A 72,089-nucleotide genomic window follows, 5' to 3' on the forward strand; every position below is an offset into this window, starting at 1 on the left:
GAACGTGAAAGGAAACCAGAACAGCCAGAGGTATCCCATGTGGTGCCAGGGAGAATGCAGACTGCAGTGGGAATTGAACCCAGGTTGCTGGTGCTGTAATAGCTTCATTCTAATTCCATGTTACCTTACTGCTCTTTTAGCATGTCTCCTTCTGCAAGTCATCCAGGACCTTTGGATTAGAACAGACAGTGTCTGTTGTTCCAATCTAACTTTGGCTGGTAGGATATGTAATGTAGACAATGTACAACTTAATTAAGTTAAATAAGTATGGACTCTACTGTAATTGCAACCACAGAATTGCTGGATTGCCTTAAAGATGCCATTTGGCTCAGTAATGTCTATCAAAGAAAGAAATCTGCCTTCCTTTCGTTGTTTGGCCTATGTCAGACCCCTGAATCATAGCAATGTGTTTTGTTAAGGTTTATGCATTTTTCCTGTGTCTTATGGTCTTATTACGTAACCCTCCAGTTCTGTCAGCTGCGTAAGACCAGGGAAGCCAGTCTCTGGCCCCACCAAATGCATGAGACTGGGGTGCAAAACCTCCTGTTTGTGTGGATGCTGCGTGATGTGTCACCCTGTTACAAATCAGTACCACGAAATAACAAACAGTACACAATATGCAATTAAGTGATTTAGCTTTATAATTCTTAATTTGAATAAAGGGTTAGTGAAGTAAAACAGAAAGGAAAAGGCCCATTTTAATGAAACAGTCTAACATGGACAAATTGGAGCTCACCGTTTCCCTTCTGCTTGTCCTCCATCGATTTTTCCAGGCTTTGTCAACTCCCGGCCCCAGTCCAAGTCCACTCCTTTCTGTATCTATGGCCTCTCCTGTCTGACATCTTCTCTGTCCATCTTCCACCGAACAAAAGACCAAGATCACCTCAGTCTGAGGCACACAACAAGAAAAAACACTCCCTTCATTGGACGGCGCACATTCCAATGTCCCCTTTATCTCCAGCCATAACCCAAACACTCCCTTCACTGGACAGCGCACATTCCAACGCCCCCGTTATCTCCAGTCATAACCCAAACACTCCCTTCACTGGACAGAGCACATTCCAACGCCCCCGTTATCTCCAGCCGTACCCAAACACTCCCTTCACTGGACAGCGCACATTCCAACGCCCCCGTTATCTGCAGCCGTAACCCAAACACTCCCTTCACTGGACAGCGCACATTCCAACGCCCCCGTTATCTCCAGCCCTAACCCAAACACTCCCTTCACTGGACAGCGCACATTCCAACGCCCCCGTTATCTCCAGCCACAACCCAAACACTCCCTTCACTGGACAGCGCACATTCCACCGCCCCCGTTATCTCCAGCCACAACCCAAACACTCCCTTCACTGGACAGCGCACATTCCAACGCCCCCGTTATCTCCAGCCCTAACCCAAACACTCCCTTCACTGGACAGCGCACATTCCAACGCCCCCGTTATCTGCAGCCACAACCCAAATACTCCCTTCACTGGACAGCGCACATTCCACCGCCCCTGTTATCTCCAGCCACAACCCAAACACTCCCTTCACTGGACAGCACACATTCCAACGCCCCCGTTATCTCCAGCCATAACCCAAACACTCCCTTCAATGGACAGCGCACATTCCAACGCCCCCGTTATCTCCAGCCCTAACCCAAACACTCCCTTCATTGGACGGTACACATTCCAACGCCCCCGTTATCTCCAGCCACAACCCAAATACTCCCTTCACTGGACAGCGCACATTCCACCGCCCCCGTTATCTCCAGCCACAACCCAAACACTCCCTTCATTGGACAGCACACATTCCAACGCCCCCGTTATCTCCAGCCATAACCCAAACACTCCCTTCAATGGACAGCGCACATTCCAACGCCCCCGTTATCTCCAGTCATAACCCAAACACTCCCTTCATTGGACGGTACACATTCCAACGCCCCCGTTATCTCCAGCCACAACCCAAACACTCCCTTCAATGGACAGCGCACATTCCAACCCCCCCGTTATCTCCAGTCATAACCCAAACACTCCCTTCACTGGACAGCGCACATTCCAACGCCCCCGTTATCTCCAGCCACAACCCAAACACTCCCTTCACTGGACAGCGCACATTCCAACGCCCCCGTTATCTCCAGCCACAACCCAAACACTCCCTTCACTGGACAGCGCACATTCCAACGCCCCCGTTATCTCCAGCCGTAACCCAAACACTCCCTTCACTGGACAGCGCACATTCCAACGCCCACGTTATCTCCAGTCGTAACCCAAACACTCCCTTCACTGGACAGCGCACATTCCAACGCCCCCGTTATCTCCAGCCGTAACCCAAACACTCCCTTCACTGGACAGCGCACATTCCACCGCCCCCGTTATCTCCAGCCACAACCCAAACACTCCCTTCACTGGACAGCGCACATTCCAACGCCCCCGTTATCTGCAGCCACAACCCAAATACTCCCTTCACTGGACAGCGCACATTCCACCGCCCCCGTTATCTCCAGCCACAACCCAAACACTCCCTTCATTGGACGGTACACATTCCAACGCCCCCGTTATCTCCAGTCACAACCCAAACACTCCCTTCATTGGACAGCACACATTCCAACGCCCCCGTTATCTCCAGCCATAACCCAAACACTCCCTTCAATGGACAGCGCACATTCCAACGCCCCCGTTATCTCCAGTCATAACCCAAACACTCCCTTCATTGGACGGTACACATTCCAACGCCCCCGTTATCTCCAGCCACAACCCAAACACTCCCTTCAATGGACAGCGCACATTCCAACCCCCCCGTTATCTCCAGTCATAACCCAAACACTCCCTTCACTGGACAGCGCACATTCCAACGCCCCCGTTATCTGCAGCCACAACCCAAATACTCCCTTCACTGGACAGCGCACATTCCACCGCCCCCGTTATCTCCAGCCACAACCCAAACACTCCCTTCATTGGACGGTACACATTCCAACGCCCCCGTTATCTCCAGTCACAACCCAAACACTCCCTTCATTGGACAGCACACATTCCAACGCCCCCGTTATCTCCAGCCATAACCCAAACACTCCCTTCAATGGACAGCGCACATTCCAACGCCCCCGTTATCTCCAGTCATAACCCAAACACTCCCTTCATTGGACGGTACACATTCCAACGCCCCCGTTATCTCCAGCCACAACCCAAACACTCCCTTCAATGGACAGCGCACATTCCAACCCCCCCGTTATCTCCAGTCATAACCCAAACACTCCCTTCACTGGACAGCGCACATTCCAACGCCCCCGTTATCTCCAGCCACAACCCAAACACTCCCTTCACTGGACAGCGCACATTCCACCGCCCCCGTTATCTCCAGCCACAACCCAAACACTCCCTTCACTGGACAGCGCACATTCCAACGCCCCCGTTATCTCCAGCCCTAACCCAAACACTCCCTTCACTGGACAGCGCACATTCCAACGCCCCCGTTATCTGCAGCCACAACCCAAATACTCCCTTCACTGGACAGCGCACATTCCACCGCCCCCGTTATCTCCAGCCACAACCCAAACACTCCCTTCATTGGACGGTACACATTCCAACGCCCCCATTATCTCCAGTCACAACCCAAACACTCCCCTCATTGGACAGCACACATTCCAACGCCCCCGTTATCTCCAGCCATAACCCAAACACTCCCTTCAATGGACAGCGCACATTCCAACGCCCCCGTTATCTCCAGCCATAACCCAAACACTCCCTTCACTGGACAGCGCACATTCCAACGCCCCCGTTATCTCCAGCCGTAACCCAAACACTCCCTTCACTGGACAGCGCACATTCCAACGCCCCCGTTATCTCCAGCCGTAACCCAAACACTCTCTTCACTGGACAGCGCACATTCCAACGCCCCCGTTATCTCCAGCCCTAACCCAAACACTCCCTTCACTGGACAGCGCACATTCCAACGCCCCCGTTATCTCCAGCCACAACCCAAACACTCCCTTCACTGGACAGCGCACATTCCACCGCCCCCGTTATCTCCAGCCACAACCCAAACACTCCCTTCACTGGACAGCGCACATTCCAACGCCCCCGTTATCTGCAGCCACAACCCAAATACTCCCTTCACTGGACAGCGCACATTCCAACGCCCCCGTTATCTCCAGCCCTAACCCAAACACTCCCTTCACTGGACAGCGCACATTCCACCGCCCCCGTTATCTCCAGCCACAACCCAAACACTCCCTTCACTGGACAGCGCACATTCCAACGCCCCCGTTATCTGCAGCCACAACCCAAATACTCCCTTCACTGGACAGCGCACATTCCACCGCCCCCGTTATCTCCAGCCACAACCCAAACACTCCCTTCATTGGACGGTACACATTCCAACGCCCCCGTTATCTCCAGTCACAACCCAAACACTCCCTTCATTGGACAGCACACATTCCAACGCCCCCGTTATCTCCAGCCATAACCCAAACACTCCCTTCAATGGACAGCGCACATTCCAACGCCCCCGTTATCTCCAGTCATAACCCAAACACTCCCTTCATTGGACGGTACACATTCCAACGCCCCCGTTATCTCCAGCCACAACCCAAACACTCCCTTCACTGGACAGTGCACATTCCAAAGCCCCCATTATCTCCAGCCATAACCCAAACACTCCCTTCATTGGACAGCGCACATTCCAACGCCCCCGTTATCTCCAGCCATAACCCAAACACTCCCTTCATTGGACAGTGCACATTCCAACACCCCCGTTATCTCCAGCCATAACCCAAACACTCCCTTCATTGGACAGCACACATTCCAAAGCCCCCGTTATCTCCAGCCATAACCCAAACACTCCCTTCATTGGACAGCGCACATTCCAAAGCCCCCGTTATCTCCAGCCATAACCCAAACACTCCCTTCATTGGACGGTGCACATTCCAACGCCCCCATTATCTCCAGCCTTAACCCAAACACTCCCTTCATTGGACAGCGCACATTCCAAAGCCCCCTTTATCTCCAGCCATAACCCAAACACTCCCTTCATTGGACAGCGCACATTCCAAAGCCCCCGTTATCTCCAGCCATAACCCAAACACTCCCTTCATTGGACAGCGCACATTCCAATGCCCCCGTTATCTCCAGCCATAACCCAAACACTCCCTTCATTGGACGGCGCACATTCCAACGCCCCTGTTATCTCCAGCCATAACCCAAACACTCCCTTCATTGGACGGCGCACATTCCAAAGCCCCCTTTATCTCCAGCCATAACCCAAACACTCCCTTCATTGGACGGTGCACATTCCAAAGCCCCCGTTATCTCCAGCCATAACCCAAACACTCCCTTCATTGGACGGCGCACATTCCAAAGCCCCCTTTCTCTCCAGCCACAATCCAAACACTCCCTTCATTGGACAGCGCACATTCCAACGTCCCCGTTATCTCCAGCCATAACCCAAACACTCCCTTCATTGGACGGTGCACATTCCAACACCCCCGTTATCTCCAGCCATAACCCAAACACTCCCTTCATTGGACGGTGCACATTCCAACACCCCCGTTATCTCCAGCCATAACCCAAACACTCCCTTCATTGGACGGTGCACATTCCAAAGCCCCCTTTATCTCCAGCCATAACCCAAATACTCCCTTCATTGGACGGCGCACATTCCAAAGCCCCCTTTCTCTCCAGCCACAACCCAAACACTGTTGCTACAGAAAAACCATTACATTAACAGTGAAACCTTTCCCAGGGCATTACACTCTCCCCCCACTAAATTTTGTCATCTCCTCATGACATTGAGCTAATTTTCCAACCCTTCATGCAAAGCACAAAGTCCAACTCAGGAGTAAGAGGCAGTGACGTTGCTCCCCGAAGCGGTAGGGGCCACACTCTGTTCCCCCAATGCGACATAGGCCAGCCTGTCCAGTGGCCTCCTGACAGCATGGGACCACTATTGAGAACTTTACTAAAATGCATGACAATGTATTTTCCAACATTGTATTTCACTTGCCACTTTCTTGCCCATTCCCTTAATCTGTTTAAGTCTTTCTGCAGCTCAACACAATGTGCCTCTCCACCAATATTTTGATCAACTGAAAACTTGGCAACAAAGCCATCTATTCTAACATTTATCACTGATGTACAGCATTAAAAGAAGCAGTCCCAACACTAACCCCTGGGGAACACCTCTAGTCACTGGCAGCCAACCAGAAAAGGATCCTTTTATTCCCACTCGCTGCCTCCTACCAATCAGCCAACACTCTATCCATGATAGTAACTTTCCTGTAATACCATGGGCTCTTAACTTGGTAAGCAGCCTCATGTGTGGCACCTTGTCAAAGGACTTCTGAAAGGTCACATCCACTGCATCCCTTTTATCTATCCTACTTGTAATCTCCTCAAAAAATTCCAACTGGTTCGTCTGGCAAGATTTTCCCTTAAGGAAACCATGCTGACTTTGTCCTATCTTATCCTGCGTCACCAAGTATTCCATAATCTCATCCTTAACAATTGCCTCCAAAATATTCCACCCACTGAGGTCAGGCTAACTGGTCTATAATTGCCTTTCTGCTGCCTTGCTCCTTTCTTAAAGAGTGGAGTGGCATTTACAATTTTCCAGTCCTCTCGCACCAGAGTCCAATGATTTTTGAAAGGTCATTTCTAATGCCTCCACAATCTCTACCGTTACCTTTTTCAGAACCCTGGGTGCAGTTGATCTTGTCTGGGTGACTTAAGTATCCTTTGATCTTTCAGCTTTTTGAGCACCTTCTCCCTTGTAGTAGTAACTGCACTCACTTCTCTTCCCTCACACCCTTCAACACCTGGCACACTGCTAGTGACTTCCACAATGAAGGCTGATGTAAAATACTCAACTAGCTCATCTGCCATCTTCTTGGTCACCGTTACGATCCCTCATTTTCTAGCGATCCTATATCCACTCACATCGTTACATATTTGAAAAAGCTTTTACTATCCACTTTGATATTGTTTGCTAGCTTACTTTCATATTTCATCTTTTCCCTTCTAATAATTACTTTAGTTGCCTTCTGTAGGTTTTTGCAAGCTTCCCGATCCTCTATCTTCCTGCTAACTTTTGCTTTGTTGTATGCCCTCTCTTTTGTTTTTACATTAGCTTTGACTTCCCTCGTCAGCTACTGTTGTATTATTTTAACATTTGAGTATTTCTTCGTTTTCAGAATACAAACATCCTACACCATCCACATTTTTCACTGAAACTCACACCATTACTGCTCTCTTGTCATCCCTGCCAGCACCTCCTTCCAAATTACTTTGGCCAACTCCCCTCTCATACCACTGTCATTTCCTTTACTCCACTCAAATACTGCTACATCAGACTTCACTTTCTCGCTATCAAATTTCAAGTTAAATTGGATCATATTGTGATCACTGCTTTCTAAGGGTCCCTTTACCTTAAGCTCCCTAATTGCCTCTGTCTGGTTCATTACATAACACCCAATATAGTATACCTGATCCTCTAATAGGCTCAACATGAAACTGCTCTGAAAACCATCTCATAGGCATTCAACAAACTTACTCTCTTGAGATCCATTACCAACCTAATTTTCCCAGTTGACCTGTATGTTTAAATCTCCTATAACTATCATAACAATGCCCTTTAGACACACCTTTTCTATTTCCCACTGGAATCTGTGGTCCACATCCCAACTGTTGGGAGGCCTGTATGTAACTGCCATCAGAGTCCTTTTACCCTTGCAGTTTCTTAACTCAACCCACAAGGATTCAACATCTTCCGATCCTATGTCACATCTTCCTACTGATTTGATGCCATTCTTTACCAGAAGAGCCGCATCACCCCCTCTGCCTACCTTCCTATCCCTCCGAGACAACGTGTAACCTTGGACATTCAGCTCCCAACTACAATCATCCTTCAGCCACAACAACATACCTCATAATCTGTAATAGTGCAACAAGATCATCTTGCACTCAATGCATTGAGATATAACACTTTGAGTACTGTATTTGTACCCTTTTTGATTCTGCACCCCTAATGCACTGATACTCACCTTGCTGGCTGCAATTTTGTCCTGTTATCTGTCTGTCCTTCCCGACAGTCTGACTGCATGTTATTTTTGCTTTTTTACCATCTGTCCTTTCCTGGGTCCCTTCACTCTGGTTCCCACCCCCCTGCCAAATTAGTTTAAACCCTCCCCAACAGCTCTAACAAGCCTGTCTGCGAAAATATCGGTCCCTCTCTAGTTCAGGTGCAACCTGTCACTTTTGGACAGGTTATACCTCCCCAGAAGAGATCCCAATGATCCCAGAACATATATCTCTGGAATGTGTGAGGAAAACTGAGTACCCAGGGAAACCCTTCCCCACATTGCAAGAATTCCAAGAGTGAACTAACAAAAGACTGTGGCTGTACTGATAAAAAGTTCCTTACATAAACTTATCAAAGCATTTTCTGTTAACCCTATCAATACCAAAGAATTATTAAATCACATCAGGTTAATTATTGCCTGCTGGTGTTTCATTTGTCATAGCTAGAACATATTACCATGCTCAATTAGCTCATACTTGTTCTCATACCTGAAGGCAGACATCTTGTTGTCTGGACCCTATGAATGTTGAAGTGCTGGTGATGCACTACACCCTAGCTATATTGTAGAAAGTGGCCATTGTATGCAATTGGGATATTAAGGACTGTAGGTCTTCCAAACCTGTGAGTTGGTCATTGGCAGAGAAACTGGAGAGGCTGGACTTGGTGCTGATTGTGCCACTGTGAGTGTCAGAGGTGTAGGAGGAGTTGTTGCGCGAAAGCAACACTCAGTCTAACAGAGTGATTGTCTTAGTCGCTTTTCTTGTGATCACAAGACCCTGTTGGACATTGTTACTGTGGAATGTTGCAAGTCTGATTCTCTGGTTCATTGGAGGATGGCAAGGGGTAACTGGATGGTCTCAGTTTTAGCGAGAACCAGGCTTCAAGCTGTGGTGTTGCTGTGGGTTGGTGTGCTCCACCAGAGTGCCAGAGGTGGTGTGACACAGTGTCCATGTTGCCCCCAGTGTGAAGCAAGCCATATTGTGTTTGACTGCAGGCTTCTGCAACATTCGTGGGCCCAGGGGCTTGAACTATTATTTTTTGTGTGACTGATAACTTGTATGTGCTTGCTATCTTACATTGCTATATGTGCCTTGTGCTGTATACTGCTTATCTAGCAGCTAAGTGCCATTCATTTTACCTAGCACGCAAGATTTCTGGGATTATTTTGGTAGCGGTATACATTCCACCTCTGGTCAATGTCAAACAGGCTTTAGATGATCTGAGCAATGGGATCAACATGAACGAAACAGCGCATCCTAATGCCTTCACCATCGTTTTAGGGGATTTTAACCAGGCCAGCCTGAAAAAATCACTAAGCAATTACCATGAACAGATCACTTTCAATACCAGAGGAAACAACACACTGGAACATTGTTACACCACCATCAAGAATGCCTACAGTGCTATTCCACGCCCTCACTTTGGGAAGTCTGATCACCTGGCTGTACTTCTACTCCCTGAGTATAGGCAGAGACTGAAGACTGCAGCATCAACAGTGAGGACCAAGAAGGTTTGGACAAGGGAAGCACAGGAGTGCCTACAGGACTGCTTTGAATCGGTGGACTGGACTGTATTCAGGGATTCATCTTCGAATCTGGATGAGTATGCTGCAGTTGTTACCAACTTCATTAAACCTGTGTGGATGAGTGTGTGCCTACAAAGACTTACTGTACATTCCCAAAGCAAAAGCCGTGGATGAACCAGGAGATACGTCGTCTGCTGAAGGCCAGATCTGTGGCATTCAAGTCTGGTGACCCAGGTCTGTACCAGAAAACCAGGGATGATTTGTGGACGACTATTTCAAGGGTGAAGAGACAACTTCAAAGAAGGTTGGAGGCAACATCAGATATACAACAATCCTGCAGTGTTTGCAAGACATTACTTCCTACAAAGTGAAACACAACAGCATGAATGGCAGTGATGCTTCACTACCAGATGAATTCAACACCTTCTATGCCCACTTTGAAATGGAGAATACAACTATAGCTGTGAAGATCCCTGCTGCACCTGATGACCCTGTGATTTCTGTCTCAGAGGCCGATGTTAAACTGTGTTTAAAGACAGTGAACCCTCGCAAGGCAGAAGGTCCCGATGCAGGACCTGGTAAGGCTCTGAAAACCTGTGCCAACCAACTAGTGGGAGTATTCAAGGACATTTTCAGGCTCTCACTGCTACGGGCAGAGGTTCCCACTTGCTTCAAAAATGCAACAATTATACCAGTGCCTAAGAAGAATAATGTGGGCTGCCTTAATGACTATCGCCCAGTAGCACTCACACCGACAGTGATGAAATGCTTTGAGAGGTTGGTCATGACTAGACTGAACTCCTGCCTCAGCAAGAACCTGGACCCATTGCAATTTGCCTATTTCCACAATAGGTCAATGGCAGATGCAATCTCCATGGCTCCCACATGGCCTTAGACCACCTGGACAACACAAACACCTATGTCAGGATGTGGTTCACTGATTGTAGCTCAGTATTCAACACCATCATTCCCAAAATCCTGATTGAGAAGATGCAGAACCTGGGCCTCTGTACCTCCCTCTGCAATTGGATCCTTGACTTCCTAACCAGAAGACCACAATCTGTGTGGATTGGTGATAACATCTTCTCCTTGCTGATGATTAACACTGGTGCACCTCAGGGGTGTGTGCTTAGCATGAATGCTCTAGGCATAGCTCAAGTACCATCTATAAATTTGCTGATGATACAACCATTGTTGGTAGGATCTTAGATGGAGATGAGTGGGCGTACAAGAGTGAGATATGCCAACTAGAGGAGTGGTGCCGCAGCAACAACCTGGCCCTCAACATCAGTAAGATGAAAGAGCTTATTGTGGACTTCAGGAAGGATAGGTCAAAGGAACACGCACCAATTCTCATAGAGGGAAGTGGAGAGAATGAGCAGTTTCAAGTTCCTTGGTGTCAAGATCTCTGAGGACCTAACCTGGTCCCAACATATCGATGCGACTATAAAGCAGGCAAGATAGTGACTATACTTCATTAGGAGTCTGAAGTGGGGGGGGGGGGGAGCTACTGCACAGGACCAAAAGAACCTGCAGAGGGTTGTAAATTTAGTCAACTCCATCTTGGGTATTAGCCTACAAAGTGTTCAGGAAATCTTCAAGGAGCAGTGTCTCAGAAATGCAGTGTCCATCATTAAGGACCCCCAGCACCCAGGGATTGCTCCTTTTTCACTGTTACCATCAGGTAGGAGGTACAGAAGCCTGAAGGCACACACTCAGCGATTCAGGAACAGCTTCTTCCCCTCTGCCATCCGATTCCTAAATGGACATTGAACCCGTGAACACTATTTCACTTTATTTCTGTTTTTTTGTATGATTTTTGATCTTTTCAATGTACATATACTACAATTTATCTATCTATTTATTTATTTATTTATTTATTTATTTATTTATCTATCTATCTATCTATCTATCTATCTATCTATCTATCTATCTATTTATTTATTTATCTATCTATCTATCTATCTATCTATCTATCTATCTATCTATCTATTTATTTATTTATCTATTTATTTATTATTTATCTATCTATCTATTTATTTATTTATTAATTATTTTTTCTTTTTCTCCTTCTATGTTAGCTAAGTTAAGTTCTATACTGCTGCTGCTAAGTTAACAGAATTTCATGACGGTGATAATAAGACTGATTCTGATTCTGATATGACTGCTGGTTCTGCGTTTTACACCTTGGTCCTGGAGGAATGCTGTTTCATTTGGCTGTATTCATGTGTATTCATGGCTGGTTGAATGATAATTAAGCTTGAACTTGATTTTGTTCTGTAAACACTAATTTAACCATTGTGGAAGGTTTGCTATACCATTGGGTCTAACTTCTCAGGCTTAATTTCTGCAATCTAAAAAATGTTACCAAACAAATCAGCATCATGAAATACATAAAACAACTGTTTGCAACAAATTACAACATAGTTTTTATTGTAGAAATTGTTACTTGTGGCATTTTATGCCGGGAATGTTGATTTAGCCAATTGGGAAGTTTTGTCTTAGGTTAAAGTTGCACAATCATATAAAATGATTAAATATTAAAATATTAAATGATTCAGCACCATGAAATACATAAAATAAAATTGTTTGCAACAAGTCCTATTGTGTTTGGTAGAATCTGGGAGATGCTGGGTTAGTGTAAAATGGGAGGTTGACTGTGCAGATCAAAGAGCCAAAGGGCCTGTTTTCCTGCTCCATCTCTCTTTTGACTCTTTGACTATATTTATTGAACATCACAATCTTCCTTTCCTATCAGATTCTATAACCCGCAGCCTTTTGTCACTACTACCTATCCACTCCTAGTCTCTCTCACTATTTCCACACTTCCCTTCCTCCATCTGTCGATTGCCAGCTCTTGCCTCCCCTCTGTCTTTTAGTCTCAACCTGAAACACCAATTTCCATTTCCCTCCACGGAATCTGTACGACCTTCCGAGATCTTCCAGCTGTTTGTATTTTGCTACAGAATTGTGCCGCGAGGTCCATCTTTGTCAGGACAATTAGTATCATACCCTTGCATTACAAGAATGCTGCAGATGTTACAAATCTCAAACAGAAACAAAAAGCCCAAGAATGGTGCAGCAGATTGGTGTGACAGAAATGGAGTTAATGTTACAGGTTAGAAAGATTCAGTTGGAGCTGCCAAACTTCTCCCCTACAAATATCTCTGCAATTCCCTTTGAGGTTCACGATTGAATCCCTCTCCATTATTCTTACAGGAAATGCATCAAATCAAAACAATCAGCCATATGCATTTCTTTTACAAATGTTCACATATCCCTCTTGATTCTTGTGCTAGTTTTGCAATCTGTCTTCCAATGGAAACAGCAACGTTTCAAAGTACCTCATAATTTCAGCCAAATAAAATCACTTAACCTTCTTGGCTCTAAGCATAACAACCTCAATTGCAAATCCCTCACTATTACTGCAGGAGCAAACATGATTGAATTTATAGGTGATGTGGTGTCCATACTGTTCTATTCTCAAGAGAATCAGCAATAATGGTGCTTTATATTATTAGGGTTGTAGAGTTGTAGGAATGTATAGAGCTGTAAAGACTTACCCAGCCTAATCTACTTAACAGCTCTTCATTCTTTTCAAATTTGTATCTAATACATTTTAACTTGGTAAAGGACTATCGCCTCTTCTAGCTCTTGCAGCAGCACGGTGGCATAACTAGACACAAAGCACTAGAGCACAGAAACAGTGTTTGGCCCATCTTGTTTGTGTTGAACTATTCTTCTGCCTAGACCAATTGACCAGCACATAGATCATAAACCTCCATACACCTCCTATCCATGTACTTATTTGAACTTCTCTCCAACATAGAACATGTCAAAATTTGTTTACTTTTTATTATTTGTACAATTTGTCCTCTTTTGTACATTGTATATGTGTTGGTCTTTGTTGAGTGTGCTTTTTTGTGGATCCCACTGCATTCCTTTGTTTTGTGGGTGCCTGCAAGAAGATGAATCTCAAAGTTGAATTCAGACTTAGATAATAAATTTACTTTCAACTTTGAAACCGACCTCTATCGTTTTTTCCGGTGATGTCATCGTCGAGAATGGCAGCTTAAGTCACTAGCTCCTCTGGAAAAACGCATATTAAGCCCCATTAACCCATCAAATATAATATTTTTTGAAAAATATTTGAAATGAAAAGAGGGGCAAGAATGGGGAAAAGGAATGGAAATAAAAAAAGCGACACTGTGGAGCCTGCGTCCGAGAGGAGTGCAGCGAGCGGCTCTCTTACCCGACCGCGTGCTAGCGAGGCAGATGCTGGGCCTTGTTCAGGCGAAGCGGTGAAAATGTTCAAATTCCTGAAAGAGATAAGGGAGTTCCAGAAAGAAATAAAGCAGCAGCTACATGATATTAAGTCAGTGCTCGCCAGTGTCCATCAAAAAATAGCGGTGGCAGAGACTCGAATTGAGAAGGTGGAAGATCGCTTTCAAAACATGGAACGGATACTGAGTAAGACAATAAAAATATTACATCACCAAGAAGATAAACTGCTTGACCTGGAGGGAAGATCACGGCGGAAAAATATCAGAATCTACAACGTTCCCGAAGGAGCGGAGGGCTTGTCTATGATGGAGTTTGTCGGAAAGTTACTGCGGGACGCGCTGGAGCATCCCTCAGCTATGGAGCTGGAAGTTGAAAGAGCCCACCACGTGCTTGTCCTGAAACCTACTCGGGACAGAAAGCCATGCTAAATAATAATAAAATTCCATTGGTATAGCACCAAGGTGGAGATTCTACGAAGGGCCTGGGGTAAGAAGAGAGAGTTTTTCGAAGATAAATTAATATATTTCGACCAAGATTACCCCTCCGCAGTCCTGCAGAAATGCAAAGGATACTCTGAAGTAAAGCGAGTACTAAAGCAAAGAAAGATTAGATTTCAAACTCCGTACCCTGCTAAACTTTGAGTGTTTTATGACAACAGGACACGGTTGTACCAGACAGTGGAAGAGACGACTACAGACATGAAGGCCAGAGGGTTGCCCGTCAGCGTGATCAAAATGAGGGAAAGCCTGGCTGAGGAATTGTCCCGCTCGGCTTGGGAAATAGTGCGAGAATCAAGAAGACAGGAGACGGGAGGAGGCCGAGAGAAATATATCAGGAAGAGACCAGGAGATTCCCAAAGACAGTCTTCACCCCCTTCAGAAGAGCCATAAGGTTTGGCTAACTTTAAAAATGTTGAGAAGCTAAACAGAAGCAAAAGTACACGATGATATACCTATCTTGAGAAATATTTATTATAATGTGGATTTTATATTACTTAGTTGTTATTCTTTATTTGCTCACTTACTCCTTTTTCCCCACCAAAATGAGAATATATATATGTGTGCATATATGTGTATGTATATAATACATGTGTGTGTGTGTGTGTATATATATATATACATATATGTATATACATATGTATATACATATGTATACATATATATGTATATATATATATATATATAGCCATTTTTGTTATTATTTGTGTTTCTTGGTTCTTATTTGTTCAGGGAGTAGATCGATTAAGTTTTATTCTAATTTCAATGATACATTGACAGATAAATACAGATGGCTAAGGACAAGGTAAAATTCACTTCTTTTAATGTCAATGGGCTATTAAATCCAATCAAACGTAAGAGAATTTTATCCAAAGTGAAAAAAAGAACAAGCCCATGTAATATATTTACAGGAAACTCATATGTGATAATGAGCATAAAAAACTAAAGAGAATGGGCTTCACTAATCTGTTTTTCTCCTCATATAAATCAGGATATAGGAGAGGAGTTGCTATTCTTATCTCAAGTAAGCTAAATTTTGAAAAAGTATTTGAAATGGGAGATAAAGAGGGCAGATATATTCTGGTAAGGGGGAATATAGATGGAAATTCAGTTACTCTATTGAATACTTACGCACTCCCGGGAAGTGATATTGGTTTCTTTCAGAAAATTACTGATATTATGGTAATGGAAACAGAAGGTCTCCTGTTATTTGGGGGAGACTTAAATTTACAATTACAACCAAACTTAGACTCTTCCTTTTTTTTTGTAATTTATTTTTTTATTGGAGTTCATCAAACAAACATTTCCATAAGATGTATTTCAGACATTGTACATATATATCATATAATCATATATATCACAAAATCTCCACAAAGTATTTATCTGAGGTGTACACTTATAGAAAAGAGTGGAAAGAAAAAACAAGCAAAAGGAAAGAACTATGTACAAGTAGGGAGTGATCTTATTTTACAACAGATTCATTGATTTGTGAGAATAAAATCAGGCCTATGAGGCATTATGTAGTTAAACCAGTTTTTCCCAGTATGAATCAAATTGTTCCAGCTTATGATTAACAGATGCTGTTATCTTCTCCATTTTGTAAATGTCCATTGTAATTTCCATCCACGTATTTAAAGTTGGGCTCTCCTGTGATAAACATTTCCTAATAAGAGTCTTTTTACCAGCCCCCAACAGTATATTCATTAAATATTTATCTCTTTTCAACCATTCTTGAGGTATATATCCAAAATATATGGTCTTACTCTCCAAGGGTATTTAAAATTTAAAGATGTCTTGTAGGGCATTGTGTATCCCCCTCCAATAGTTTTTGATAACAGGGCAGTCCCAAAAAATATGATAATGATTTGCATTTTGATTTTCACAATTTCTCCAGCAAACAGGGAGGTTACTATCAAAATGGGATCTTCCAATAGAAAATAGAATAGAAAAACCTATGAAACAAAATCTTTACATAAGAAAGTTAATACACTTTTTGAGGATGTTGGTTTAATTGACATATGGAGGGACCTTTTCCCTGACAGAAGGGATTCATTATTCTGCTCCCCATTCTGTATATACAAGAATAGACTATTTCATAACATTTGGAAAAGACAAAGACAAAATAAACACCTGTGGAATTGCGACAATAGATGTAAGTGACCATGAACCTATATATTTATCTGTTGATTTTGACCTACAACCAAAGAATGCTATTTGGAAACTAAATTCAAGTCTACTCAATGATCCGTACTTTAAGGAACAAACTAAAAAAGAAATTGGTCTCTACCTAGAAGTTAATGATAATGGAGAGGTTTCACCTCCCATTTAATGGGATATTCTGAAAGCGGTCTTAAGAGGGAAAATTACGGCAATATCTTCATATAAGAAAAAATCTAAAGAATAAAACATCAGAGGAATTACAAAATAGGCTGAAGGAACTAGAGAAAAAACACAAATTGAATTTGGCACAGGATACATTAGGGGAAATTAAAAGAAATAGGAATGAAATAAATAGTTTGGCTATGCAAGAAATCAGGAAAAACTTAATATTTCTGAAACAGAGACATTATGAAAGTGAATCAAAATCTATGAAAATACTGGCGTGGAAACTGAAAAAAAAGACAGCAGAAAATACAATTCATAGAATTAGGGACCCAAGAATGAAAATGATAAAAAATAAGCTAAGTGAAATTCAAGAAGCTTTTGAAGTGTTTTACAAAATGCTCTCTTCCAAAGTTCCAGGGGGAAGCATAACCCAAATTGACACCTTCTTGAATTCTCTAGAGTTACCCACTTTAAGTGAAGAACAAAATAGAATGATGACTGCTGACATAACTGAAGTTGAATTAAAAGCTGCAATTAGTAGGCTTAAATTAAGCAAGTCACCAGGATCAGATGGGTATATGGCAGAGTGGTACAAAGAATTTAAAAATGAGTTAATTCCTGTTTTACTCCCCACACTGAACTGGGCTCTAAAAAGGCACAAATGCCACCCAGTTGTAAGGAAGCGATAATCTCAGCTATACCGAAAGAAGGCAAGGATAAAATGGAATGCGGGTCATTTAGACCAATATCCGTTCTTAATGTAGATTATAGATTATTTACCTCCATCATGGCCAAACGATTAGAGGAGTTTCTACCCATACTGATATGTAACGGTCAGACAGGTTTTATACGACAATGCCAGACACGACGATATACGGAGGACATTTCACATTATGGATTATATACAAAAAAATAAAATCGAAGCAATAGTGATAAGCATGGCTGCTGAAAAGGCATTTGATTTGGTTAACTGGAATTTTCTTTACAGAGTTTTACATAGATTTGGTTTCCAAGACACAATTATTAAAACTATACAGACACTATATGACAATCCTACTGCTAGGATTAAAATCAATGGATATTTATCAAATAGTCTTACCCTAGAAAGGGGCACGAGACAGGGTCGTGCATGGTCACCGCTACTCTTCGCATTATATCTGGAACCATTAGCTCAATACATCAGACAAAATGAAGATATCAGGGGAATTACTATTAAAGGGACAGAGCATAAATTGGCTTGTTACGCGGATGACATTTTGATCTATCTACGGCAACCAACATACTCTTTACGTAAATTGATGCAATCCTTTGAACAATATGGTCAATTATCAGGATACAAGATCAACATAGATAAAACCCAATTACTTTCATATTACTATAGCCCACCAAGAGAAATTGAAAGTCGATACCTCTGGGCATGGCACACAGAGTCTTTCAAATATTTGGGCATCATTATGTCAAAAGATTTGGCAAAATTATCAGAATGTAATTATCAGCCTTTACATAAAAAAAATTAAGGAAGATGTGGCAAGATGGAACCTGATTCCTTTTCTCAGTCTCAGTTCAAGGATTGAGTCTATTAAAATGAATATACTGCCCAGACTGTTATATCTCTTTCAGACCCTACCAATAGAGATTAATCAAAATCAATTCAATGAATGGAACAAGATGCTATCAAGGTATATTTGGCAGGGTAAAAGACCTAGAGTTCATCTCAAAACTTTGCAATTAGCAAAGGAAAAGGGGGGATGGGGCCTACCTTCTCTTAGAGATTATTATTTTGCAGCACAGTTGAGAGCTGTGATATGTTGGTGCAACCCATCATATGACACTAAATGGAAAAACATTGAGGAGCGGGTACTTCCCATCCTCATACAAACAATTTTGGCTGATAACAACCTGCAAAGGTACATAAATACTATTGATAACCCATGGGTGAAATTGACTCTTAAAATATGGAAAACTACTATAAAAGAATATAATCTAGAGGGAGATATTGCAATTCTTAAATGGTGTGCACATGACTCGGATTTTACACCAAATAAATTGGATGCTAGATTTAAGGACTGGACAGCTAAAGGAATAACAGTTCTTTGCAACATAACGAAAGAAGGAACACTGTTCAGTTTTGAAATGCTTAAAGAGAAACACTTATTAGAAAAACAAGATTTTTATCGGTATTTACAGATGCGACAATATGTTAATAAGATGCTTAAAAATGTAACCAAGACAAATACAATGCTTGATAGAGCTCTTTAGAAAAGCATATAATTCAGATAATGGTAGTAGAATCATTTCAAGCATGTATAAGGGGTTGTCAAATCTTAAAACACATTCAACTTCATACATTAAAACAAAATGGGAGAAGGAAGGAGGGATAATTATATCTGAGGAAGAATGGACAACAATATGGAGATATCAATGGAAGTGTACCAGTTCACAGAAATGGAGGGAGTTTGGATGGAAAAACTTGATCAGATATTTTATTACACCCTCTCAGAAATCCCATTATGATAGTAACTTCCCTGTTTGCTGGAGAAATTGTGGAAATCAAAATGCAAATCATTATCATATTTTTTGGGACTGCCCTGTTATCAAAAACTATTGGAGGGGGATACACAATGCCCTACAAGACATCTTTAAATGTGAAATACCCTTGTAGAGTAAGACCATATATTTTGGATATATACCTCAAGAATGGTTGAAAAGAGATAAATATTTAATGAATACACTGTGGTGGCTGGTAAAAAGACTCTTATTAGGAAATGGTTATCACAGGAGAGCCCAACTTTAAATACGTGGATGGAAATTACAATGGACATTTACAAAATGGAGAAGATAACAGCATCTGTTAATCATAAGCTGGAACAATTTGATCCATACTGGGAAAAATGGTTTAACTACATAATGCCTCATAGGCCTGATTTTATTCTCACAAATCAATGAATCTGTTGTTAAAAAAAAGATCACTGCCTACTTGTACATAGTTCTTTCCTTTTGCTTGTTTTTTCTTTCCACTCTTTTCTATAAGTGTACACCTCAGATAAATACTTTGTGGAGATTTGTGATATATATGATTATATGATATATATGTACGTCTGAAATACATCTTATGGAAATGTTTGTTTGATGATGAACTTCAATAAAAAAATAAATTACTAAACAAAAAGAAACCACCCTCTGTGTAGTTCTGCTGGCAGCTTGTCCCAACATCCTCCGAGTGAAGATGTTCCCCCTCGTGTTCACCTTTCACCCTTACCCATGACGTCTCGTTCTAATCTCTCCCAACCTCAGTGGAAAAAGCCTGCTTGCATTTACCCCATTGATACTCTTCATAATTTTGCATACCGCTATCATACTGTCTACATTCCCATTTTATAATTTCACTATCATGCTATCTACATTCCAAGGAATAAAATCTTAAACTAAACTAATAGAATTTTCTCTGATAATTTCCCTACATTAGGTCCCACCAGGCTGTAGTTACCAGGGTTATCCCTGCTGTTCTTCTTCAATGAAGGAATAGTGTTAGCTATTTCCCTTACATTCCCAGCGTCTACCACCTAGCTTACACACAAAGGGCAATTTATAGTGGCTAACAAAAGAACCACCCTGCACATCTTTGGGATGTCGTGGGACAGCACCATGGTGCAGTTAGTAACTCCAGTGACCTGGGTTCAATCCTGCCCCCAAGTGCTGTGGGTGTGGAGTTTGCACGCTGCCCAGGTAATCACTGGGTCCCCCCCTCCCCACCCCATGCTCCAGTTCAGTCCCAAAGACATGTGAGTTGGGAAGTTAACTGGATACTGTAAATTGCCCCTAATGTGTAGTTGAGTGGTGGAATCAGGAGAGATTTGATTGATATGCAAGAGTAAAATAGAAATGAAATAAGTGGGCCCTTGCTGCTGGTGGCAATGCCTAATTCTGTACTGTATTGAGTCATAGAACACTACAACACATGAAAAGGCTCTTCAACCCATCTAATCCATGCCAAACTATTATTCTGTTTAGACCCGTCGACTTAAACCCAGACTATAGTCCTGCATACCCCTCCCATCCATGTACCTGTTCAAATTTTTCTTAAATGTCAAAATTATACCCACATCAACCATTCATTCTGCACTCTCACTACCTAGCTTCTGAGTGAAGAAGTTCCCCCTCATGTTTCCCTAAAATATTTTGCCTTTCAACCTTAACCCATGACATCTAGTTCCAGCCTCAGCCTATCTAGGTGGAAAAAGCCTGCTTGTATTTACCCTTTCTATATCCCTATAATTTTGTATATCTCAATCAAATCTCTCCTCATTCTGCTACTCTCAGGGAATAGAATCCTAAACTATAATAAACTGTAATTCAGGTCTCCAGGATGACCTGGACTGGCCAGAATACTCCAAATTGGACCTCAGTAGCATCTTACACAACTTCAACGTAACACCCCAACTCCTGTACTCAGTACTTAGATTTTTGAAGGCTGATGTGCCAAAAGCTTTCTTTAAGGCCCCACCTCCCTGAGATGTCACTTTCAAGGTATTCCCAGATCCCCCATTGAACCAAACTCCTTACTGACTTACTGTTCACTGCCTACGTTCTCCTCTGGTTTGCCTCTGTATTTTCCACCTTCATCCTCACCATCCTCTTTTCCCCTTTGGTTACAGACCTCGCTGGTAAGGGAAGTAGTTTCTACTAACCCGCTCTGACAGGGCCCCTTGTATTTATGTCAACCCAGTGAGATAAACTTTAATCCAATTATACTGCAAACCACACCCCTTTACCTTCCACATTCAGGTAGTCAAGATTGCCTTTATGTCTTTTTCCCCAGGACTTGAAACCAGAGAGTACGGTCAGTGTGTTAGCAGTTCAAGTTTATTGTCATTCAACCCTACACCTGTATACGACCAAACGAAACAACTTTCCTCCAGACCAAGGTACACAACACAGTGCATATAGCTCACACACACACAACACAAAATAATATTACCACAGATAACTTTACCAATGTACGATTGAAGTTAGAAATTAAATGGTACAATGCAACTGTCACTTCATGCATGACAAGACCTAGGTGGTAGCACGGAGATCAGCAGTCTCATGGCCTGGGGAGAAGAAGCAGTTTCCCATCCTAACTTCTTGTCCTAATCCTACAGTACCTCTTGCATAATGGGAGGGGGTCAAAGAGATTGTTGGACAGATGGGAGGGATCACTGACAATGCTAAGGTCTCACCTTGAGGTAGTCGAAGTCTGAAGGAAAGAATTGACAAGGATGCACCCAGCAGATTATCTACTCCTTTTACCGGGTTAGCCAAAGTTTCCATTCACCACCCTAAACTCTAAACCCACCTACATGCAATATTGGGTGTAGCACTCTGCGTGTTGGAGGTTAATGAGTCAGGTAACAATTGCCTAGGTACGACACTTCTAACTACACATAGAGTCATAGAATAATAGAGCATTACAACAAAAAAACGGACCATTCAGCCAATGTAGTCCATGCTGAATTATTATTCTGCCTACTTGCATTGACCTGCACCCACATCATAGCCCTCCCATCACAAACCTATCCAATTTCTCTTAAATGTTGAACTCAAACCTGCATCCACCACTTCCGCTGACAGCTCATTCCACACTTTCACCCTTAACCTATCACCAGTTCTTGCCTCACCCAATCTCAATAGAAAAGGCCTGCTTGAATTTACCCTATATATACCCCTCATAATTCTGTATATCTCTATCAAATCTCCCCTCATTCTCCTATGCTCAAGGGAATACAGTACTAATCTATTCAACCTTTCCCTATAACTCAGGTCCTCAAGACCTGGCAACATCCTTCTAAACTTTTGATGCACTCTTTAAATCTTATTGACATTTTTCCTGTAGGTAGGTGAGCATGACTGCACACAACACTAAGTTAGGCCTCACCAGTGTCTCATACAAAGACGCGGGAAATACGGAGCAACACACACAAAATCCCAGTGGAATCCGGCAGAATCTATGGAGGGCAATAAACTTTACATTTCAAGCTAAGAGCCTTCATCAGAACTGACTGGGAATTGGTTTTTTTTGCTGTTGTTTACTGTACTGCTTAATTTACTGAACCCACCAGAACAACATCCTCCACAAAATGAACGAAGCCCAATGAGAGAAAGATTCCTGATATTCAGCAGGTCAGGCAGCATCTGTGGGGAAGGAAACAAGAGATACTGTTTCAGTTCTTGAATCTTGACTCATATGCATTGAAACATTCATGAATTGATATTTGCTTTAACAATCAACTCACCCAAGGGTGCACTGGGGCATTCGAACCAGCCCCGCCCTGCCCCCACCCACCCCCCTCCCCCCGATCCAAGCAGGAATGTTGCAGAGAGGAATGGAGAAAACAGAGGGCAACCTCTGCTGGAGGAAACTCAGTGGGTCGAGCAGTATCTGTCAACATTCAACATGAGGCACTTGTCCGGGATGTTCCTCTGAGCCATACCCCTCCTAATCCACAAGGTACTGGATGTTGCCCCACATCTGGTGAGATGCCAGGAGGTACTGCACAAGGACCCATTCAGCAAGTGAGGAGGAGAGGGATAGGTGGGTGACTGGAGCAAGGTGGGGTGAGGGAGAGCAGAGAAAATCACCAGCTTAAGCTGGGTGAATTTTCATAGATGATAGCAGGCACATTCTATAGGAGGGTCTGCTGATAGCTTTCTCCACTACAAATGGTCTCACGTAGCATGGGGCCAATTTCCAGCTCTCTACTCTGAAAGGAAGATCTCAGATGACAACCAGACTTCCTCCCCTGGAGTGAATGGTCTCATCTGTCAGCAGGGTTGAACACAGCCTACCAGGCAAATTGCTTCTGAGTGTACAGCAGAGAAGCCCTGGCCCATCTCCACATGTGCTTGTAGTGTTGGACCAACTGTTCAGCAGCAGGAACTCCCACGTCAACTTCTTGGTCAGGGAAGAGTGGTGGATGGGATCCCTTCTGGCATTCAAAGAGGACATGCTAGTGGAGGACAGCTGGAGGTTATTATGGGTGCTAGTGGAGGACAGCTGGTGGTTATTATGGGTGCTAGTGGAGGACAGCTGGTGGTTATTATGGGTGCTAGTGGAGGACAGCTGGAGGTTATTATGGGTGCTAGTGGAGGACAGCTGGAGGTTATTATGGGTGCTAGTGGAGGACAGCTGGAGGTTATTATGGGTGCTAGTGGAGGACAGCTGGTGGTTATTATGGGTGCTAGTGGAGGACAGCTGGAGGTTATTATGGGCAAACCACTTGGGAACTCCAGGTTGTCGGGTTGCGAGAGATAAGGCAGCTCAGGGTTGTCTTCAGCTCCTGATTCACTTTCTCAGCCGACTGTTAGATTGGGGATGAAAACCAGATGAAAGACTGGCTGCGGCTGCCACAGGAGAACAGAAAGCCTTCCAAAGATAGGATAGAAACTGTGGTCCTTGATCAGACTGTGTGCTGAGGGACACCATCCAGCCTGAACATGTCTGAACCATGAGGGTGGCAGTCTCCCAAGCTGATGGGAGTTTGGGAAGAGCAATGAAGTGGCTGCTTTAGAGAATTGGTCCACAACTACCAGATTGGTAATGTTCGCATCCGACGGAGGCAGCCCAGTGATGCAATCCACTGAGAGGTGGGACCAGGGGCAGTAAAGCACAGGAAATGGGCAGAGCAGACCAACATGGCACTGATGTGATGTCTTGTTCTGGGCACGTGGGACAGACAGGTGAAATCATGCTCATCTTGGGACATAGATAGCAGCCACAATAGCCTCTTTATGAACTCCAGGGTCCGTTGAATCCTTGGATGGTCAACCAGTGACCCCACTCCAACACTCTGGGGTGCACGTTGGCAGGGACAAGAACCAGCTGGGGTGTTCCCCACCTAAGCCTGGACCCGACTGCTGGACAGCCCTCACCTCCATCTCTATTCCCCAAATAACCGGAACAGTACTGACCTGGCTGGGCTAGGGAAGGATGGGCTCTGGATTGGCATTGTCCTCAGAGATGTTAAACTGGCAGGAGAGAGCGTCAGCCTTGCTATTCTTGCTGCCATGATGGTGGCCGAGGGTGAAATTAAACTGGCTGAAGAGAGCCCAATAGGCTTGATGGGAGTTGAGTCTCTCGGCATCATGAATGTAGGAGAGCCTCTTGTGATCTGTCCATACTAGAATAGGGAGCTCCGGCCCCTCCAGTCAATGTCGCCAGGCTTCCAGAGCCTCTTTGATGGTCAGAAATTCTCTGTTCCTGACATCATAGTTACCCTTTGTAGCAGTCGAGTGATGGAGAAAAGCACAGTGGTACAGCCGGTTATCTGCAGAAGAGTGCTGGGAGAGTACACCTCCAACGCTGACATCAACCTCGACCATGAATGGCCGGGATGGGTCTGGGTGTTTGCAGCACTGGGGTAGTGGTGAAGCGTCGCTTCAGTTCTGAGAATGCTTGGTCTGCTTCACTTGTCCATAGGGACCCTGCAGAGGTCTTCTTGGTGAGTGCAGATATAGGGGTCCTGACAGAACCGAAGTTTCCGATGAAACAGCGATAAAAGTTTGCAAACCCCATGAAGTGCTTCACCTGCTTGACTGTAGTTGGTTTGGGCCACTCTGACTGCCTGAACTTTCAACGGGTCCATGAGAAGACTGGAAGGGGTGAGGATGTAGCCCAAGAACGACCCCTGCTCTTTGTGAAACTCACACTTCTCTGGCTTGGTGCAAAGGTTATTTTTGAGGAGCCATCTGAGAACTCTCTGGACATTCTGGATGTGGTCCTGGTGAGACCAGAAATAGAAAAGAATGTTGTTCAAGTACACATAAACAAACTGTTTCAACATGTCCTGGAGCTCGCCGTTGACCTGCGCTTGAAAAACAGCAGGAGGTTTGGCCGGGCCAAAAGGCATCACATCATACCTATAGTAACCAGTGGAGGTGTCTTCCACTTGTTCCTTTCTTGAAAGCATTCCTGGCATTACATAGACATGCAGTTGCCCGGATGGCTATTCCAATGGCCAGATTTGTCAGTTCAACTGAGGTGTCCTGTTCATCAGGGGTACTGCAATCTTTTGCTGGAACCCTGCATCAGCCCATGCTGGAAAGCAGTTCCAGCTAGTCTCAACTGCAAGCTCGCAGAACTTTGCTGCGCAATCTCTCACTGTCCCTTTCCCTTGCCTCAGGTCCAGTAATTGGTGAGCAGCCTCCTGACCCCATCTTGGAAGACTTAACACTCTTTTGAATTCAACTCCAAATTGCTGGAGTGCCTTGTGTTCATAGAGTGTTGAACAGGCTGAGTGGGGTCCATCTGAGAGATTCACCACATGAGCCAGTTTACACACAACAACATCGAAATGGCCTGGCTGGGCTTGGGAAGTCAGCTCACACTGGGTAATAAAGTTCCTGCAGTTGGGCATTACTGGATGAGGCTGATGAAACTGTTATAGAGGAGGATGTGGGAGGTTCTGATGCTTGGAGTGGGACTCTTCCGGGCTGAAGGCTGCTGAATTGCGGAGCAAGAGCAGTAATAGCTGCCACCTGATTCTGGCTGACTGTGGTGAGTTGCTGAACTGCCACTGTGAGTGTTGACATCTGCTCTTCCTGCTTAGATTGGGCTTTCCAGTCTGAAAGTAATTGTCACACTGCACAAGCCACTTCTGCCAACCCAGCTTCAAAGCCTTTAACTTCTCCTCCATATGACGGAGCGTCAGTTTCACGCTGAGTTTGCCACTGTGCAAGTAGTTGTCACTTCTGTCAACCCAGCCACCACTGATTTTAACTTATCTCCTACCTGACCAATGAAATGCAGGGATGAGGCCGGCTGTTCCCTCTGCGCTGTGTCCAATTGAAAGGTTGTGGCTTATTGACACTGTTTGGTGATGGCCCAAGTGCAGAGGGTAAGACACCAAAGTGGAATGAACAGTTCATAAGATCTGTACAAAGCAAAAGGAAAATAATAAACACTAGGCTGACAGGGCCACTAACTCAACTCTCAAACTGAAATCTATTGCTGTCACTGCAGCTCAGAATCAGTAACTTAATACTAAATAAATACTGTTAAGTTGCAGTGTCAGTCTAAATTGTAATTTCCTTTCCTGGAACAGGGACAGGGAGCATTGCCGTCCTTATGCCTTGATCAAGCCTTGACAAGACTAAAAAAAAAGGAAGGGAGTTAAATACAACCACAAATAAACAATAAATAGCTGGAATGTGCACTCTCATGAGCGTGATTGCCGACCCTGTTCAGCTCCTGCCTGCAAGGGCCCCCAGATTCCGTGGTTGTGACGAATCGGGTCTTCCAGCTCAATGAATTCATGCTGCCTAATTCCACCAATGGGGAGAACATACAAACTCTTCTCTTCACAGACAGCGGTGGAATTGAACTCAGGTTGCTTTACTGTAACAATGTTACGCTAACTATTATGCTACAATGCTGACCCAACTTAACTTCTTTCACCAATCTCTTTCCATAGATAGTACCTGACCCTCCGAATGCTTCAGATGGTATCTATGCATGTTCATTCAATGGCTGTTGTGTTTGTAACCTGAGTGTGCATTTTGAATTCCAGCGAGTACAGGCCCAGAGTCATCAAAGCTCTTCATACATTAACCCTTACATTCCTGGAATCGTTCTCATGGGCCTCGCACTGAGATTTTGACTGTGTTCTTTTCCATAGATGCTGCCTGGCCTGCTGAATTCCTCCAGCATTTTGCATGAGTGGCTGGGATTTCTAGCATCTGCAGATTTTCTCTTGTTTATCATTCCTGTGAACCTTGTTTGGACCCTCTCCAATGCCAGCAGCATCTTTTTTTAGGTAAGGGGCCGGAGAAAATCTCACAATGTTCCAAGTGTGGTCTGACCAATGCCTCAGCACTAGGATTTATTGGATTAATTTATTGAGGGTAAGGTGATGGATGGTAACACAACTCATACTCAATGCTGGAGGAACTCAGCAGGCCAGGCGGCATCTATGGAAAAGGGTCCAGTCGTTGTTTTGAGCTGAGACCCTTCTTATATCCTGGTAATTGGTGATTGGTAACACAGCTAACTAACAGAATTAAAGCTGTCAGTGGGTGGGTTTAGACTGAATGTACCACATTGCACTATCATTACTCTTTAATTCTTTGACCATATATGGCCGTTATTTACAAGGTCTGCATTGGGCCATTTCAGAGGGCAGTTGGAATCAGGAGCAGATTACAGTGAAATGGACCTGGAGTTTCAGATAAACTGAAGTAACCATATAACAATAACAGCACGGAAACAGGCCACCTCGGCCCTTCTAGTCCGTGCTGAACGCTTACTCTCACCTAGTCCCACTGACCCGCACTCAGCCCAGAACCCTCCATTCCTTTCCTGTCCATATCCCTATAAAAAATTTTTAAATGACAATATCGAACCTGCCTCTACCACTTCTACTGGAAGCTCGTTCCACACAACTACCACTCTCTGAGTAAAGAAGTTCCCCCTCGTGTTACCCATAAACTTCTGCCCCTTAACTTTCAACTTGTGTCCTCTTGTTTGAACCTCCCCTACCCTCAATGGAAAAAGCCTATCCATATCAACTCTATCTACTCCCCTCATAATTTTAAATACCTTAATCAAGTCCCCCCTCAACCTTCTACGCTCCAAAGAATAAAGACCTAACTTATTCAACCTTTCTCTGTAACTTAGGTGCTGAAAGCCAGGTAACATTCTAATAAATCTCCTCTGTATTCTCTCTATTTTGTTGACATCTTTCCTATAATTCAGTGACCAGAACTGTACACAATACTCCAAATTTGGACTCACAAATGCCTTGTACAATTTTAACATTACGTCCCAACTCCTATACTCAATGCTTTGATTTATAAAGGCCAGCATACCAAAAGATTTCTTCACCACCCTATCCACAAGAGATTCCATCTTCAGGGAACTATGCACCATTATTCCTAGATCACTCTGTTCTACTGCATTTCTCAATGTCCTACCATTTACCATGTATGTCCTATTTTGATTAGTCCTACCAAAATGTAGCACCTCACACTTATCAGCATTAAACTCCATCTGCCATCTTTCAGCCCACTCTTCTAACTGGCCTAAATCTCTCTGCAAACTTTGAAATCCTACTTCATTATCCACAATGCCACCTACCCTAGTATCATCTGCATACTTACTAATCCAATTTACCACCCCGTCATCCAGATCATTAATGTACATGACAAAAACATTGAACCCAGTACAGATCCCTGAGGCACACCACTAGTCACCGGCCACCAACCTGACAAACAGTTATCCACCACTACTCTCTGGCATCTCCCATCCAGCCACTGTTGAATCCATTTTACTACTTCAATATTAATACCTAATGATTGAACCTTCCTAACTAACCTTCCCTGTGGAACCTTATCAAAGGCTTTACTGAAGTCCATATAGACAACATCCACTGCTTTACCCTCGTCAACTTTCCTAGTAACCTCTTCAAAGAATTCAATAAGATTTGTCAAACATGACCTTCCACGCACAAATCCATGTTGACTGTTCCTAATCAGACCCTGTCTATCCAGATAATTATATATACTATCTCTAAGAATACTTTCCATTAATTTACCCACCACTGATGTGAAACTTACAGGCCGATGATTGCTAGGTTTACTCTTAGAACTCTTTATAAACAATGGAACCACATGAGCAATACGCCAATCCTCCGGCACCATCCTCGTTTCTAATGACATTTGAAATATTTCTGTCAGAGCCCCTGCTATTTCTATACTAACTTCCCTCAAGGTCCAAGGGAATATCCTGTCAGGATCCGGAGACTTATTCCTTTTTATATTCTTTAAAAGCGCCAGTACTTCCTCTTCTTTAATCATCATAGTTTCCATAACTACCCTACTTGTTTCCTTTACCTTACACAATTCAATATCCTTCTCCTTAGTGAATACCAAAGAAAAGAAATTGTTCAAAAACTCCCCCATCTCTTTTGGCTCCACTCATAGCTGTCCACTCTGATTCTCTAAGGGACCTATTTTATCCCTCACTATCTTTTTGCTATTAATATAACTGTAGAAACCCTTTGGATTTATTTTCACCTTACTTGCCAAAGCAACCTCATATCTTCTTTTACCTTTTCTAATTTCTTTCTTAAGATTCTTTTTACATTCTTTATATTCCTTGAGCACCTCATTTACTCCATGCTGCCTATATTTATTGTAGATCTCCCCCTTTTTCTGAACCAAATTTCCAATATCCCTTGAAAACCATGGCTCTCTCAAACTTTTAACCTTTCCTTTCAACCTAACAGGAACATAAAGATTCTGTACCCTCAAAATTTCACCTTTAAATGACCTTCATTTCTCTATTACATCTTTCCCATAAAACAAATTGTCCCAATCCACTCCTTCTAAATCCTTTTGCACTTCCTGAAAGTTAGTCTTTCTCCAATCAAAAATCTCAACCCTGGGTCCAGTCCTATCCTTCTCCATAATTATATTGAAACTAATGGCATTGTGATCACTGGACCTGAAGTGCTCCCCAACACATACGTCCGTCACCTGACCTATCTCATTCCCTGACAGGAGATCCAACACTGCCTCTTCTCTAGTCGGTCCCTCTATGTATTGCTGCAAAAAACTATCCTGCACACATTTTACAAACTCCAAACCATCCAGCCCTTTTACAGAATGGGCTTCCCAGTCTATGTGTGGAAAATTAAAATCTCCCACAATCACAACCCTGTGCTTACTACAAATATCTGCTATCTCCTTACAAATTTGCTCCTCCATTTCTCGCTCACCATTAGGTGGTCTATAATACACCCCTAAAAGTGTTACTACACCTTTCCCATTCCTCAATTCCACCCAAATAGTCTCCCTAGACGAGCCCTCTAATCTATCCTGCCAAAGCACCGCTGTAATATTTTCTCTGACAAGCAATGCAACAACTTCCCCTCTTGCCCCTCCAAATCTATCACATCTGAAGCAACAAAATCCAGGAATATTTAGTTGCCAATCACACCCCTCCTGCAACCATGTTTCACTAATAGTTACAACATCATATTTCCAGGTATCAATCCATGCTCTATGCTCATCCACCTTTCTTACAATGCTCCTAGCATTAAAATAGATGCATTTAAGAAACTCTCCACCTCTTACTCTCTGTTTATCCCTAATGGTGCAAACAACTTTATTATCTTTTTCTTCCTTCTCCCCTACATCTTCGGTCTGAGCGCTCCCGTTCTCTATCACCTGCCTATCCTCCCTCACACACTGTCTACAAGCTTTCTCTATTTGTGAACTAACCTCCTCTCACCTAGTCGTTTCAAATTGATTCCCACCCCCCAACCATTCTAGTTTAAAGTCTCCCCAGTAGCCTTAGCAAATCTCACCGCCAGGATATTGGTCCCCCTGGGATTCAAGTGCAACCCTTCCTTTTTGTACAGGTCACACCTGCCCCAAAAGAGGTCCCAATGATCCAGAAACTTGAATCCCTGCCCCAATCCCTCAGCCACGCATTCATCCTCCATCTCATTCCATTCCGACTCTCACTATTGCGTGGCACAGGCAGTAATCCCGAGATTACTACCTTTGTGGTCCTTCTTCTCAACTCCCTTCCTAACTCCCTATATTCTCCTTTCAGGACCTCTTCCCTTTTCCTACCTATTTCATTGGTACCTATATGTACCACGACCTCTGGCTCCTCACCCTCCCACTTCAGGATATCTTGGACACAATCAGAAACATCCCGGACCCTGGCACCTGGGAGGCAAACTACCATCCGACTTTCTTTCCTGCGTCCACAGAATCACCTATCTGACCCTCTAACTATAGAGTCCCCTATCACTACTGCCTTCCTCTTCCTTTCCCTACCCTTCTGAGCCATAGGGCCAGACTCTGTGCCGGAGGCACGGCCAATGTTGCTTCCCCCAGGTAGGCTATCCCCCCCCAACAGTACTCAAACAGGAGTACTTATTGTCAAGGGGTACAGCCACAGGGGTACTCTCTAGTACCTGACTCTTCCCCTTTCCTCTCCTAACTGTGACCCACTTGTCTGCCTCCTGTGGCCCTGGTGTGGCCACCTGCCTGTAACTCCTCTCTATCAACTGCTCACTCTCCCTGACCAGACGAAGGTCATCGAGTTGCATCTCCAGTTCCCTAACACGGTCCCTTAGGAGCTGCAGCTCGGTGCACCTGGCGCAGATGTGGATGTCCGGGAGGCTAGGAGACTCCAGGACCTCCCATATTCGACACCGAGAACAACAAGCTGCCCTCATACTCATACTTCCCCCTTTCCTCAAATAACAGGAAAAACTGAAACCTCCTGTTTCTGCCTAAGCCCGTTGAGCCAAAGCCCTTAAGCTTTCACTCTGCTCCCGGCTCACTCCGCTGCCCGCTGTACAAGGCTGTGTTCATTTTAAATCTTCTGTGCTTCACTGCCTGACATCACATGCCTGCGCAGTCCTGCCTCTCTTAACTCTGATGAGAAGAAAAAATCAAAATGGCTCCCGCCGCACTCCCGTTCTGATTCTCAGACTTCCTTCTCCAAATTCTCCAAGTAGTTAAGGGATGATAGATTTCTTTATGAATTTATGTGTTAAACAGAAGCACTTTATCCTTTGCTAATGAGCAGCCCTTCCCTTTATAATTTTCCGTGCATAAAGCACTTTTCAGGCCAGTGATCTGGGAAGGAATTGCCTAGGGTGGGGAAGAGCAGTTTGTGTGAAGCTGAAGACACTGCCCTTCCCAGAACCAGCCAGCAGAATGGGCTGTTCATAACCAGCCACCTTTACTCACATTTACTGTTAAGGTATCGAGCACTTCTTTGTTCCTTTAATGATTCACTCTTTCAATTGTACAATGAAGTTGCAGGGATTATTTAATCACCATTTAGTCAGAGGGGATCAGCAAGTCAGTTGACAAACGCTGAATTCCAGTCATTTAACACGGACACTCCTCTCTCTCACACAATGTCAAACACAAAGAGGAAACTGGTTTGCTAAAGTCTGTGGCAGGCAGTAATTATTGGCTGCTCTGACTCGATGTGAGTGCCATTTGACACTTGTTTGGAATTCTGAAAAGTGTAAAACTGTTGTCTTTTCTTTAGCCAGAAGGTGGTGAGTCTGTGGAATTCATTGCCACTGATAGCTGTAGAGGCCAAGTCACTGAGTATACTTAAGGTGGAGGTTGATAGGTCCTTGATTAGCAATGGTGTCAAAGGTTATAGGGAGAATGGGGTTGAGCGGGAAAATAAATGTCATGATGGAATGGCAGAGCAGGTTCAATGGGCTGAATGGCCTCATGGTAAGGGCTCTAGAATTGATCCTGTCTTACCAGCTTTAGGTCAGCTTGGGAAAGGAGGTGGCACTCATTTTGCACGACAGTGTCAAAGGTAAAGACATGCAGGAGAGGGAAATCAATTCACAGCAGGTCAGCAGTGCCAGGCTGGGATTATTGGAGTATATTCCAAGGGAGGAGGGATTATCAGGAAAAGTATTGGATATTTTGAGCTTTTTATTCAGTGCAGGGTTGGGCTGATTGTGTATCTGAGTGGGGTAGGATGAAAAGAGGAGTCAAGGACTCACAGAGTGTGTTGATTTTGTGTGTGATCATACAACTGTACAGCACAGGAATAGGCCCTTTAGCCCAGAAGTTTGTGCTAATTAATTCAGTAATCAAATGCCCTACTCAACCAGAAGCAAGAGAAAATCTGCAGATGCTGGAAATGCAAGCAACACGCAGAAAAATCTGGAGGAACCCAGCAGGCCAGGCAGCATCTATGGAAAAGAGTACAATCGACATTTCGGGTCGAGACGCTTCTGCAGGACTGGAGAAAGAAAAATGAGGAGTAGAGTTAAAAGGTGGGGGGGGGGGTGGAACACAAGGTGAAAAGTGAAACCAGGAGGGGGAGGGGTGAAGTAAAGTTCTGGGAAGTTGATAAGACCATAAGATATAGGAGCAGAAGCAGGCCATTCGGCCCATCGAGTCTGCTCCACCTTTCAATCATAGGGTGATCCAATTCTTCCAGTCATCCCCACTCCCCTGCTTTCTCCCCATATTCTTTGACTCCCTGGCTAATCAAGAACCTATCTATCTCTGCCTTAAATGCACCCAATGACTTGGCCTCCACAGCTGCTCCTGACAACAAATTCTACAGATTTCCCACCCTCTGACTAAAGTAATTTCTCCGCAGTTGGGGAAGATACACAGAACTGGAGAAGGGGAAATCTAATTGTAGAGGACAGAAGGCCTTGGAAGAAAGAGAAGTGGGAGGAGCAGCAGATGTGGGCGAGCAAGGAGATAAGGTGAGAGAGGGGAATGGGAATTGGGAGTGGTGAGGGGTGGGCATTACTGGAAGTTCATGCTATCATGTTGGAGGTTATCCAAACGGAATATAAAGTGTTGTTCCTCCAACCTGAGTATAGTCTCATTGCGGCAGTAGCGGAGGCCATGGTCAGATATTTCAGAATGGGAATGGGAAATGCAAATGAAATGGGTGGCCATAGGGACATCCTGGTTTTCCTGGTGGATGGAGCATAGGTGCTCAGCGAGGCAAGCACCGGTCACAGGACATGGTCCCAACAGACCCCCAGGTGAAGTTTTGCCTCACCTGGAGGACTGTTTGGAGCCCTGAATAGTAGTGAGGGAAGAGGTGTAGGGGCACGTGTAGCACTTATTCCACTTGCAAGGATGATTGCCAGGAGGGAGATCAGTGAGGAGGGATAAATGGACAAGGGAGTCGAGTAGGGAGCGATCCTTACGGAAAACAGAAAGTGGGGGTGGGAGGAAGGGAAAGATGTACATGGTGGTGGGATCCCACTGGAGATGGTGGAAGATGCGGAGATTTACGTGCTGGCTGCGGAGACTGGTGGAGTGAACTCTATCCCTGGTAGGATGGGGTGAGAGCAGACAAGCGTGAAATGGAGGAGATGTGGTTGAGGGGAACCCCATTCTTTGAAGAAGGAGCACGTCTCCTTCGGTCTGGAATGAAATACCTTACCCTGAGAGCAGATGCGGTTGAGATGGAGGAGTTGAGAGAAGAGGATAGCATTTTTACAAGTAACAGGGTAGGATGAGGTATAGTTCAGGTAGCTTGTTATCGTAGAGGTTTAGTGATAAAAATTAATTGCATGTGAATTGAAATGAGATTTCATTCAATATTTTGGAGGATCTGTGATATCTCTTGCAATGAGCTCATTTAGTCGTGGGTTCAAATGTAGCGCAGAGGGGGAAGATGTTGGCTTCCTTAACAAGGACAAGGAGAAACTTCCCCTGCCCCATTCAGTGTTTATGATTCACTGCAAAACACCTAGTTTCCAGCATCTACAGTATTTTAGAGTTGGGGCTCCAGTAAAGGCTGGCTTTCAGAGCAGTGCTGAAGGGCTGTTCCCACCTCAAACGTTGGCCTTCCGTCAGTAATCTCTGAATCAGATGATCCCAACTGGTATGTTAGTGGGCAAAATAGCATCATACTGCATAAATACAGTCTATTTGCTCCATCACATCCATACTGACCTCTATTAGTCCCATTTTCTAGCACTTTGGCTTTAGCCTTCTATACCTGAGATTCAAGTGCTGTCAAAAACTCTGTATCCTCTGCTCTCTTAGGCAGTGTAGTTGAGGTACTCACCACTTTATCAGTGACAAAAATCCCCTTTAGATATCAAGACACATAGAGGAGGCTGGACCCAAAAAGCAGAGCAATAGAGACAATTTAGTGGGAACCAGTAACAAGCCATGAGGTGCCATGAAAGAAGAGGGAATACATACTTACCGTAGATTCCGGACTACAGAGCGCACCTGATTAAAAGCCGCTGGCTCTAATTTTAGAAATAAAATAATTTTTTTAATTGTAAAGGCCGCATCGGATTTTAGGCCGCACCGGATTTTAGGCCGCACCGGATTTTCGGCCGCAGGTGTCCCACGTTGTAATATGAGATATTTACACAGAAAGATATTACACGTGAGGATTTTTTTAACTTTTAATTAAATCCATATGGTAACAAAAACAAATACATATTGCAAATGCTTTTTTTCGAACCGTGCCCGTATGCGGCTACTTTTAAATATACGTTGCGTATACTTCTTTACTGAACAACATTCCAATATCTCCTAACGACTGGTAAAAAAATATATATATTGCAGCCTACCAGGAAAAGTTATTGATACCTTTAACTTAAAAGCAGAGTTCGCTCAGATCCAAAGCCGCTCGCGTAATGCGCTCCCTCCCTCCGTCCCGTTTCATCGCAAACCGGCATTTTCCCACAAGACACCGCGAAACCGGGTGTGGCGTCATAGCATCCCGCGATGTAGTACAGAAAACGAATATAGTTTAAACTAAGTAGGCAGCACAATGCTTCGAGTGTTTTCCATGTTGATGAGGGTGAGTACAAATGACTGATTTACAATAATTTAATTGTGAAAGTGCGCTTGATTTATCGTACAATTTCATTGGACCTCTGTGAACTACTCATCAATTTTATTGGTCTACTGTTACGAGGCAAAATGTTTACGAGGCGGCATGAAAAAAATCATGCATTAGCCGCTTCGGATTATTGGCCGCAAAGTTCAAAGCTGTTCAAAATGTGGGAAAAAAGTAGCGGCTTAAAATCCGGAATCTACGGTAATACGAGAGGGCAACGAAAGGCTAGGAGCAACTGATTGCAGCTGGCTGGTTCGTATGAATGAACAAGGGCAGTGTGTGAGAGCTGGGTTTAAATAGGCTGCAGGTGACAAGTAGGAAATGAGAGGCGGGTGACGCCTGTTATCTGGGTGGAGACTGGGAGGTGTCTGCTTGTGCAGGTCTGACTTTGAATATTAGAGGACATGCATTTAAACTGAAGAGGGGAAATTTAAAGGAGATGTGTGGGGCAATTATTTTACGCAGCATGATAGTTGGTTGGAACAGGTTGTCAGAGGTTGTGATGGAAGCTGATATGATAGTGACATTTAAGATGCTGCTAGATACACATAAATATGGAGGGATATACCTGTAGATTATTTACAGGCCAGAAGTGATTTAGTTTAATTCAGCATTGTGCTTGGCACAGACGTCATGGGCCAAAGGGCTGTTCCTCTCTTGTACTGTTCTTTTCTTTCTTTATTTTTATTTAGAGGTACAGCACAGTATAGGCCCTTCTGGCCCTTTGAGCTGCACTGCTAGTAACCCCTGATTTACCCAGAGCCTAATCATGATATTCTACCAGGTTTGAAGAGCACGTAACAGTATTCTGTATTTTGCCCGATGATGTCTCCTCCAGAACCAATTATTGTAGTCTTTGAATCTTGCTAGTTCACCTCAGTTGCTGCTTTTAAAGAGCAGTTTGTAAAGGTCCACACGCTTGTCATAGTTTGGGGGTTTGTGAGCCTCAATGACCTGGAGAGTTATGTAGGCTGGAGTCAGAGCTTTGTGCTTGGGTCACCCATGCCAAACAGGACAGACTAAGAGTGTTCCACTGGTTCTGCAGGTTCTGCCGTTCAGCTTAGGGTTAACAACTCTGATAGATAAAACAGAATTGTTACAGAAACAGCAATGAAGAATCCTTCTACATCTGAGTGCGGCGGTATTCCCGCGTCTCCACCTGGAACTGGCATGGCTGACAGTAGTGAGGACTGAGAAAGCTACTGACATGATAAAGGAAGCCCAGATGCTGCAGGATCTGCAAGATAAATGGAGGATCTTCATTGCTGCCCCAACTGCCAGCGGCGTTATGAGCAGTAAGTATGTAGTCGTTAGAAGATACAAAATATTTTGAAACCATATACATGTAAATCCTTTTTCATTTTGATTTAAATCAAATCCATGACATAAATGGTCCCAGATTCTTTTGAAGGTTTAGACCATAAGAACTAGGAGTCGACCGTTTGACTGATCAAGCCTGGTCCACTATTCAATAAGTTGATGACTGATCTGGTTGTGGACTTAGCTCCACCTACTTGCTATCTCTCCATAACCCTTAATTCCCCTGTTGTGTAAAAATCCATCTAACTGCATCTTAAATATATTTAACAAGGTAACCTCTACAGTTTCCTTGATTTTACCACAAATCTCTGGACTGTGGCTGTTAAAGTTGCGGGGAGAAGGCAGAATAGATCTGAGAAGGATAATAAATCAGAACAGAATTGACGGGCTGAATGACCTGAATCTGCTCCTATGCATTTTGGTCTTATGGTCTGTTTCTATGCTTTGCCTTCTCAAAGATTGTAATTGCTTCTGATGTTGTGGCAGGAAGGCTGAGGAAGGGGTTTGTTATGCTGTTGTTATTGTGGCTTGTGCTATTCCCTGGACTATCATGGACATGTTTGTTGGCACCAGAATGCATAGCAACCCTTGCAGGTTGTTCCCAGCATATCCTTGGATGTGCTGGCTGTTAACAGAAATGACACATTTCACTGTATGTTTCGATGTACATGTGATAAATAAATCTGAACTTGCTTTAAATTCTTTATTGTTGCTTGGTAACTACTTGCTTGTGGGACAACAATAGTTACACTTGACGAGCAGTCGATCCAATCATGCGAGTGTCACCGTGGTCAGGTTGACAATGGATATTGCATCTCAGCTGACCACAAACCAGACTGCAAGCCATGGCAGTATGATACAGAGAGCAAACTGTCCCCCACAGAGATGCAACGAGACCTGGGTGTACACCAGTCATTGAAGGTGGGCATGCAGGTACAGCAGGCGGTGAAAAAGGCAAATGGTATGTTGGCATTCATAGCAAAAGGATTTGAGTACAGGAGCAGGGAGGTTCTACTGCAGTTGTACAAGGCCTTGGTGAGACCGCACCTAGAGTATTGTGTGCAGTTTTGGTCCCCTAATCTGAGGAAAGACAATCTTGCCATAGAGGGAGTACAGAGAAGGTTCACCAGATTGATTCCTGGGATGGCAGGAATTTCATATGAAGAAAGACTGGATGGACTAGGCTTATACTCACTGGAATTTAGAAGATTGAGGGGGGATCTTATTGAAACGTATAAAATTCTAAAGGGATTGGACAGGCTAGATGCAGGAAGATTGTTTCCGATGTTGGGGAAGTCCAGAACGAGGGGTCACAGTTTAAGGATAAAGGGGAGGCCTTTTAGGACCGAGATGAGGAAAAACTTCTTCACACAGAGAGTGGTGAATCTGTGGAATTCTCTGCCACAGGAAACAGTTGAGGCCGGTTCACTGGCTATATTTAAGAGGAAGTTAGATATGGCCCTTGTGGCTAAAGGGATCAGGGGGTATGGAGAGAAAGCAGGTACAGGGTTCTGAGTTGGATGATCAGCCATGATCATACTGAATGGCAGTGCAGGCTCGAAGGGCTGAATGGCCTACTCCTGCATCTATTTTCTATGTTTCTATGTTTCTCCATGCGTCAGATGAATCCAAGGGAATGGCAGAGACCGATACAGTTTGGCAACAATAGTTTCGCAGGAGTTGCCAGTCAGTATTGAACTGAATGTAGGACTGCCTTGGACTCCAGCTCTGGACTTTTCCTTGGGGTTTAATTATGAAGCCTTCCCCATGAGTGGGTATAACTGCAAGGCAGCAGAGGTTTGAGATCAGAGTTTCCCTTCTCCTTCATGAGTTGTCCACCATGGCTGACGAGTCCAATCTCCCTGGATTGACTGGTTCAAAGGCACCAGTAACCCACCTTTGTAGCTCCTCCAGTCGGTAGAATTGGTTTCACAAGGCTTAATAGTTAAGCCACGTGCGAAGGTCAGGAGCTCGACTTGGTTGTCAAAGGTTCTTTGAGACACACACCATTGAGAGCAGTTAATAGGTAGTGGGAGCTCACCACAGCCACCACACCCCTCTCGGCTATGACAACTTTGAGGAACCATCAGCACTATATGATTACAGACTACTTTGGCTCACTAAAATATTTACTTGGGTAGGAATTGTGTACTGTTTCTGGAATATGTGTATGCTTGGATGCCACAAACTGTGATGTGGTAACAGATGGAGTTTCCTGCAATGAAACAAAAAAAACCAGAAGATGCTGATTAAGCAGCACCTGTGGAAATAGAAACAGTTAACATTTCAGATCCAAGACCCTCCATCAGGACCAGGAAAGAGAGAAAAGTAAGTTATTTTTGAGTTGCCATGAAGGGGAAGGATAAATAGGGTGAGCCCAGGGTTGCCGTGGAGATCCACAGTGTTTAATGGTGGTAGTTAAAGAATAAACTTCTACACTACTGAACATGCCCAATAAGTCAGACCATGCTAATGGAGAGAGGAAAACGGAGCCAATCTCGCAGATAGGTGACCTACAGTGTAGTCTAGTTCTGATACCAGCAGGTAAAGGAAGTTAACAGAAGTTGTAGAATTTGATATCAATGTTGTGTTGTGAACAGTGAAGATTTTCCTGCCTTTTTTTCCAAAGTTTTACCACAAAATCATTTACCACTTTCTGAAAGAGCAAACTGAAACTCTACTCAACATTATGCCCAAAGACATGGCTTTGCCTTCAGTTCTCTGGCGTGTGTCTGGACCCAGTAAGAGTGCATGCCTGGCCTCAGCCGAGGCTGATTCTGATGAAGGCAAGATGGCACTAATAAGGGAAAGTGGTTTGAACAGGAACCTAAATTTAGGGTTGAGATTTTTCACAGAAGAGGTATCACAATACTGAGGTATCACTAATATGCGTGACGTTCAGTGGCGACTGATGCATGCAGTGTAAAGAAGCTGCACATTAATCTGATCCCTGAAGCCTTTGAAATACATTCACTGTAGACTACACTGTAGTGGCACTGACTCTTTTAAAATAGCAAGGGAAGTAGTGGGGGAGGTTTGCAGAGATGACAGTGGTGATAAATGCAAATGTTAATGAACAACATCTCTGGCCTCCCCTTAAGTAACGAGAAATTCAAGAAATCTCCTTAGCATGTTTCGTGCAAGCCCTTCCATTATCAGAATTATCTTATCATCCTCCAAATGTTTTCTGCATGGAAGGCAATTAAGTGCAATCAATTGGCTTGTCTGCTTTAGTGATAAAAACTAATTGCATGTGAATTCAAATGAGATTTTGTTGGATATTTCAGAGGAGTTGTGACATCCCTGCACTGAGCTCTTTTGGTCTTTAGAACAGAGGGGGAGGATGTAATAAGGACAAGGAAAAGAGACCGACACACGCAACAGGATCTTCCTCCTCCATCCCTCTTCTATTCCCTCTTATCTCTTCTCTTCTCCTCACCTGCCTATCACTACCCCCCGGCACCCCTTCTCCTTCCCTTTCTCCCATGGTCCATGCACCTCTCCTATCAGATTCCTTCTTTCTCAGCCCTTTATTCTTTCCACCCATCCTCTCTCAGCTACTCACTTCATCACCCTTCCCCTAAGCCACCTGTCAGCTTCTAGCTTGTATTCCTCCCCTCCTCGCCCATCATTCATTCTGACCTTTTCCTCATTCCTTTCCAGTCCAGTGAAGTGTCTTAGCCCAAAATGTTAACTGTTTACTCCTCTCTGTAGCTGCTGCCTGACTTGCCAACTTCCTCCAGGATTTTGTGTGTGTCGCTCTAGGTTTCTAGGATCTGCAGAATCTCTTGTGTTAAGGAAAACGGAGAAGCATGAGCTAGGAATGGTCACTTTGCCTCTTGGAACTTGGATAATCCAATGCTATAAACCTGAAATAAAGACAGCAGGTCGGGTGACTGAGAATCAAAGAGCTAAACTGCAGGAAAAATAAGCCTTACAAGACTGTAATAACCATCAATCACTGCTTATACTAATCTTGTTTGGCCTCTCCCCCATTACATCAGCTTCCCTCATATGGGTATAGTTTGAGAAACCGTTTGAGCATTCCAGTGCAATAAAGTGTTCATCGTCATTCAATCATCCACATGTATACAGCAAAATGAAACAATGTTCTTCAGGGTCCAAGATGAAAATCACAGTACATATATCACATATTAACATAATAAAATTAGCAGATAAAAACTCTGTAGATATACAAGTTCACATAAAGTACTTTTACAACATGTAGTTAAATCTACAAAGTATATTGCTACTGGCACTGTCATAAGTAACGTGTACTGGATGGTAGGAGGGTATTCAGACATCTCACAGCTCAGAAAGAGACCCCTGTAAGAGGCCATGGAGCGAAGGAAGGGAAATTAATAAATTAAAATGATATTCAGTTACTTTTGTAATCTTACTTCATCCAGCTTTGCCAAAGTGAGAGCTCTTTATGACTCTTTCTGGTAGAGAGGAACTCCATTCCAGTCCCCATTGGAAAAATGCCTTCAGAATTGACAGATTTGGTCCAGATAATAAAAACAGTTTCTACTCCAGACCTAATGATTCATTTTAGTTTAATGCTGGTTTCTGCTGAAAGGTGATAGATTAAGAACTTATATAAATATTGTGTCAGGATAACTCATCTGACATTAAATCCTTTGTCTACATGTTAATGAAATAAAAAACAGAGTATTTCTGTAAGGTTTTCATGGCAGCTCAATATGTCACTGGTTGGTGTAGGTCTGTTTATTCTCTTACTCAATATCCTACCTGGTAAGCTATTCTTATTGAGTACAGACTTTCCCTTCTAGTATATTGCCTCAGAACAGACCCAAGATCCCTGAAGTGCTTTATCAAACAGGTGTACTCCTGCAATTGGAGAGGCAGAGTGTTGTCAACATGCATATTTTGCTGTCAGTGTTCTGTGTAATTAGCAGAGAATAAATTTCCCCTCGTTCTGTTTCGTAATAGGTTCCTGAGAAAGCCAAATCCAGTGAGGACAGACATAAAAGGAAATCAAATTGATGAAAAATCATTTTATTAATTAAGCCCATCCCAATCATCATCTCCCTCACATTTCTAATTTTAATTTGAATAATTCAAATGTCTCTATTACCTTATTTGGAATACCACAACCATTGAAGAATGTTCTTTGTTAAGCAGTGGAATATTTTTCTTTTCTTTTGCTGATTATTTTGTGTGTGCGTTTTGGGCCAAACTACTCGCTTCATTTTTGTAAAAACTGTAGAACAGTGGTAACAGAGAGGGATCAATGCTTTTGGAAAATTATAAAACTGCAGATGTTGGAAATTTGAAATAAGAACAAAAATGCTGCTAGTAAAGTTCAAAGTTCAAAGTAAATTTATTACTGAAGTACAAATATGTCACCATATGCAATACTGAGATTTTTTCTTGTGGGCATTCACAGGAAATACAAAGAAACACAACAGAATCAATGAAAAACTCCATACAACAAAGACAAATAACGGATATGCAAAAGGCAGCAAACTGTGTCAATCGAAAAAAAACAAACAAAATAATAATAAATAAATAAACAATGAAACTTGAAAACATGAGATGAAAAGTCCTTGAAAGTGACTACACAGGTTGCAAAATTGAAACAGTTAGCATCTCAGGGTCAAGATCGTTTGTCAGACCAGCCTGCAATGCCCCATTACACCCTCTCAGACCAACCAGCCAGAACTGCCCCATTACACCCCTCTGGCCCAATCAGCCTGCACTGCCCCATTACACCTTTCTGGCCCAAACAATTTGCACTACCCCATTACACCCTCTCAGACCAGCCAGCCTGTACTGCCCCATTACACCCTCCCAGACCAACCAGCCTGTATTGCCCCATTACACCCTTCCAGACCAACCAGCCTGTACTCCCCCAATACACCCTTCCAGACCAACCAGCCTGTACTGCCCCATTACACCCTTCCAGACCAACCAGCCTGTATTGCCCCATTACACCCTTCCAGACCAACCAGCCTGTACTACCCCAATACACCCTTCCAGACCAACCAGCCTGTACTGCCCCATTACACCCTTCCAGACCAACCAGCCTGTATTGCCCCATTACACCCTCCCAGACCAACCAGCCTGTATTGCCCCATTACACCCTTCTAGACCAACCAGCCTGTACTGCCCCAATACACCCTCCCAGACCAACCAGCCTGTATTGCCCCATTACACCCTTCCAGATCAACCAGCCTGTACTGCCCCAATACACCCTTCCAGACCAACCAGCCTGTACTGCCCCATTACACCCTCCCAGACCAACCAGCCTGTATTGCCCCATTACACCCTTCCAGACCAACCAGCCTGTACGGCCCCATTACACCCTTCTGGCCCAATCAGCTGTACCGCCCCATTACATCCTTCCAGACCAACCAGCCTGTATTGCCCCATTACACCCTTTCAGAGCAACCAGCCTGTACTGCCCCATTACACCCTTCCAGACCAACCAGCCTGCACTGCCCCATTACACCCTTCCAGACCAACCAGCCTGCACTGCCCCATTACACCCTTCCAGACCAACCAGCCTGCACTGCCCCATTACACCCTTCCAGACCAACCAGCCTGCACTGCCCCATTACACCCTTCCAGACCAACCAGCCTGCACTGCCCCATTACACCCTTCCAGACCAACCAGCCTGCACTGCCCCATTACACCCTTCCAGACCAACCAGCCTGTACTGCCCCATTACACCCTTCCAGACCAACCAGCCTGCACTGCCCCATTACACCCTTCCAGACCAACCAGCCTGCACTGCCCCATTACACCCTTCTGGCCCAGTCAGCCTGCACTGTCCCATTACTTCCATCTGGTTCAATCAGCCTGTACTGTCCCAGTACACCTATGCGACTCATTAACCAAGTCACTGGTAAGTCTGTGGAATATAGGAAGAAACCGGGGCCCCCGTGGGAAACCCATGCTGTCATGGGGAGAACGTACAGGCAGCAGCAGGTACCGAATCGAGGTGACTACGCTATCATCATACCACGCTGTGATGCACCTGGGAGCTGGGTAGGATGCTTTCTGCGATGATCTATAAAAATTGCTGAGTGTCAACAGGAACAGCCGGAATTTATGTAGCATCCTGAGGAAGTCGATGTAATGGTGTACTTTCAAAGCCATGTTCACTGAACAACTGGCGATGTTCACTCTGAGGGATTTGTAGGCTCTTAAAGATCTTCACCTCTGCACCATTGATGTAAAGAGACTCAAGGACCGTTGTTATAAGACGACTGAGTAGACTTGTACTTGATATCACAATCTACCTGGTTGTGGCCTTATTGTCTGCCTGCACGGCACTTTCTCATGAAACTGTAACACTCTAGTCTGCGTTTTGTTACTCCTTTTCCCTTGTACACTTGTCAATATATATGTGTGGTGAAATGATGGGTATAGACTCCATGCAAAACAAGTTTTTCACTGTAAGTGTGACAATAATAAACTAATTACCAGTTACTAACTAACCCCCAAATAAACCCAGAGATCTCTGGGGTCACCCATCTAGGGCTTCCTGGGCATTTTCCTGAAATCTCTCCTCCACACCCACTATTTCCCTCTCTCTCACCTTAATATCATCTTCTCTGGCTTGGAGGCTTTTATACGAACGGAGACACAGGAGCTTTGAGATGCTGGAATCTGGAGCAACACACAATCTGCTGGAGGAACTTACCAGGTAGAGCAGTATCTGTGGGAGGAATGAGATTGCTGGCATATAAGGTCGAAGCCCTGCATCAGGAACGTATAGAATGTTTTACAGTTGCTATATAAAACCAGACTGGTATTGCTGCAGCACCCTTCACTGACCTTGTTCCCCTTCTCTGACATGTTCAGCACATCCACACAGGACCAAGAGATCCTGCTGATTCTGACCCTGTCTAAATGATAGGCCGTAAGTATAAAACAGAGAGGCAGAATTACATCATTGAGTCTGGTCCGGCATGGCTGATTTATTACGCCTCTCAACCTCATTCTCCTATCTTCTCCCCATGACCTTTGAGTCTCTGACTAACAGAGAACCTCTGCTTTACATATACTCAATGATTTGGCCTTCACAACTGTCCGTGGTAATGAATTCCACAGATTCACCACCCTCTGGCTGAAGAAATTCCTTCTCTTTTCTAAATTAACAACCCTCTATTCTGAGGCTATGCCCTCTGGTCCCAGACACCCTCACTTTAGAAAACATCCTCTCCACATTCACTCCATCTATGCCTTTCAATATTTAATAGGTTTCAATGCTATTCCCCCCATTCTTCTAAACTCCAGTGAGTACAGGCCCAGAGCCAAAAAATCCTCCTTATACGTTAACTCTTTTATTCCTGGCATCTTGTGAACCTTCTTTGGACCTTTTCCAATGTCGGCAGGTCTTTTCCTAAATAAGGGGCCTAAAACTGCTTACAATACTTCAAATGCAGTCTGACCAATGCCTTATAAAGCTTTGGCATCACATGCTTGCTCTTATATTCCAGTCCTCTCAAAATGACTGCTAATATTTGCCTTCCTTACCAGCGACTCAACCTGCAAGTTAACCTTTCGGGAACCCTGCACTGCATGAGGACTCCCAAGCTCCTTTGCACCCCAGATAATTTAATTTGCTTCCCGTTCAGAAAATAGACTACACCTTTATTTTTTCTACAAAGTGCATGACCATTTTCTTCCCTACACTATATTCCATCTGCCCCTTCTCTCAATCTGTTGATGTCCTTCTGCAGACTCACAGCATCCTCAACACTGCCTACCTGCCCGCCTGTCTTTGCATTGACTGTAAACTCGGCCACAAAGCCATTAATTCTGTCATCCAAATTATTGAAATATAATGTAAAATGAAGTGGTTCCAATTCCAACCCCAAAAAGCCCACTTTATTCTCATTTTTTGCCTCCTATCCTTTCAGCCAATTATGTTAGTATCTTTCCTGTAATATTATGGGCTCTTATCTTGTTAAACTGCCTCATGTGCAGCACCTTGTCAAGGGCCTTCTGAAAATCAGAGTAAACACTGACTCTCCTTTGTCTATCCTGCCTGTTATTTCCTCAAGAGTTCCAATAGATTTGTCAGGCAAGATTTCCATTTAAGGAAACCATACTGACTTTGGCCTATTTTATCATACATCTCCGAGTAACCCATCATTAATAAGGGACTCTAATATCTTCCCAACCATTGAGGTCAGGCTATCTGGCCTATAGTTTCCTTTCTTCTGCCTCCCTCTCTTCTTGAACAGTGGAGTGACATTTGCAATCTTCCAGCCCCCAGGAACCATTCCAGAATTTAGTAATTCTTGAAAGATAATTAATAATGCCTCCACAATCTCTTCACTGGGGTGTAGTCCATTTGGTCTAGGTGACTAACCTACCTTCAGACCTTTCACCTTCTCATTAGTAATTGTAACTAGCCTATAGTGTAGGGAAGAGAATGGTCATTACCTTATTATTATTTATTTATTTATGGTTTTAATATTGCTATGTTTCTTCACTATTCTTGGTTGGTGTGGCTGTAACAAAACCCAATTTCCCTCGGGATCAATGAAGTCTGTCTGTCTGTAATTGCTTTGGAGCAAGACAATGGTGCACATTGCAGATTTCTGCAGAGCACCAAGAGAAGCACAGCAGTGTATCAGAATTTGCACTTGGTTTGGAATGGGATCTTTCAGTTATTACCAGATTTCTGACTCTGAAAACAGGATTCATATCTTTGGGGATGTGATTATGGAGGAATGCAACCTCAGGCTAAGCACAGTTTGGATTAACTGCTCCACCCTTGAAGGTGATATTTTTCAGCACAGCAAGTAATGAGAATTTACTTTGTATTCCCTTCCACCCCTATGCAATACAATTTTGCTTTAACTTTCATCCTGTATAAAATATTATATTGTTTCACAGACCTTTTGAACAGGAGCCAAGGAGAATATTTTGTTGAATTCATACAGAGAGACCCTTCGTTGGTCAAGGTCGACAAGGATGTTGCGTCCTCGCTGTCGAAGTCAGTACGATATGGAGAGCAATTTGTCGCTCGTGCAGCAACTCCCCCTCTCCACGCAGCTGAAGAATCCAAAGGAACCCCAGAGACCAACACAGCTAATTCAGACACATTAAGCATAAGATAGAAGGTAGGACGGTTAGCGAAGGCCCCTTTCCTTTGTTGTGTATCCTTTTTGTAAAGTGCATTTAGATGCTGGAAAGTGGATGAGAAGTATTGTAGAAGAGCGTCTTTATCTTTCCTCTCTCCCTCTACCAGTGAGGTTCTCCTCTGCATTGAACACATTTACGGTACGTGGAGCACTGCCCCAAGAAAGCTTCATTCATCATTAAAGATATCCTCCAGATTCAGAATCATAAATCAGGTTTATTATCACTGGCAATGTCATGAAATTTGTTGTCTTGTGGCAGCAGTACATTGCAATACATGATAATAAAAACTATATAAATTACAATAAATAGTGTATATAAACTATATAAGTAAGTAGTGTAAAAAGAGAGGGAAAATACTGAGATAGTATTCCTGGGTTCATTGTCCATTCAGAAATCTGATGGTAGAGGGGAAGAAGCTATTCCTAAAAACTTTGAGTGTGTGTCTTCAGGCTCCAATACCTCCTCCTTGATGGTAGCAATGAGAAGAGGGTGATGGGGTTCCTTAATGATGGATGCCACCTTTCTGAGGCATTGCCATCCAGGCCATGCTCTCTCCTCGCTGCTGCCATTGGGAAGGAGGGTACAGGAGCTCCAGGTCCTACACCACTTAGGACCAAAGTCAAGACTTAGGTCAGAACAATTATTCTTCAACCATCAGGCTCTTGAGCATGCATGGATGACTTCACTCATCACATCTCAATGCTATTAAACCTACAGTCTCACTTTCAATTACTTTTTACAATTCACATTTCCAGTTGTATTTGTACAATCTGTCTTGGTTTGAACATTGGCTGTTTGTCAGACATCGTGTATGTATAGTTTTTCATAAAATTCTGTTGTATTTCTTTATTTTCCTGAAAATGCCTGCAAGATCATAAACCTTAAGGTAGAAAATGGAGACACATATGTACGAACTTAGATAATAAATTTGACTGACTTTTCTTCACATATGACTGAATGCTATTGGCAGTTGGTACAATAGCACAGTATTAAATTGACTTTATTTCTTACATGCTTCACATACATGAGGAGTAAAAATCTTTACGTTACATCTCTATCTAAACATGCAATATGCAATCGTAGTAATTTATAATAAATAGAACAGTCAATGTAACATAGAAATACACTCAAATCAGCGTGAGTTAATCAGTCTGATGGCCTGGTGGAAGAAGCTGTCCCGGAGCCTGTTGGTCCTGGCTTTTATGCTGCGGTACCGTTTCCCGGATGGTAGCAGCTGGAATAGATTGTGGTTGGGGTGACTCGGGTTCCCAATGATCCTTCAAGCCCTTTACTGTATTGTTGCTCTAAGAACCCGGACTAAAAATAAGGAGCTATATTGTGTAGCCTGGGGAAAAATACACATGCAGGACAACAAGACTTTTTGGGTCTTAAATTCCTTTATCTATTTTAGATGTTTTATTACAGAAAGAGGGTATCAAAATAAAAAAGCAGTTCCTGCTATTACAATCCTAGCTTAACTTCAGACCACATCCTTGTTACGTATGTAGTATGAAAATAACTAAAACAAAATCTACAAAACCAATATGGTAGTGTCAAATCTAAAAAAAAATACAAGCAACGGTAGAATCCCACCAACCCTGTACCTTATACACAACATCAAAAATATGAATAAATGCATCTCATCTCAACTAAGAGATATATTTACATTTGGAACACACGCACTTAACTTCCAAACACACAAGGGCTAGACCTTGAAACAAATTTTCCTCACTCACACTACGTGAACAGAGATTAACACATTCACATCATTCTGTTACATTCACATTCAGTCATGAGACAATAAGGAAAGACGAATAAACTTTTACAACGTATTGTCTTGTAATTGAATTACTGAAAAAACTAACCTAGTAGGACAATTAAGGAACTTCGCAATCACACTATCCAGAGCTAATCAATTTACTTGTGAAATTCTATCATCCAATTGTAAAACACGTCAAATTACTGATATTCTAGATTTACAAACAAGTATAAATGAACTTACATGGATATTATCAAACGTTATTCACCATTCCTCACCAAACCTGGGAAAAGCATTTGAGCGTCGTCCTTTCTAGAACATGGCAACTCTTCGTTCTACTCCACCCATGCAAAATGACATCACCATTTTCTCTTAAAGGCACAGGCAGCTATTTTAGCATTACCAAGGTGAATATACAAGTACACTTTAACAATAAAAAAAAGATATTCAATGGTCACCTGGTTACATACTGTATATGTTGGAAGATGTCCGCAGTGCTGCAGAATTTAAATTCAATTAATGAAAATTTGTTCTTGCTTATGGTGACAATGAATCTACCACTTTATTATAAAAGCACAATATTACCTAACATCCTTTAGGTCAGTGAATCCTTGGATTGTCTTGGGTCCAAGGCCATAAACCCCTCAAAGTTAACATGCAAGTTGATGGTGTATAAGAGGTGTATAAAATACAAGGAGTCATGCAGAGAGTGGACCACCAGTGTATTTTACCAAATGGCAATGGCCAATATCAGAGGATATAATTGGAAAAAAAATATAGAGGAGAGGTCAGAGGTAGGGCTTCTTTTAGCAGTGAGTGGTAAGTGCATGAAACACAGTGCCAGGGGTGATGGTAGAGGCAGATACATTAAGGACCTTTAAGAGACTCTTGGATAGCCACATGGATGATAGATTGAGGAACGACAGCACAGGCGTGTGGACATCAGCAAGTTAGACTGATGGGAAGAGTATAAAAAGAAGACGGCTTTACAGAGCAGGCATTGGAGTAGAGGGAGGCAGAGTAGGAGGACTTTGGCTCAATGGGGCTTCGGCGATACTGGGTCGAGGCGCGGTAACGTACTTGTGAAGAATGGGAATAAGAAGTATGTCTGTGAGGCCAGTGTTCTACACTAGATGTCAGATGTGGGATGTCCAGGAGACTCCCAGCCTCCCACTCGGCCACATCTCCACCAGGTGTGTGGAGCTGTAGCTCCTTAGGGAACTGGAGATGCAGTCAGACAATTTTTGTCTGGTCGGGGAGAGCGAAGAGGTGATAAAGAGGAGCTATAGGCAAGTAGCCACACTGGGGCCTCAAGGGACAGATAGAAACATAAAAGCCTACAGCACAATACAGGCCCTTCAGCCCACAATGCTGCACCGAATATGTACTTCCTTTAGAAATGACCTAGGGTTACCCATAGCCCTCTATTTTCCTAAACTCCATGTACAAACGTACGTACCTATCCAGGAGTCTCTTAAAAGACCCTATTGTATCTGCCTCCACCACCATCGCTGGCAGCCCATTCCACGCACTCACCACTCTCTGCATAAAAATACTTACCCCTGACATCTCCTCTGTACCTTCTTCCCAGCACCTTAAACCTGTGCCCTCTTGTGGCAACTATTTCAGCCCTGGGAAAAAGCCTCTGACTGTCCACACGATCAATGCCTCTCATCATCTTGTACACCTCTATCAGGTCACCTCTCTTCCTCTGTCACTCCAAGGAGAACAGGCCAAGTTCACTCAACCTATTCTCATAAGGCATGCTCCCCAATCCAGGCAACATCCTTGTAAAACTCCTCTGCACCCTTTCTATGGTTTCCACATCCTTCCTGTAGTGAGGTGACCAGAACTGAGCACAGTACTCCAAGTGGGGTCTGACCAGGGTCCTACATAGCTGCAACATTACCTCTCAGCTCTTAAACAATCCCACAGTTGATGAAGGCCAATGCACCGTGTGACTTATTAACCACAGAGTCAACCTGCACAGTAGCTTTGAGTGTCCTATGGACTCTGATCCCAAGATCCCTCTGATCCTCCACACTGCCAAGAGTCTTACCATTAATAATATATTCTGCCATCATATTTGACCTAGCAAAATGAACCTCCTCATCTTATCTGGGTTGAACTCCTTCTCAGCCCAGTATTCATTAAGTACCTCCGCTATCTCCTCCTCTGACAGGAACCAGAGGAGATAGCAGAGATACTTAATAAATACTTTGCTTTGGTATTCACTACCTTGGCGATTGTAAAGATGACTTACAGCTGACTGAAAAGATTGAGAATATAGATGTTAAGAAAGAGGATGTGCTGGAGCTTTTGGAAAGCATCAAGTTGGATAAGTCGCTGGTACTGGATGAGATGTATCCCAAGCTACTGTGGGAGGCGAGGGAGGAGATTGCTGAGCCTCTGGCGATGATCTTTTCATCATCAATGGGGACGGGAGAGGTTCCGGAGGATTGGAGGGTTGCAGATGTTGTTCCCTTATTCAAGAAAGTGAGTAGAGATAGCCCAGGAAATTATAGACCAGTGAGTCTTACTTCAGTGGTTAGTAAGTTGATGGAGAAGATCCTGAGAGGCAGGATTTATGAACATTTGAAGAGGCATAATATGATTAGGAATAGCCAGCATGGCTTTGTCAAGGGCAGGTCATGCCTTACAAGCCTGATTGAATTTTCTGAGGATGTGGCTAAACACATTGATGAAGGTAGAGCAGTAGACAGACAGACAGACAGACAGATAGACATACTTTATTGATCCTGAGGGAAATTGGGTTTCGTTACAGTCGCACCAACCAAGGATAGTGTAGAAATATAGCAATATAAAACCATAAATAATTAAGTAATAATAAGTAAATTATGCCAAGTCCAGGACCAGCCTATTGGCTCAGGGTGTCTGACACTCCGAGGGAGGAGTTGTAAAGTTTGATGGCCACAGGCAGGAATGACTTCCTATGACGCTCAGTGTTGCATCTCGGTGGAATGAGTCTCTGGCTGAATGTACTCCTGTGCCTAACCAGTACATTATGGAGAGGATTGGAGTCATTGTCCAAGATAGTATGCAACTTGGACAGCATCCTCTTTTCAGACACCACCGTCAGAGAGTCCAGTTCCACCCCCACAACATCACTGGCCTTACGAATGAGTTTGTTGATTCTGTTGGTGTCTGCTACCCTCAGCCTGCTGCCCCAGCACACAACAGCAAACATGATAGCACTGGCCACACAGACTCGTAGAACATCCTCAGCATCGTCCGGCAGATGTTAAAGGACCTCAGTCTCCTCAGGAAGTAGAGACGGCTCTGACCCTTCTTGTAGACAGCCTCAGTGTTCTTTGACCAGTCCAGTTTATTGTCCATTCGTATCCCCAGGTATTTGTAATCCTCCACTATGTCCTCACTGACCCCTTGGATGGAAACAGGTGTCACCAGTGCCTTAGCCCTCCTCAGGTCCACCACCAGCTCCTTAGTCTTTTTCACATTAAGCTGCAGATGATTCTGCTTGCACCATGTGACAAAGTTTCCCACCGTAGCCCTGTACTCAGCCTGATCTCCCTTGCTGATGCATCCAACTATGGCTGAGTCATCAGAAAACTTCTGAAGATGGCAAGACCCTGTGCAGTAGTTGAAGTCCGAGGTGTAGTTTGTGAAGAGAAAGGGAGACAGGACAGTCCCCTGTGGAGCCCCAGTGCTGCTGACCACTCTGTCTGACACACAGTATTGCAAGCGCACGTACTGTGGTCTGCCAGTCAGGTAATCAATAATCCATGACACTAGGGAAGCATCCACCTGCATCACTGTCAGCTTCTCACCCAGCAGAGCAGGGCGGATGGTGTTAAAACGCACTGGAGAAGTAAAAAAACATGACCCTCACAGTGCTTGCCGGCTTGTCCAGGTGGGCGTAGACACGGTTCAGCAGGTAGACGATGGCATCCTCAACTCCTAGTCGGGGCTGATAGGCGAACTGGAGGGGGTCTAAGTGTGGCCTAACCACAGGCCGGAGCTGATCTAGAACAAGTCTCTCCAGGGTCTTCATGATGTGGGAGGTCAATGCCACCAGTCTGTAGTCAATGGAGCCACTGGGGTGCGGCGTCTTCAGTACAGGAACGAGGCAGGATGTCTTCCACAGCACAGGAACACTCTGGAGACTCAGGCTCAGGTTGAAGACATGGTGAAGTACTCCACATAGCTGGGGGGCACAGGCTTTGAGCACCCTGGAGCTGACACCATCCGGGCCTGCAGACTTGCTTGGGTGGAGACGTTTCAGCTGTCTTCTCACCTGTTCAGCTGTGAAGCCCACCGTGGTGGTTTCAGGTGGGGGAGGGGTGTAGTCATGAGAGCAGAGTGGGGGGCCGTGAGGAGGGGTAGGAGGGGAGAGTGGAATATGTGTTGGTTGGGGGCCGACAACAGATGAATCATGTGGGGGATGGGCAGGGGCCACAGTGTCAAATCTTTTGAAGACAAGGTTAAGTTCGTTGGCCCTGTCCACACTGCCTTCAGCTCCTCTGTTGCTAGTTTGCCAGAACCCAGTGATGGTCCTCATCCCACTCCAGACCTCTCTCATGTTGTTCTGCTGGAGTTTCCACTCAAGCTTCCTCCTATACCTGTCATTAGCCTCTCTGATCTTGGCTTTCAGGTCCGTCTGTATTGTCCTCTGATGTAGTTAGTGTGTATGGATTTCAGCAAGCATTTGTTAAGGTACCCCATGCAAGGCTTATTGAGAAAGTAAGGAGGCATGGGATCCAAGGGGACATTGCTTTGTGGATCCAGAACTGGCTTGCCCACAGAAGGCAGAGTGGTTGTAGACGGGTCATATTCTGCATGGAGGCCGGTCACCAGTGGTGTGCCTCAGGGATCTGTTCTGGGACCCCTACTCTTTGTGATTTTTATAAATGACCTGGATGAGGAAGTGGGGGGGATGGGTTAGTAAATTTGCTAATGACAAAAAGGTTGGGGGTGTTGTGGATAGTGTGGAGGGCTGTCAAAGGTTACAGCGAAACATTGATAGGATGCAAAACTGGCTGAGAAGTGGCAGATGGAGTTCAACCCAGGTAAGTGTGAAGTAGTTCATTTTGGTAGGTCAAATATGATGGCGTCTTGGGGTCTGTGTTCATAGGATGCTCACAGCTGTTGCGCAGGTTGACTCTGTGGTTAAGAAGGCATATGGTGCCTTGGCCTTCATTAACTGTGGGACTGAGTCAAGAACTGAGAGGTAATGTTACAGCTGTATAGAACCCTGGCCAGACCCCACTTGGAGTACTGTGCTCAATTCTGATCACCTTACTACAGGAAAGATGTGGAAACTATAGAAATGGTGAAGAGGTGGCTTACAAGGATGTTGCCTGGATTGGGGAGTATTCCTTACGAGAATAGGATAAGTGAACTCGGCCTTTTCTCCTTGGAGCAATGGAGGATGAAAGGTGACTTGATAGAGGTGTATAAGATGATGAGAGGCATTGATTGTGTGGATAGTCAGATGCTATTTCCCAGGGCTGAAATGTCTAAGCTGTCCTGATGTAGGTACAGAGGTGATGTCGGGGGTAAGTTTTTTATGCAGAGAGTGGTGAGTGCGTGGAATAGGCTGCCGGCGACTGTGGTGGAGGTGGATACGATAGGGTCTTTTAAGAGGCTCCTGGATAGGTACAAGGAGCTTAGAAAAATAGAGGGATATGCTAACCCTAGATGATTTTTAAAGTAAGTACACGTTTGGCACAGCATTGTGGGCTGAAGGGCCTGTATTGTGCTGTAGGTTTTCTATGTTGTATGTTCTATGCAGGAGGAGAGGGTTGGGTTGATCTTAAGGTAGGTTTAAAAAGTACATGTTTGGTACAAAATTGTGGGCAAAAGGGCCTCTCTGTTCTACATTCTGTGTTCTAGTTCCAATCTACATGTTTATCTTGTCTGACTTGAGATTTCTGGCATCACCTTAAATGGAAGAAGGCCTTTTATTCACTTGTTCCTTCTCCACCACTCAGTGATCACAACCAGCCTCCTACCTCAGCGTCTCTTCCCTGCACGAATGAGAACAAAGCCGACTACTTGCCTTTCAACTCTCCATGCATATCAGAGGCAAGTGAGCATGAATGAATGCTGGTGGGATAGTCCACAGCTAAAGCGATGACTCACAGAGAGGGTTTAGGTCAATTTGCATTTTGAAATCTGTAAATTATGCCACATTCTGTGCTTTCAAATAATTTCGTGGTTTCTAATAACTTTTCTTGAAGCAAGTCTTCTGCGAGTCCTCTGTAAGGACTTGCTACAAGAAAAGATGTGTGGACACTGGAGAGGGTCCAGTGGAGCTTCAGCAGAATGATTTCGAAAATGAAAATATGAGAAGTATTTGATAACTCTGAGCCTATAATCACTGGATTTTAGAAGAACGAAGGGGGATCTCTTTGAAACCTATTGAACATTGCAAGACCTGGACAGAGTGGATGTGGAGAGGATGTTTCCTGCAGTGGGTGAATCTCGGACCAGAAGGCATAGCATCAGAATAGAGAGACATCTCTTTAGAACAGATATGATGAAGAATTTCTTCAATGAGAGAGTAATGCGCCATTGTATGAGGTGGTTAGTGCTATGCCATTACAGCTTGGGGCATTCAGGTGTTCTGGTGCTATTCTGTAAGGAGCTTGTATGTTCTCCCTGTGGAATGCGTGGGTTTTCCCCAGCTCTCCGCTTTCCACAAGGATTACTCTCTCCATGACTCCCTCATCCACTCATCCCTCCCCACTGATCTTCCTCCACGCACTTATCCCTGCAAGTGGAATACCATAAGATAAGATACGATATAGGAGCAGAAGTAGGCCATTTGGGTCATCGAGTCTCCTCCGCCATTCAATCATGGGCTGATCCAATTCTCACTCCCCTGCCTTCTCCCCATACCCTTTGCTGCCCTGGCTAATTAAGAACCTATCTATCTCTACCTTAAATATATCGAACGTCTTGGCTTCCACAGCTGCTCGGCAACAAATTCCACAGATTTATCACACTCTGACTAAAGTAATTTCTCTGCATTTCTGTTCTAAATGGACGTCTTTTAATTTTGAAGTAGTGCCCTCTTGTCCTAGACTCCCCTACCATGGGAAATAACTTTGCCTTATCTAATCTGTTCAGGCCTTTTAACATTTGGAATGATTCTATGAGATCCCCCCTCATTCTCCTGAACTCCAGGGAATACAGCCCAAGAGCTGCCAGATGTTCCTCATTCAGGACTAAAATCAGGTTTATTATCACTGGCATGTGACATGAAATTTGTTAACTTAGCAGCAGCAGTTCAATGCAATACATAATATAGCAGAGAGAGAAAAATAAATAAATAAAATAAAACATAATAATAAATAAACAAGTAAATTACACATATTGAATAGATTATTACAAAATGCACAAAAACAGAAATACTGTATATTAAAAAAGTGAGGTACTGTCCAAAGCTTCAAAGTCCATTTAGGAATCGGATGGCAGAGGGGAAGAAACTGTTCCTGAATCGCTGAGTGTGTGCCTTCAGGCTTCTGTACCTCCTACCTGATGGTAACAGTGAAAAAGGGCATGTCCTGGGTGGTGGACGTCCTGAATAATGGATCTGCCTTTCTGAGACACCACTCACTAAAGATGTCCTGGGTACTTTGTAGGCCAGTGCCCAAGATGGAGCTGACTAGATTTTCAATCTTCTACAGCTTCTTTCTGTCTTGTGCAGTAGCCCCTCCATACCAGACAGTGATGCAGCCTGTCAGAATGCTCTCCACAGTACAACTATAGAAGTTTTTGATTGTATTTGTTGACATGCCAAATCGCTTCAACCTCCTAATAAAGTACAGCCGTTGTCTTGCAACCCTTTCATTCCTGGAATCATTCTCGTGAATTCTTCTCTTTTTCTCTCTCCCTCTCCAATGTCAGTATATCCTTTCTAAAATAAGGAGCCCAAAACTGCACACAATACTCCATGTGTTGTCTCACGAATGCCTTATAAAGCCTCAACATCACATCCCTGCTCTTATATTCTATACCTCTAGAAAGGAATGAAAAAATTGCATTTGCCTTCTTCTCCACCGACTCAACCTGGAGGTTAACCTTTAGGGTATCCTGCACAAGGACTCCCAAGTCCCTTTGCATCTCTGCATTTCTCTCCCCATCTAAATAATGGTCTGCCCATTTATTTCTTCTATCAAAGTGCATAATCATACACTTTCCAAAATTGTATTTCATTTGCCACTTCTTTGCTCATTCCACTAAACGACCTAAATCTCTTGGCAGGCTCTCTGTTTCCTCAACACTACCTGCTACTCCACCCATCTTTGTATCATTGGCAAATTTAGCCACAAATCCATTAATCTCATCGTCCAAATCATTGACATACATCGTAAAAAGCAACAGTCCCAACACTGACCCCTGTGTAACTCCACTGGTAACCAGCAGCCAGCCAGAATAGGATCCCTTTATTCCCACTCTCTGTTTGCTGCTGATCAGCCAATGATCCACTCACGTAGTAACTTCCCTGTAATTCCATGGGCTCTTATCTTGCTAAGCAGCCTCATGTGCGGCACCTTGTTAAAAGACTTCTGAAAATCCAAGTACACCACGTCTACTGCATCTCCTTTGTCTACCCTACTTGTAATTTCCTCAAAAAATTGCAGTGGGTTTGTCAGGTAGAATTTTCCTTTCGGGAAACCATGCTGGCTTTGGCCTGTCTTGTCATGTGCCTCCAGGTACTCATTAATCTCACCCCTACAACCGATTCCAATAACTTCACAACCACTGATGTCAGGCTCATCTGCTCATTCACCTCTTCCCTCACCTCCATTCAGGGCCCAAATGGACTTTCCAGGTGAGGCAACACTTCACCTGTGGTCTAACAGGGTCGTCTACTGTATCTGGTGCCCCTAGTGCAGCTTCCTCTATATTGGTGAGGTCCACTATAGATTGGGAGACCTCATTCTCGAGAACTTTTGCTCTGTTCCCAACAAGCAGGATTTCCCATTGGCCTACCATTTTAATTCCTGTCTCCATTTCCATTCCAGCATGTCATTGAGGGGTCTCTTCTATTGCTAAGATGAAGCCACTCTCAGGGTGGAGGAGCAACACATGTTCCATCTGGGTAGCCTCCAACCTGATGGCATGAAAATTGATTTCTTGAACTTGCAGTAATTTCTCCCCTCTCCTCTTTTCTCTTTTTCTATTTCCCATTCTGGCCTCCCTTTCAATGCTTTTCTTCTCCTCACCTGCCTGTCACCTCCCTCTGGTGCCCCTCCTCCTTCCCTTTCTCTCATAGTCACTCTCCACTCCAATCAGATTCCTTCTTCTTCAGCCCTTCAACTTCTCCACCAATCCCCCCCCTCCCACCCACCTAACTTCCCCCTTACCTGGCTTCACCTATCACCTTCTAGCTTGTAATCTTTCCCACCCCCCCCACCTTCTTATTCTGGTATTTTCCCCCTCTTTCCAGTCCCGATGAAGGGACTTGGCCCCAAAACATAGGCTGTTTATTCCAGTCCATAAATGCTGCCTAACCTGATGTGTTCCTCCAGTATCTTATGCGTGATAATAATTGGATTATCTGTTAGTAATGCTGATTTCCACCGGGTAAAAGGAACATTTTCACACAGAAGTTGGTTGTTAAATAGAATGAACTGCCAGAGGAGGTGTTAAAGATAGGTACAATTATGACAGTACCAAGATATTTGGTCAGGTACATGGATGGGAAAGGTTTAGGGACAGAAGATATTCTGCTGATGTTGGAGGAAATTGACAGTTCAGGTAGCATCTATGGAAAGGAACAAACAGTTGATATTTTGGGCCCAGACCTTTTTTTTTGGGATCAGTGGGGAAAGCAGTTGGAGATGGCAGAGGAGAGGGGAAGGGTTGGGGTGTTTAGAAAATGTAAGATGGGAGGAAGATAGAGGTTCTGAGAAATGAAGAGGTGATGGTGGATCCTTAGAAACCTGGGGTTGGTGGGAAATCTTGGGTCTTGGCCTGAAAAGTTGATTGTTTATTCCTTTCCATAGACATTGCTTGACCTGCTGAGCTTCTCCAGCATTTTATAAAGATTACAGGGATATGTGTCAAATGTTGGCAAATGTTAGTTCAAGTAGACAATTTGATTGGCATGGATATGTTGATTTGAAGGGCCTGTGTAATTCTAAAGCTCTATTTAAGGGTTGAGTGTTAGAAGATCAAAGATGATGATCTCTAATGATGAAGGCAGGGCTGCATTTTAAGTGCCCCATTTGAAAAGCAGCGGCCTTGATGATTTAACACCTCCTCAGCACTGCTCTAATTTACCAGCTCAGATTTTCTGTCAACTGGGGCTTGAGTCTACAAGGTGTCCCAACTGACCAGGAGAGTGTGGACATGGAGGAGCACTCTGTATCCCAGAGTTTGGAGACATGAATTACTGAGGTCATATCAGGTGCATCAGTCTCTTTTCAGTAAAAACTCTTGTAACGTCAGTTAGTTCAAAGTGCATTGACAAAGTGCTGTGTATTGAGTGGTGGTGGAGGGTGGAGGAATGGGCTGGTGTAAGCAGATATCATGGAATTGCAGGCATTAGGAATGATAGATAGATAGATAGATAGATAGATAGATAGATACTTTATTCATCCCCATGGGGAAATTCAACTTTTTTCCAATGTCCCATACACTTGTTGTAGCAAAACTAATTACATACAATACTTAACTCAGTAAGAAAATATGATATGCATCTAAATCACTATCTCAAAAAGCATTAATAATAGCTTTTAAAAAGTTCTTAAGTCCTGGCGGTAGAATTGTAAAGCCTAATGGCATTGGGGAGTATTGACCTCTTCATCCTGTCTGAGGAGCATTGCATCAATAGTAACCTGTCGCTGAAACTGCTTCTCTGTCTCTGGATGGTGCTATGTAGAGGATGTTCAGAGTTTTCCATAATTGACCGTAGCCTACTCAGCGCCCTTCGCTCAGCTACCGATGTTAAACTCTCCAGTACTTTGCCCACGACAGAGCCCGCCTTCCTTACCAGCTTATTAAGACGTGAGGCGTCCCTCTTCTTAATGCTTCCTCCCCAACACGCCACCACAAAGAAGAGGGTGCTCTCCACAACTGACCTATAGAACATCTTCAGCATCTCACTACAGACATTGAATGACGCCAACCTTCTAAGGAAGTACAGTCGACTCTGTGCCTTCCTGAACAAGGCATCTGTGTTGGCAGTCCAGTCTAGCTTCTCATCTAACTGTACTCCCAGATACTTGTAGGTCTTAACCTGCTCCACACATTCTCCATTAATGATCACTGGCTCCATATGAGGCCTAGATCTCCTAAAGTCCACCACCATCTCCTTGGTCTTGGTGATATTGAGACGCAGGTAGTTTGAGTTGCACCATATCACAAAGTCATGTATCAGTTTCCTATACTCCTCCTCCTGTCCATTCCTGACACACCCCACTATGGCCGTGTCATCAGCGAACTTCTGCACATGGCAGGACTCCGAGTTATATTGGAAGTCTGATGTGTACAGGGTGAACAGGACCGGAGAGAGTACGGTTCCCTGCGGCGCTCCTGTGCTGCTGACCACCGTGTCAGACCTACAGTCTCCCAACCGCACATACTGAGGTCTATCTGTCAAGTAGTCCACTATCCAATCCACCATGTGAGAGTCTACTCCCATCTCCGTTAGTTTGTGCCTTAAGATCTTGGGCTGGATGGTGTTAAAGGCACTAGAGAAGTCAAGGAATGTAATCCTCACAGCACAACTGACCCCATCTAGGTGAGAGAGTGATTTGTGCAGCAAATACGTGATAGCATCCTCCACTCCCACCTTCTCCTTATACGCAAACTGAAGAGGATCCTGGGCGTGCCTGGTTTGTGGCCTCAGATTCTGTATTATCAGCCGCTCCATGGTCTTCATCACGTGCGACGTCAAGGCAACAGGTCTGAAGTCATTCAACTCCTTTGGTTGTGGTTTCTTCGGACAGATCTTCGGTTGTGATCCTTGGGACAGAGCTGAGTATAGTTATAAATCTTGCTAGCATGAAGTTCAAATAGTGCAGGATAAACAACAGGTCTGCTTTACTACCAGCCACACACACAAGGTAACAAGATCACAAGGGTTGTCTGGTCATCCTGTATCTAGAACAAATAGGGCAAAGTCTTGTTGAATGGCATGAACCTCACGGGGGGGGGAGGGTGGTGGGGGTGGGGGTTAGATATCAATATTCCTTTTTATTCCTTATAAAATACATCCAGGATGTTGGCAGAAATGGCAGGTCTTGCAAGACATGTAAATCACTCTAACCCGAGGCTTCTGAATAAATATACTTCAGATAAACATATGAGAGCTCACCTGGAGCCATGCCGGTTGGTGAAATGGAGTGGTGCAAGCTCTTTTAGGGCAGCCCATCCCTTCAGTTCAGATGGAATGAAGGATGTAATGGTAAATTATTGTCTCCAGGAGCTGTAACATCAGAGTGATGCAAAGATTAGTAAAATATTGGCAGCAACATTCAGGTCACCATAATTGAGGTCAAGAGTTACATAGAATAGGGAATCCATTTCTGTTGAATTTAGAGCATAGAACATAAAACACTAACTTACAGTACAGGTCCTTTGGCCTACAATGTTGTACTGATTTTTTAATCTACTCTAAGATCAATCTAACCCTTCCCTACATTTTTCTTCCATGGCCCTATCTAAGAGTTGCTTAAGCGTCCCTAATGTTAATAGAAGATCTGCAACCTTATTCATTCTGGCTCTCTTGTAACTCCAGACCACCAATGTGGTTAATTCCTCATAGAACAATAAAGCTTGGAAAGAACCTCGTCCAACTCATCCATCCCCTGCAAGGTGCTCACCGAAGCTCATCTTACCAACCTGCATTTGATCTGTGTTCTCCTATCTTTCCAATCCATGCACTTATCTAAATGTCTGTTAAATGTCATTTTTGTACCGACATTGTTTATAGCTTGCTCTGTAGACCCACCACACTCTGTATTGAAGAAGTTGCCCCTCAACTCCCTTTTTCAATATTTCCTTAATCACATTAAGCCCATACTCTCTAGTTTTAGACTCCCCACCCTGAAAGAAAGACTAACCATCCACTTTATCTATGCTCATCACATTTCTGTAAACCTCAGTCAGGTCACCCCTTAGCCTCCCACTCAGGGAAGAGAGCCTATATATTCTCTCATTACAGCTTAAGTCCTCTAGTTCCAACAAAATCCTTGTGAATTTCCATGCCATCTCCAGATTTATCACATCCTATAGAAAGGCGACCATAACTCCATTCAATCGTCCACGTGCGGTTTCATCAATGCTGAATTATGTCTGAACTCTTGTACTCAGTGCCCCGTCTGATGAAGGGAAGCATGCTATATTTCTTCATCACTACACTATCTATTTGTGTAGCTGATGTCAGTGAACTTGCACCCCTAGGTCTCTCTATTCTACAATACTCTACGATTCACTGTTTATGCCCTTTCCTGTTTAACTTTCCAAAATGCATGACCTCTACTTGTCAGAGTTAAATTCCATCTGCATTCTTTTTCCCACTTCCCTGTTGGATCTAGATACAGTTGTAACCTTCGATGACCCTTTTCACTGTCTATGACACAATCAGTTTTTGGTGTCACTCACAGATCTACTAATCATACAACTTACAGTACTGTGCAGAAGTCTTAGGAACATATATGTAGCTAAGAATTTTGCACAGATATAAACCCGATACTGATATTGTGGACTGAGAGCGAGAGGGGAATCCTGGTTGGGAAAAGGGGACGGAAGAGGGGAGGGAGCAGGGAGCAGCAGGGAGACATTCTGTAATGATCAATAAACCAATTGTTTGGAATCAAGAAGCAAAATCAGAATCAGGTTTATTATCATTGGCACGCGTTGTGAAATTTGTTAACTTAGCAGCAACAGTACAATGCAGTATATAATAATATGGAAAGAAAAAAGAAACAAATAAGAAAGTCAGTAACAGTATATGTAGATATAGAATAGGTTAAGATAGTACGAAAATAGAAAAAATATGTAAAGTGAGGTATTGTTCATGGGTTCAATGTCCATTTAGGAATCAGATGGCAGAAGGGAAGAAGCTGTTACTGAATCACTGAATCTTTGGCTTCTGTACCTCCTTCCTGATGGTGACAATGAGAAGAGGGCATGCCCTGCATGAAAGGGGTCCTTAATAGAGGACGCTGCTTTCTGAGGCACCGCTTCTTGAAGATGTCCTGGGTACGACAGAGGTGAGTACCCAAGATGGAGCTGAGCAATTTTACGGCTTTCTGCAGCTTCTTTTGATCTGGTGAAGTAGCCAGCTCTGTACCAGACAGTGATACAGCTTGTCAGAATGCTCTCTACTGTAAATCTATAGAAATCTTTGTGTGTTTTAATTCACAAAACCAAATTGCTTCAAACTCCTTAGGAAGTATAGGCATGGGCACTGCCTTCTTTGTAGATGCATCGATATCTTGTGACCAGATTAGTTCCCCAGAGAACTTGACACTCAGGAGCTTGAAATTGCTCACTCTCTCCATTTCTGATCCCTCTAAGAGGATTGGTTTGTGTTCCCTCTTCTTACCCTTCTTGAAGTCCACAATCAGTTCTTTTGTCTTACTGACATTGAGTGCAAGGTTGTTACAGTGGCACCAATCAATTAGCTGGTATAACCCTATAACAATTACAGCACGGAAACAAGCCATCTTGGCCCTTCTAGTCCGTGCCAAACGCTTACTCTCACCTAGTCCCACCGACCTGCACTCAGCCCATAATCCTCCATTCCTTTCCTGTCCATGTATCTATCCAACTTTTTTTTAAATGACAATATCGAACCAGTCTCTACCACTTCTACTGGAAGCTTGTTCCACACAGCTACCACTCTCTGAGTAAAGAAGCTCCCCCTCGTGTTACCCCTAAACTTTTGCCCCTTAACTCTCAACTAATGTCCTCTTGTTTGAATCTCCCCTACTCTCAATGGAAAAAGCCTATCCACATCAAATCTATCTATCCTCCTCATAATTTTAAATACTTCTATCAAGTCTCCCCTCAAACTTCTATGCTCCAAAGAATAAAGACATAACTTGTTCAACCTTTCTTTGTAACTTAGGTGCTGAAACCTGGGTAACATTCTAGTAAATCTCCTCTGTACTCTATTTTGTTGACATCTTTCCTATAATTCAGTGACCAAAACTGTACACAATACTCCAAATTTGGCCTCACCAATGCCTTGTACAATTTTAACATTACATCCCAACTCCTATACTCAATGCTCTGATTTATAAAGGCCAGCATACCAAAAGCTTTCTTCACCACCCTATCCACATGAGATTCCACCTTCAGGAAACTATGCACCATTATTCTTAGATCACTCTGTTCTACTGCATTCCTCAGTGCCCTACCATTTATCACGTATGTCCTATTTTGATCAGTCCTACCAAAGTGTAGCACCTCACAATTATCAGCATTAAACTCCATCTGCCGTCTTTCAGCTCACTTTTCTAACTGGCCTAAATCTCTCGGCAAGCTTTGAAAACCTACTTCATTATCTACAATGCCACCTATCTTTGTAACATCTACATACTTACTAATCCAATTTACCACCCCATCATCTAGTTCATTAATGTATATGACAAACAACATTGGACCCAGTACAGATCCCTGAGGCACACCACTAGTCACCGGCCTCCAACCTGACAAACAGTTATCCACTGTTACTCTCTGGCATCTCCCATCCAGTCACTGTTGAATCCATTTTACTACTTCAATATTAATACCTAACGATTGAACCTTCCTAACTAACCTTCCCTGTGGAACCTTGTCAAAGGCCTTACTGAAGTCCATATAGACAAGATCCACTGCTTTACCCTCATCAACTTTCCTCGTAACCTCTTCAAAAAATTCAATAAGATTTGTCAAACATGACCTTCCACGCACAAATCCATGTTGACTGTTCCTAATCAGACCCTGTCTATTATATTATAAGGTATTTATATATACCTTCTCTAAGAATACTTTCCATTAATTTACCCACCACTGACGTCAAACTTACAGGCCAATGATTGCTAGGTTTACTCTTAGAACCCTTTATAAATAATGGAACCACATGAGTAATACACCAATCCTCCGGCACCATCCCCGTTTCTAATGACATTTGAAATATTTCTGTCAGAGCCCCTGCTATTTCTACACTAACTTCCCTCAAGGTCGTAGGAAATATCCTGTCAGGACCCGGAGACTTATTCCTTAAATATTCTTTAAAAGCAACAGTACTTCCTCTTCTTTAATCATCATAGATTCCATAACTACCCTACTTGTTTCCCTTACCTTACACAATCCAATATCCTTCTCCTTAGTGAATACCGAAGAAAAGAAATTGTTCAAAATATCCCCCATCTCTTTTGGCTCCACACATAGATGTCCACTCTGAGTCTCTAAGGGACCAATTTTATCCCTCACTATCCTTTTGTTATTAATATAACTGTAGAAACCCTTTGGGTTTATTTTCACCTTACTTGCCAAAGCAATCTCATATCTTCTTAGCAAACACGAGGAAATCTGCAGATGCTGGAAATTCAAGCAACACACACAAAATGTTTGTAGAACACAGCAGGCCAGGCAGCATCTATAGGGAGAAGCACTGTCGATGTTTCGGGCTGAGACCCTTCATCAGGCCTCATATCTTCTTTGAGAATTTTTAATTTCTTTCTTAAGATTCTTTTTACATTCTTTATATTCCTCGAGCACCTCATTTACTCCATGCTGCCCATGTTTATTGTAGATCTCTCTCTTTTTCTGAACCAAGTTTCCAACATCCCTTGAAAACCATGGCTCTCTCATACTTTTAACCTTTCCTTTCAACCTAACACGAACATAAAGATTCTGTACACTCAAAATGTCACTTTAAGTGACCTTCATTTATCTATTACATCCTTCCCATAAAACAAATTGTCCCAATCCACTCCTTCTAAGTCCTTTTGCATCTCCTCAAAGTTAGCCTTTCTCCAATCAAAAATCTCAACCCTGGGTCCAGTCCTATCCTTCTCCATAATTATATTGAAACTAATGGCATTGTGATCACCGGTCCTGAAGTGCTCCCCAACACATACCTCCGTCACCTGACCTACCGGTAACTCATTCCCTAACAGGAGATCCAACACTGCCCCTTCTCTAGTTGGTACCTCTATGTATTGATGCAAAAAACTATCCTGCACACATTTTACAAACTTCAAACCATCCAGCCCTTTTACAGAATGGGCTTCCCAGTCTATGTGTGGAAAATTAAAATCTCCCACAATCACAACTTCGTGCTTACTACAAATATCTGCTATCTCCTTACACATTTGCTCCTCCAATTCTCGCTCCCATTAGGTGGTCTATAATACAACCCTATAAGTGTTACTACACCTTTCCCATTCCTCAATTCCACTCAAATAGTCTCCCTAGACGAGCCCTCTAATCTATCCTGCCAAAGCACCGCTGTAATATTTTCTCTGACAAGCAAAGCAACACCTTCCCCTCTTGCCCCTCCGAATCCAGCACATCTGAAGCAACAAAATCCAGGAATATTTAGTTGCCAATCACACCCCTCCTGCAACCATGTTTCACTAATAGTTACAACATCATATTTCCAGGTATCAATCCATGCTCTAAGCTCATCCACCTTTCTTACAATGCTCCTAGCATTAAAATAGATGCATTTAAGAAATTCTCTTCATTTTACTCTCTGTTTATCCCTAACAGTGCAAACAAAGATAATAATCTTTTTCTTCCTTCTCCCCTACATCTTCGGTCTGAGCACTCCCCTTCTCTATCACCTGCCTATCCTCCCTCACACACTGTCTACTAGCTTTCTCTATTTGTTAACTAACCTCCTCTCTGCTAGTCTCTTCAATTTGATTCCCACCCCACCAACTATTCTAGTTTAAAGTCTCTCCAGTAGCCTTAGCAAATCACCCCGCCAGGATATTGGTCCCCTTAGGATTCAAGTGCAACCCTTCCTTTTTGTACAGGTCACACCTGCCCCAAAAGAGGCCCCAATGATCCAGAAACTTGAATCCCTGCCCCCTGCTCCAATCCCTCAGCCACGTATTCATCCTCCACCTCATTCCATTCCGACTCTCACTGTCGCGTGGCATAGGCAGTAACTCCCGAGATTACTACCTTTGTGGTCCTTCTTCTCAACTCCCTTCCTAACTCCCTATATTCTCCTTTCAGGACCTCTTCCCTTTTCCTACCTATTTCATTGGTACCTATATGTACCACGACCTCTGGCTCCTCACCCTCCCACTTCAGGATATCTTGGACACAATCAGAAACATCCCGGACCCTGGCACCAGGGAGTCAAACTACCATCCGAGTCTCCTGACTGCACCCACAAAATCGCCTATCTGACCCTCTAACTATTGAGTCCCCTATCACTACTGCCTTCCTCTTCCTTTCCCTACCCTTCTGAGCCACAGGGCCAGACTCTGTGCCGGAGGCACGGCCAATGTTGCTTCCCCCAGGTAGGCTATCCCCCCCCAACAGTACTCAAACAGGAGTACTTATTGTCAAGGGGTAGAGCCTCTGGGGTACTCTCTAGTACCTGACTCTTCCCCTTCCCCCTCCTAACTGTGACCCACTTGTCTGTCTCCTGTGGCCCTGGTGTGACCACCTGCCTGTAACTCCTCTCTATCACCTCCTCACTCTCCCTGACCAGACGAAGGTCATCGAGTTGCATCTCCAGTTCCCTAACACGGTCCCTTAGGAGCTGCAGCTCGGTGCACCTGGCGTAGATGTGGACGTCCGGGAGTTCTAGGAGACTCCAGGACCTCCCACATCCGACACCGAGAACAACAAGCTGCCCTCACACTCATAATTCCCCCTTTCCTCAAATAACAAGAAAAATTGAAAATTATACCTACCTTGCCTCTCCTGTTTCCACCTAAGCCTGTTGAGCCAAAGCCCCTAAGCTTTCACTCTGCTCCCGGCTCACTCCGCTGCCCGCTGTACAAGGCTGTGCTCATTTTAAATCTTCCGCGCTTCACTGCCCAATGTCACACGCCTGCGCAGTCCCGCCTCTCTTAACTCCGATGAGAAGAAGAAAAAATTAAAATGGCTCCTGCCACACTCCCGTTCTGATTCTCAGACTTCCTTCTCCAAATTATTTTGCTCCTGTATGCCCTCTCATCTCTGTCTGAGATTCTACCAATAATTGTATCATCAGCAAATTTATGGATGGAATTTGAGTTATACCAGCTACACAGGTACAGGTTAAGAGAAAGTGGAGAAATGGGCTAAGCACACATCCCTGAGGTGCGTCAGTGTTGATAATCAGTGAGGAGAAGATATTATTACCAATCTGCACAGATTGTAGTTTCCGGTTAGGAAGTCGAGGATCCAATTACAGAAGGAGGTACAGAGACCCAAGTTACGTAACTTGTCAACCAGGTTTGTGGGAATGATAGTGTTAAGTGCTGAGCTATAGTCAATTGTTGCCTTTTTGTAACAGGTGGGAATGCCTGTTTGACATTGGTCTGATGTGGAATATACATCACCACCAAAATGATCGCAGAAATCTCTCGCAGCAGTTAGAATAGATGACATCAAATAATCTTGCCTGGTGTTACCTAGGTTTCAGCACCTAGGTTACAGAGAAAGGTTGAACAAGTTAGGTCTTTATTCTTTGGAGCGTAGAAGGTTGAGGGGGGACCTGATAGAGGTATTTAAAATTATGAGGGGGATAGATAGAGTTGACGTTGATAGGTTTTTTCCATTGAGAGTAGGGGAGATTCAAAGATTCCAATAAGAGGACATGGGTTGAGAGTTAGGGGGCAAAAGTTTAGTGGTAACACGAGGGGGAATTTCTTTACTCAGAGAATGGTAGCTGTGTGGAATGAGCTTCAAGTAGAAGTGGCAGAGGCAGGTTCGATATTGTCATTTAAAGTAAAATTGGATAGGTATATGGACAGGAAAGGAATGGAGGGTTATGGGCTGAGTGCAGGTCGGTGGGACTAGGTGAGAGTAAGCATTCGGCATGGACTAGAAGGGCCGAGATGGCCTGTTTCTGTACTGTAATTGTTATATGGTTATATGGTTAGGGCTGGGTGTGTCTTCACCCACACACTCTTGCCCTTGGCTTTCCTTCTCTGCCACCTGTCCCAAACCCCTCCCGTGGCACTTCACCCTCACCATCCTTGCATGTTCTCAACATCCTTTGCTCCCACTAGATTATAAACTCGCTCAGTGACAACAAATACAGTGCTATGCAGAAGTCTTACGCACCCCAGCTATATATATATATATATATATGTACCTGGGACTTTTGCATAGTATTGTATGTTCTCATTCAAATCATTACTAATCAAAAGGATCTTCAGGGGTCATTCATGATTTTCCAATTTACAATCCTCCATTCCCAGCCTCTGATTCCTTCCAGTTTGGCAATTTTGAATCCTATAGCTATCTCACTTAGCTGAGATCTAAGTGATCTTTAAGTGAGATCTTTAGACCATGTGGTCTAAAGTCTTGGAGCGGTCTGCATAATGGGACATTTGTCAAAGGACAAGTAACATTTACCGCCCTCTGCTTGTCAATCCTTTTGGTTACCTTGTCAAAATCTTCATTGAATTTGTGAGACATGCACAAATGCATGCTGATTATCCCCTATCTGTTCTTGTCTTTCCAAATGCTGAGACCGTAGATCCTGTGTCTCAGAATTCCCTCCCAGTAACTTTCCTTGATGTTAGTCCCAATGTCAATAATCAATAAACAAAGCATGATTTATCTTCAGTGAATTAAAGAATAGAATTGTTAAACTACAGAAACAGAAGGAGATTGTTCAGCATTTCATTCCTCTACCAGCTAGAAATAACTTTCTAACCAAAGCACACTGTCTGGATGAAGTTATAGAGAGATAGAGCACAGAAACAGAAGGAGATTGTTCAGCATTTCATTCCTCTACCTGCTAAGAAATAACTTTCGAACCCAAGTCCACTGTCCGGATAAAGTTATAGAGAGATAGATCACAGAAACATGCTCTTCTGCCAATAGAGTCTGTACTGACAATCTACTGCACATTTACACTAATACACTGTATTTGGCCCACTCTTCCTGCATTTTATGAACTCCATCTAGATTCTACCACTTACTAGAGACAATTTTCAGTGGTCAATTTATCTACTAACCTAAATGTCTTTGGATGTGTGGAAGATGGGAGCACTTGGAGGGAACATACAAGGTCACAGGACAAATGTATGTACTCCACACAGACAATACCCAAGGTTAGGATTGAACCCAGGTCTCTGGTGCTGTTAGTTAGCCACTCTACCAGCTGCTCACGGTGTCATTTAAATCATTGAATAGCTTTCTCTGGATTATTTTGGTAAATATGGAAGAGGGATGAATGAGGAGGGAATAAATTCCAACCTTCTTGACTGGAACTTAGTGTATCTGCTGCTGGGCTTCTGCTTAAAGTAACTGGCATTCCCAAGTGAAGGCAATTGATCTTTGATTGATGTGAAGCAAAATAGCTTGTAGGGAAAATATCATTTAATAGCGTTTCCACCAGGTGCCATAACCTTGTCCTACAGAAATGATGAATGATTCTGTGGGATGTTTCAGTGACGAGTTTAACCTCTAAGTACTATATTTATTTTGCAAATTTACTGAGTGTGGAAAGATTTAACGCTGCACAATTATGGCAGAAATAAATTCTATATGGTCCTCCAATACTGGCATCAATCTTAAGTTATAGGGATCAAATTAATAGGGGTGTGAGAGCAGACATTTAGGAGGGGAAGGAAAGATTTATCCTGATTGGATGGTTCTTTCTTGCTGGTCCCAATTCATTATCCTGATGGAGCAGGGTACAGTACTGGCTACTAGAAGGCATGTTCTGATAGACAACCTCAAGAACCAATATTATTTGCCATTTATTTCTTTATTGAGATACAGTGTGAAATAGGCCCTTTGGCCCATGTCACGCTCCAACCCCTGATTTAACTCTAACCTAATATGGGACAATTTACAAAGGCCAATTAACCTAACTGGAACATCTTTGGACAGTGGGAGGAAACCAGAACACTCAGAGAAAACCTGAACGGTCCACAGGGAGGATGTACAGATGGTGTCAGAATTGAACTCTGAACTCTGACAGCCTGAGCTGAAATAGTGTCACGCTAACTGTTACACCATGGTGTAAATGTATGCGAGTGTACTTTTACATGTATTAGGAATTTTGTAAGGTGTATTGGTCAGGGCACAACATGAAACAAAAAATAACATTCAACAATTTCAAATAATAAAAATTTTTAAGAAAGAATTATATATAAATAAAAGTGTAGCAGGAAGCATTGCCAAAGAAGAAAGAATGGAATCCTAATGCTGGGACTGGAAGCAGGATTGGGGTTGAGAGAGCCTTTCAGGCACGTGAGGGAAGGACTGTGGAGGTCTGGGCACTGCTTGGGTGGTCCAGATTAGCATTCCCACTCCTCTCCCTTCCCAAGAGGTCTCAATAGAAATTAATGAATTTTTGTGAAGTTCCTCTGCACAAGGAGAAAGCACGTGCCTTTAATATTAACACAAGAGATACTGCAAAAGCTGGAAATCCAGAGCAATAACACAAACTGCCTCAGGTACACAGCAAGTGAGGCAGCACCTATGGAAAGGAATAAAGAATCAATGTTCTGGCCTGAGTCCATTCATCAGATGTGTGTTGGCCTCTAGTATTTCCTAGTTCATTATGTCACAGTTAAACAACAGCTTTGTTTAGCCGACTTTCTTCGAGAGTAACCGTGAGCTCCAGCTGACCATCGCTCAAACTCCCAATTCCACTCCTGCTCTGCTTTTCTTTCAAACACACGCACCTCAGTCCTTTT

General features: G+C 43.7%; 1 long non-coding RNA gene across 1 annotated transcript; it reads left to right on the plus strand.

Moving 5' to 3' along the window:
* The first annotated feature begins 33,833 nt into the window (after positions 1 to 33,833).
* Positions 33,834 to 42,916, plus strand: LOC140742132 (uncharacterized). Its single transcript, XR_012102232.1, has 3 exons — positions 33,834 to 33,941; positions 37,104 to 37,353; positions 42,789 to 42,916. It is a non-coding gene; the product is annotated as an uncharacterized lncRNA (long non-coding RNA).
* Positions 42,917 to 72,089: the final 29,173 nt, after the last annotated feature.

The sequence above is a fragment of the Hemitrygon akajei genome, chromosome 19 (genome assembly GCF_048418815.1).
Source record: "Hemitrygon akajei chromosome 19, sHemAka1.3, whole genome shotgun sequence".
Lineage (NCBI taxonomy): Eukaryota > Metazoa > Chordata > Chondrichthyes > Myliobatiformes > Dasyatidae > Hemitrygon > Hemitrygon akajei.